This window comes from Gadus morhua, chromosome 17 (genome assembly GCF_902167405.1).
Source record: "Gadus morhua chromosome 17, gadMor3.0, whole genome shotgun sequence".
Taxonomy (NCBI): domain Eukaryota; kingdom Metazoa; phylum Chordata; class Actinopteri; order Gadiformes; family Gadidae; genus Gadus; species Gadus morhua.
Window position 1 is genome coordinate 15,343,790 of NC_044064.1, and position 72,089 is coordinate 15,415,878.

Consider the following 72,089-nt stretch of genomic DNA (forward strand, 5'->3'; position numbering starts at 1 on the left):
TGCGTGTCCGCCCCCACTTTGTGGAACCAGCACCCGACATCCGCCGTGCCCCTTCCGTGGAGACTTTGAAAAAGTACACGAAAGCACACCTTTTCTCTGAGGCCTAGGGCCTCTAACTCATGACCCCACCCCCAGCGCCTTGCTCATTTTGCACTCTCACTCACTTTCCAACACATACACCCTCATCCAGGGTATATATATCCCATATTTTCGGTGCCCCCGGCGGATGGATGCACCCGTAGCATTCGCCTATACTGCCTATGCCCAGAGCCGGGCCTGCCCTCACCTCCCACTCTTGTGAAGCGACCTTGAGTATCCTGAAAGGCGCAATATAAAATTGTTTTTATTATTTATTATTATTATTATTATTATTATTATTATCCATGAAGTAGCGTGCCATGGGACATTTAATAGCCAGGTCATTTTCGTCTTTCAATAAAGCCATCTCCCCTCTCAGAGAAGCTGCTAGGTCGGACATTTTCTCCTCGAGTTAATTGCATATTTTCGGCTTTTTACCCGGGAGAGCTAAGAGTAGACAGATAGACAGACCGACGGAATTCTGAGTTTCCACTTGAGTCTTTAAAGAGCTCATGTCATGCCCCTAGGTGTGGGTGTGATAAGCTGGTGCAAGCCTTTTGGCACAGGGAAGGAATGATTTTCATAGTGACACAAGTGGACGCGTCCACCCAGATATATGAAGGATAGATGAGCAACATTTGCTACAGTCACAAGGGGTAGGCTGGTAGACTGATCTATCCAGTGTACATCTAGGTGGACACATCCGCTTGTGATGTCACTATGGAAATGGAAATTATTTCCATGTCGTTTATGGAAATAATTCCTTCCCTGTTCCAAACGGCTTGTACCAGCTAATCACACCCACACCTGGTGGAATGACATAAGCCCTTTTGTCAATGGCCGGGTCATTTTCGTCTTTTAATAAAGCCATCTCCCCTCTCAGAGAAGCAGCTAGGTCGGACATTTTCTCCTCGAATTTATTGCATATTTCAGCTTTTACCCGGGAGAGCTCAGAGTACAGAGACAGACAGACCGACAGACTTCATAATAGGCCAAACATATTGCTGGCAGGGCCAGTTTCAACCCCTGCAAATAAACCCCTGCAACTTGAAAATGGTTCATACAGTTTACTGTAATATGCTGTGACACCCAAATTTCCTGTCGAGGATTAATAAGGAACAACAATCTTGAATGACGAAAGATTCCTTCCGGCAGCTACATGAACGCTGTCCTGCAGAGCCTGTTGAGCCTTAACCTCTTCCATGACCTCCAACAAAAGTCCTTGAGCACCTTTATTTCCAGACCCTGTGTGGTTCTTGCGGATCACATCATTGTGCCTTGAAGACACTGCCCAGGTTAGACACACTGACCACATAATGAACTGATCCATTGACACATTGCTTGGATATTCTGGATAGTTATTTTAAATAAATTAACCAAACCAGTTTCACCATATTAACACATCAACTGACAGTATAACACAGTCTTGTTTGATTTTATTTTTATATGTTTAGTTCTGTTAGACAAATATACAGTGAACAATAGGCAGCAAAGATTCAACAACCTACCTTAACACCCCTCCGTCTCCGTCAACAACAAAAATATCTTTAATCTTTTCCTCTTTATGCTCCACTTCCCCCAGTGTCTTTATCTTCCATCTGAACCGGATTGAAAAAGACAAAAATGGCATAAAAGGAAAGTTGAATCATCCAGTGGTTCTTTGCAGAGCACTGGATCTTTCCGGTCTCCTGCCTGCCACACAGGTAAACATCTACATAGATTACATTTAACATTTATTGTGCTTGTCATTCATGTTCATGTAACTTTTATACTGCATCTTTATACTCAATTCAGAAATATGTAAGCTAGAACGTTGTCTATATTTTTCCTTATTTTCAGGAGGCATTCCGGTACAAGCTGGTGAGTGTTATCAGCCATATCGGATCAGGAACTGACGATGGTAAGAAGAACATTGAAGTCATTTGTAGAGTACAGCTTCAAGCTTCCAGATCAGAGTGGATGCAGACTGCCTAGCATTCATTAACTGGATTGAGATTCATGCTTATGCTACAAGGCTTGCGGTTACAGACCAATGTGTACATGATGGTACTATATATATATATATATATATATATATATATATATAAAGTCCACATGCCCTTTCTTCCTCATAGGTCATTTTCTAAGTGAAATACTTCTGGTGGGGGCAGGCGTCACTCGAGACGGCTGGCACACCTACAATAACGAAATTGTGAAAACAATCTGCATCCATCCTCTTCTACGAACGCCAGGTGGATCCGGCCCTTACCAACAAGGGATGACATGTTTCAAGCTAACATTCATGAATGGTTTCTTCTCCACATAATGGACACACCATATAAGGTTTTATGAGTTTGTAGACGGGTTAAGGACTACAAATATGGCCACTTTGCCATTTCCGCTAAGGCAATGACAGACCAAAGGTTTACCTGGGTAAATTAGAACATTAAGGCGTGGCTTATTTACAAGTCCGACCACTTCCAATATAAACTTTTCTTACCTGTGTTCGAGAGATGCTTCATGAACCACCTCCAGAACATAAGCTTCTTTACCATGTCTTTGTTGTAATAAACCACTTGTTGAATATTTACCACTCTCCGAGTCATACCTAGCCCGAGACGACCATACCACAAAGGATCAAACTGGTTTTTCACCAAATCTCAACTCAACCAAAATTGAAAAAGCTCTCACTATTACCTGGCTTGAAGATATAGCATTTTTGTTGCTCTTACAACGTCACCGTCCTACCAAAAAGCGTCCCATGTGCGGGGCGCTACTCTGGCCACGAGAAGCCGGTCGTGTGCAGAGTTAGGCTGCCATCTGGCGGCGTAATCAAATCCAACCGTTGACATGAACCATGAACCACCGGAAGCAAGCAACCTCGAAACGGACTAAAAGGATCATGCATTGCATTTTATTTGTTCGTCTGATAAAAAGTACGTATTTTGTGTCGCTGAGGCATAGGCGACAGTAAAAAAAAAAAAAAGACAGAATAAAATAAACCAATACCAAAAACACATTGTTAGAAGGAATTGTTTTGGTTGGTGTGTCCAGGCCGTAGCTATGGCAAGTCATTCCAGACCTGGCATACAGATCAAATGCTGCTTTTCCACTTTGCTGGGACCTCTCTATGCAGCAGCTGACCTATGACTCAACGTGTGTGTGTGTGTGTGTGTGTGTGTGTGTGTGTGTGTGTGTGTGTGTGTGTGTGTTTGTGTGTGTGTGTGTGTGTGTGTGTGTGTGTGTGTGTGTGTGTGTGTGTGTGTGTGTGTGTGAGTGTGTGTGTGTTCGCTCTAGGACTTTGGATCGGCGCTGCGTCGCTTCAGATTCTCGGGGTTGTTTGACGCCATGTCCCGGAAGATGTCTTGGTACGTCGCGTCCCCTGCGGACCACAGGAGGGAGAGGAGAGGATGAGGAGGGGAGGGTGGGAGTGAGCGCTCATGTCTCAACATTAAAGGTGAAATATTATCCTACCAGTTGTGAGTTTGTGTGATTAGCCGTTACAAGCCGTTTTGGAAAATCGGCCTCTTCTGACATCACAAGTGGGCGTGTCCATCTGGATGTGTGCTGGAAAGATCAGTCTACCATCCTACCCAGTGCACTGTAGCAAGCGTTGCTCATCTATCCGCCATACTTCTAGGTCAGGGATGGGCAACAATTTTAGTCCAAGGGCCACAGTTACTTTGGCAAAGTCAGCGGAGGGCCATTAGACGATTGCAATTAAACATGGTGACACGATTAAATGGTACAAATTAATTCAATGCAAATTATGTATCAGGCTACTTTACAGTTGCCTCGACTTTGCCAGTCTATTTCAAGGCCTGACATTTATTTTTTGCTAGGCCTATATGATCTTGGCTACTCTAAGGTTACAATAACTGGATTTGCTTTCAATGATTCATTTACTACACAACCCTGCATATTGTTCAACTGTCTCTCATACCAGCTGTAGCTCTCCAAGATAGATAACTATTAACAAAACTGCAAATGTATGTCTGCAGGATACATTAACATACTGACTTAAGGCAATCTAATTGAGGATTTAGGGAGACCTTCATCACTGAATGAAAAATGCATCCAGCTGATTTCAGTTGCAACTTTTATCTTTTTTGCTGCACTAATTTTGACAAACTGTTTATGCCGTGAGCCAGTGCCACAATGATTGACAGCTGGCCCACCCTATCAGAAGTGTCCGGCATTAACTTGAAATTCAAGGAACGAAAGGAGCTGAGCTCCTGCCGGACTCCGGCGCAGGACTTTAGCTCCGGCACCGCCCGGAGTCCGGCAGGTCCTCACAGGGTCTCCTCCATGTCGCAGATCAGTCTCGACTTCAGGGAGTCAAACCCAGCGATACCTTTTCAGTTTAACAAATTGGGTTGTTGGTTTTAAATTGAGTTGATACTGAAGACAACTGGCTTGATATCAGTTTTTTGGTATATTGAGTTATATTGAGAGTTGGTATATTGGCCACAGCAGACTTTGAGTTAAATTGATCTTCTGAACAACAGATAAGATAATAATAAAATGCTATTGGAAAAACAAACCTTACATGACCTAGCCAATCTTTGATTATTATTACATTTTTTTAATATCATTATACACAATTACATTGATTCAAAGATATGCCACGTCAGCTGCATTTCTCTTCAACCTTATCTGCTATGTGAGTGACGGTAAGTTGCATTTGTTTCAATAGGATTTTATCATTTTTTTGGTTTTTCAGGGATAAGAGGTTAAAAACACTTAACGTTCGCTATAGTATATATTATATATATTCCTGAGATCACGTTATGGCGAAAATCATATTATTATTATCACGTTGTTTTGACGAAAAAAAATGCTGCCTATTTTTTGTTTTAATTACAGTGTATGCAGAAACAGCCACATTCATGCAGTGCAATGTTTTACTTTTATTTTTTCAAAGTTCAACTGACCATTGTGTCCTCAATATCAATATTTCATTCAGTTGTGTCGTTTTCCCTGTAACACAATACAAATACAACACTTGGAACAGTAAATTACAATGGTCAACGTCACTCTGACCTCTGACTACTATGTGGAGGAGGAGGACTTGTGGTAACGGTGTTCAAAGAAAAGGTCTGTAGCGGCGAACGTATGAAATCCTCTGGAACAAATAAAAGACGCTTCCCTTGGGTTCAGCCTTTGATCCAGATCACAGAAAGCAACTCTGTCATGTAAGTAATATCCAACATCATACACCTAGTTTTGTTTTTACGAAACAAAAACAAATATTGAAAAAATATTTCCATAGAAGTGCCTTTACAGAAATGTGAAATGTGATCTAATAAATATGTGTCTTCTTTATTAAAGTGGTAAAAACGTATTTATAATCATTCAAAAGAATAAAGATTATTAGAAAATAATGTCTAATTGTTTCTAGTCACACGGACACGCACACAAACACAAACATATTCCGTGCGTGAAAAGAAAATGTCAACGTTTAGGTTTAAAAACTAATCTGCGCATGTCCATGACATTCATACTGAAACTGAAACAATTCTGGTGTGTCGTTTACGGAAACATCTTTGAGTGAAACTACCTCGTGTCCATTAGGCTACATGTGAAGTTGTTTAGATGCAGTAGGCCTAGACTACGGTAACTGCTGTCTCAACCTGATCTCAGGTATATACTCACTTTGCGAAGAAAGGGATTTTATTTTGAAGAAAATATTCAATATGGAGTCAGGTAGGTGAATTTATCTTCAGAAGCTCAGTAACTAAATGAATCGTACATTATTGGCTTGCTGACATGAACATTTAGACAAGGTTCCGTTGGTTGGGGGCTATTTCTTTCCACCCAGATATAGGCCTATTGCCTCCTTCAGGGGCCTCTACGGGCTGTCAAATCTCCTAACCATTATGCCTCCTTTCCTTAACCCTTGTGGAAATCGTCGTCGGGTCAAGGCGAGATGAAAAGGTGCACTTCTTTCGAAGGCAGGAAAATACAGCACTATTTAAAATGAATTCGATTCCACTTTTCCTATAACCGACGTCATTGCGCGACGGCGAGTATTGCTGACCTCTAGCGTTTCTAGAGTGAAACTATATTTTTCCGAAGATTGAATAAAACAAGCGCTCTTTCGATCCATTCGCGGGTCAAGGAGATGAAAATGTGCTTCCTTCCAAGGAAGATACAGCACTGTTTAAAATACTACTATAGGGGGGTAATACATTTTTTTTACCTTTACCACAAGCACATCTCTCTCATAAAAACAATTGTGTGTGTGTGTGTGTGTGTGTGTGTGTGTGTGTGTGTGTGTGTGTGTGTGTGTGTGTGTGTGTGTGTGTGTGTGTGTGTGTGTGTGTGTGTGTGTGTGGGTGGGTTATAGAATTCCAGAGATAGCCTACTAGGCTATACATAGGCTCTGTATTCTGCCGACCAACTTATTCGTCGTTGTTGTGTCAAAGTCAAATTTCTTTTTATAGAACAGTATCAGACTCAGTAGTTATTCAAAGTGTTTTAAAATAAATTAAATATAATGAAATATAAATGTAAATAAGCAGAAGAAATGAAAATAATAATAATAATCATTAATCAAGAAAAAACAGAATAAAACAAAACAAAACAAGATTAATTGAAAGCAATAGAAAATAAATGTGACCACAAAATGTAAATAATAAATGTTAGTCTGGTTGTGAGTGTGCGTGCATGCTATATGCAGGCTGAATCGCAATCGCGTCAAGACAAATCTGATTGGCCGATACACATTAAAGGTCATTTTAATAATTTTAAAATTATTAAAATGATCGCTCTCGAAAGAATTATCCCTCTTTAAAGCTTCGCCACCTGGGGCATCTGCCGTAGGCCTACCCCTACTTCCCGAGCCACTCGTTGTTTACCTGCGCAAGATGGTGGTATTGTTGACGCATGCTTAGAAGCCGAAGGCAATATCTAGTCAGTATATATTTAAGCAATAGATCACGACAGGCTGTGGTGGTATGTGCTCATTATATCACTGTTAAGGGGCGTTGTCCGGCCCCGACGCGCAGCGGAGGGTCCGGACAACATATATAGTATATATATATATATATATATATATATATATATATAGGCCTAGTTTAATAAGGTAGTTGCTACATTCGTATCAAGTCAGCTTTAATGACGATCGATCAAACAGGCACTCCTTGGTTTATTTTTATAATGGACCTCATGTTGGAAATGTATGTGATACACTGTAAAAAAATATCGTATTTTTTACAGGGAATCGCTGGCAGCTGTGGTTACCAGAGAATTCCTGTAAAAAATACAGCAGCACAGTAGTTAACTTAACCAACGAAATATGTAAATTGATTTACAGTGAAATGAATCACGGCTGAATCACATTAAAAAACTGTTTATTCTACAAAAATGTTTTGTTAATTTTGCATTACAGTGTTGTATATAAAAAGACTATTTCCTGTATTTTTTTAGTAAATTTAACAGGGAAATATCATACAGAAAACAAATTTAAACTGGTAGAACAGCAGTAAAACTTTGTATTTTAAATGGTGCTGTTCTGTATATTATACATAAAATCTATTTATAATATGCTGTATTTTTATGTTTTAATAATCAAGTTATAATGTAAAATGTACTTATACACCTGTAAAATTATTACTAATACTCCTGCTGCAAAACATGCAAAATTACATTTTGAGAAAAGACAAGAGAGGAAAATCCCTTTTGGGAAATTTATTTACCAGCCATCGGCAATAAACAATTGGATGATTTTTTTTTTCAACATATACAAAATGGAAACAAGCAGGTGTCAGATAAAAATTACATAGTGTACACATTGCAAGACTTTAAAACAGAAATGACATATTTTGCCTTAATAACAATAATAAAAATTGTGGATTTAACCAAGCGAAACCTAACAGTACCTCTTCTCACAACAAACAGAGTCCACATTTAGGCTTAAATCCCTCTAAAACATGGCCTAATGTGCCGAAAATTATCAGTGCTTTATGGCACTGGAAGTGTCCCGACTAACACACTGGGACTGTGTGTGTGTGTGTGTGTGTGTGTGTGTGTGTGTGTGTGTGTGTGTGTGTGTGTGTGTGTGTGTGTGTGTGTGTGTGTGTGTGTGTGTGTGTGTGTGTGTGTGTGCGCGCATTAACTTGAGAAGATAGCTACATATATTTATGTTTCGGAATCGTCCCCATACAATATGCACCCTGCTGTATAGGATGTCACCACGTCCGTGCCCGTGGGACATAGAACACATCGGGGGAAAACCACCTGTAAGGAAACAAACCTAAACAAGCCATCTAGAAACACAGCAGTAAGACACCGTAAAAAACAACAACCTGGAACATAACTACAAAGCAATAACATAATGAAAAAAGCATGTGGCAGACCCTCTACCAGGAAAAGTTACACAGTGTGCCTTAATTACCATAATACACATTTAGGATTAACAAAGCGAAAACTAAAAGTACCTCTTCTCAAACAAACAGTCAGAGTCCACATAGAGTTCATATTTAGGCTTGACGCCACTCGTGATCGGAGAGATCCTGTATCAGGGTGAGGACTCGAGGGTTCAGGTTGAGACGACGCTTGTTGTTCTTACTCTCTACTTTGGTTCCTTTTTCTGGGTTTATCGAGAAGAAACACCTGTAAAAAAAAAAGCATACTAAAGCATATTAATTGATCATTTAAAAAAATAAGTACAAGAAGAACCAAGAACAAGACTCAGGCCACACCTATAGAGCCAAGGCCGAGACAGACCCAGTTAGTTAAAGTCTGGATTAAAAAGGAGAATGCGTGCCGTTTTTAACCCATAGCCCTGTTACCGAGTGCTGTCAGTAGGAAAAAATATCGAGAACATTTGGCACAATATTGACCGAGTATCAGAACGGCAGCTAAAGCAAACCTATGGGGGCAAGCAAACCAAAAGTAAAACTTAATGGAGCTTGGCCCAATAGGTTTGCTTTAGCTGTCGTTCTGATACTCGGTAAATATTGAGCCAAATGTTCACATTATTTTTCCTACTGCAGCACTTGTAGCCTCAAATCAACAGGGCTATTGATTACAAACGGCCGGCATTCTCCTTTCAGGGTTCGTACAGCTTTTTAAGTGTAAAATTCAAGCACTTTTCCAGCACTTTCAAGATAAAATGTGAACCTTTTCAAGGAACCTGAAGCTTTAAATAGACTATATATACATATACATGACAAATAATCCTCCCTGTTTACCTTCATTTCTATTTGTCTGTTGCTCTTTTGCAGAAATGACAACAATTTACATAGCAAGGGAAAACTCCTCTATGAATGATAAACAAACACAATAACTTTAAGTTCATTCATTCTTTACTTTCAACTTTTTTAATAGTGCTAGGTTGCTAGGTTATAGTTTGTGTATGTCGGTGTATTGCCAAAAAGTGATCCTCTTCCAAAAAGGTATTTTAGCCATAATACGTCCATGATTTCAGTACGTACACGGGACTAATGGCGCATTTCCACTAGCACGGCAGGACACGACACGACACGACACGGCACGGTAGTTTTCGGGTGTGTTTCCATTACAACGGAGTACCCCCGAGTACCTCCTCGACGTGGGCGGGGTCGTCATAATACGGCTGCGCGAAAGCTGCCGTGACGTCATTTACACCGCGCCAAGCCACGCACAAAACCGGAAGACCAGAACAACAACAACACTCTCTTCGGCCACCAAAGAGAGGAACGTCTGGACCTCCTCGACCGACCATGGCGTGTTTTTTTTCTGCGACATCTCGTATAGAAGCGGGGTTTTTTTTTTTGCAGACCGTACAGTATCCCTGCCGGTCATTTGGTCCTCGTCGTAACCAATTTTTATATTTATCATTTTCAAGCCAGTGAGCATTGAAACGGCAACCTGGCATGGTGGTTTCGGGAGCGATAGGTCCTTGTGAGCAGCGACGTGGTTCTGGATAATAGGCCTATCTCACGAAAATCGGAAATGACGTCACACCGGGTAAACATTCTTCCGGCGTAGTCATTTTTGTATTGCCGTCAATGCAAAAATGGATCGTTTCTTCGCCACTTCCCTGGTGGGTATTCCCAAATTGCGATTCGAAGATGTGCAGAAGATTGTGGAGACACACTCAGCAACACCACAGCCCAGGCTGACAAAGGGGTACAAGTTTTTTCTGGAGGAGTTTGTACACAATTATCAAGGTAAGTTGTCTAAGGTGTTTTGTTGATGTCAGTAGGCTACTCAATGGCCGCCTTGCTCATTCATGTTTTGTGATGACAAGCAAACCATTTACGATCCATATAAATCGTCAGAAATATTGTCTGTGTGTGAAATGTGTGTAAAATGATCATATTTGTTACGTGTAGACTATAATATTATGAATATAATTAGCCATGGTGGCTATGAAGTCTCCGTGTGTAGCGTTAGTATTTTAGCATTAGTTTAGCCAAGGATAGGTTCAGCTAGTTATTTGCTGACCAGTTTTCTTCCGATCAGCGACATATTATTAACATTATGTACATGCTAAGTGTCAAATATAGTTGATGGAAAGGTGGTAGTGAGAGGTAGATGCAACCGCTCGATGAGGAGCCCCACATACTACAGGTTTCTGCTGAGTTAGGGCCCGTTGGCCCAAGTCTGTTAGTTTTGATAGTCTGTCTGGACTAACAACTGCAGTTGCAGTTTTCCTCTTCTTCTGAAGTTCAGATCATTTTCATTGTTCTTTCTTACAAACAGTAGCGTGCTTAAGACTTGGCCCACCTAGCTTGCTGCAATGTTGTGGCTGTACAGAGTAGACCTATGTATTTTTCTTCCTCTTCATTAAAGCACAAGCCGTAAATAAAGGAAATGTGTTGAGTGCATTAAAAGGACAAACATCTGGGCTAGTTCATGTTATAACATTGCTAAAACAACAGATGTAATGGTGGCCCAAGAGTTTTGCACGGAACTGTACATGGCTTTTCTGCGGTTGCAGGCTCCTTGCCAGTTTCCAATGGCCTTATATCAAGGTCCTACCTACTAAGTTCAGTAACTCAATTCTTATGGTGTTCACAGATCACCCTGGAGGCTGTTGGACAACTGGGTCTCTCAGAGCTGTAGCTGTGCTGCGGGCAAAGGCTTCTGTAGCCATATAACCGCTCTGTTCCAGACAGCGCATTATGTGCAGCTTGGCCTTGATGTGGTTCCACCTTCCCTGGCCTGTACCAGTCAACCACAGATGTGGCATCGACCTCGAACCCATGTGTGCTGTTGTGTCCTCTGTTCAAATCATACACTTCAGTATTTGTCTAGAGTATATGCATTTCCTGTATTGTTGTTCGCCTCAGGGAATCCATCCAGAGGCTGTGAGTGACCTGGTGGTGAAGAAACCCAAGTCGGTGGGGAAGACTGGAGTCAAGTCCACACTCTACAGAGCGTATGCTGGTAAGACATTTGTTTTGCAATTTGCACTCTGTTAAACTTGCTCATTATGAAAAGATGCATATTAGAATACATCTGTTATCACTACAATATTAAAAAAAAGTCACATTTTTATTTGACGTTTCGCCCTTTAATGTCCCACATCCTAGAGGGAATATCCAGCTTGGAGTTGGTACCATCTCAGCTGTGCTGACCTGGAAGATGTCAGCAATGACCTGTTCTTTAAGGCCAGTTGCTACTCTACAACAGTAGATGAAAACTCATCAATGACTGGAATCTTCCTTGAAGGGCGTGGTGTTGGAATCGCCTCTTGTCCAATCCTCTGTGCTTTGCTCCAATGAAGAATATATTGTGTTGAGGGGCAAAACAGACTCCCAAAACACTTGAAACACTTCTTGAGATGGAAACCGAGTATAATATGTCATGGTCTGATCAGACACACAAAACCTGTTGAGGACAGTTTGTGGCCCCATGGACATTTCTTGCAGCCTTGCCTCCAGCTCAGCAATATACTCCAGGGCATCATCCAGTGCACCTACAAAAAAAGAAGACAAATAAGTCTTCATTACCATTCATTCGTATTCACCCTTTTTTTTTATTGTATTGTTATTCTGTATACTTAAGTTTATTTATATTTCTTATTATTAAATTTATTTGTACTGTTTTCTGTTTTTATTTTTTATGTATTAACTATAGGTTGAGTGTACATAGAGTAAAAACCAAAGTCATATTCCTCGTTTGTTCGCAAACCTGGCCAATAAAGCTGAATCTGAATTAATATGCAACCCCAGTTTAACAGTACGTCTGATGTTGATTGAATGTTTTAACGTTAACCATGCCATGTTTGGCAAAATTATACAATAGCCCAACAAGGGTTGAACACAAATAACAGACATAACAGCTAGTTAGCACACATCTACTTACCGGCAGGGGGGCGTGTCGCGTAGTCATGTTCCCCGGTACCTCTCCGGTCCGTTCGTGTTTTGTCCTCTCCTTCAGCTTTTCGAGCTGACACCCGTTTATACACGGGTGTTTTTTTCGGGGCTGTGGTGTAGCTGTTCCAGTCAAAACGACTAGGAACAGCTCCAGTATTCAGCGTAGCACTCCCGTCGTCATAATCAGCCGCTGAGAAATGCCGACTACAGACCAGTGTACTCCCCTTCTGAATTACGAAATTAACTCCTTCATTCCGTCTGATCGCCACTGCTGTATTGGGTATTATTTGGGAAGTCGTGGACATGTAAATACGGTTGTTTTTGTTTTGAATTGGCGCATAGAGGTACACAACAGAAGCTTTTGTTTTTTGACCGCGCCATTGTCAAATATCATGGACTACGCGACCGGAAGTCACTTTACCCGGTGAAGGCAAAATCGAACGCCGAACCAGGAAGTTGTGAGATAGGCCTATTGCTGAAGTGATCGCCATGTGAGGCGCATGCGCATGGAAAGAAAACACGGGGAGCAGACGGCGGAGAAAAAAACATTCCGACTTAATTTTTAAAAAATGTACAGAATAAAAATATTTTGTAGCCTATTTGTTAAAATACAACACTGATCAATATAGAGAAAATCAAGCATTTTCCAGCACAGTGTTCAAATTTCAAGCACATTTCAAACCTTGAAAACACTATGGTTAAAATCAAGCATTTTCCCGACTTTCAAGCATCTGTACGAACCCTGTCCTTTAAGACGGGAACCTCTGAGCCAGACTCCAGGTCCCACAGTCTCAGGTCTGAGAAATTAGTAAGCCATGATTACTCACCTTTGAAGGAACTCCAGAGTTGAAGCCAGCTCAGATGGTTAATGGATGTTGAAAATGTAGTAGCTCCCGAACATGAGGCACAACGCAGAAATGAAGGAGGAGATGTTTGTGTTGACAAGGTTCCGATACCTTGTTGAGGAATAGCAGGACTGTCCTATGAACAAATTATTTAACAGGTTTTATTAACAAGCACTGCACTCACATCAGGGGAGCATGCTTTATGCTTCCTACACATGTGAGAAGTAAATGATGACTTTTTTGTAAACATGTGCTTACAACCACTTACTGGACATGACACAGACCTGCCCTCTCCAATATGATCATTTAAGTGAGACACTAGCTCTTTCACTGCATGAAAATGGCCGGCACATAATGAAACTGCGCATTTTAAATCTGCAACAACAGCTCTAGGAGTGGCTTGCGGTTCAGGTGCATTGTGCACGCGATAAAAATGCCCCTTGAAAGCTGCATAAGTGGTAAATGTTTGACTACAGTTGGCGCCAACACATTTGAAAAGACAACGAGGCTCATTCCTATGCACTCTGCAATGTAGTACATAGCCTCTTAATGTAACCAATATCTTTCTACAAAAGACGCAGGTGATCATTTTTATAGAGTTATCAATCTATTGGTCTTTAGCCTGCTACATATCAACTGTTGCTAGCGCCTGCTAATTATCAACTGGTGCTAGCTTACACCATGTGCTTTCAGCAAAAAGTAGGAAAAGTAGCCGACATTTTAAGCTTACCTTGCAAACTTTTTTGCAATAGCACCGGATCGATTGAATAGCCACGGATCTTCCAATCGTCGATTTGTCCAAAAGAAGTTGAATGAAAGTAGTAGAAAGTATTCCGGTAGTCCGAAGATTTCTGATGTGTTCTCCACTCTGCAGACGCGGCGGCGCTACTACTGGCTCGTTGGTGACGTCAGCTGAAGCCGTGAACGAGGAGCTCGTGCTTCTCCTCCCGCCCTAACGTCATTATCCAATCAGAGACGAGCTGCACACTTTTAAATTCAAAGTTAGGCGGATTTATCAAACTTGCTAAAAAAAAAACAGGTGCAGTTCCTCTGTAAATGACCCAATATTCATGGATGTTTTTATCTGGCTCACCAATCTCACTCACCAAATCTCAATATCACCAATATAAAACCTGCATCATGAAGCTCAGCACCAGATTGGCTACAAATAGCCATGATAAAAAAAAAAACATTGGAATTATAATTGTATATTTTTATGTATCCTATAAATATATAGGCAACCTCGAGGTTCACAATGAAATTTTTTTCACAGTGAGAATTTTTATTAGGCCTATCTCAATTTGCATAGTTTCATCAAGATCATGTTAAAAGTACAGCATAGACTTGTATATATGATTACATATATGTTTTGTATTTTTAAATCAACTGGCTAAAACTGTAGTTTCTACAATATTTGCATGTCAAATTAACATAATTGTTTTGTTAAGAGTATTACAGTATTTCGCTGTTTTTGTTACCAATATTTGTAGTTTTAACAAATAAATTTGATTATAATCACATATTGTTATTGTATATATAACAAAAACATTTTGTTTAATAGTTTACAAAAGTTCACTGTGATTTAAACGAAAAATATATATTTTTGGGTTTACTATACTCTTCTGTAGGGATTTTACATAGTTTTCATGTAAATTTCACAACCATTTTTTACAGTGTAGAAAACGATACAAGCGGCATTCTTGAAAGTAGAATAAATATATTTATTCTACTTCATTTAAGAATGCTCGATTCTGATTGGCTGGGAGGGGTGCATTAATCCGGAATATTTCCCGCTGACTTGTCGGTTCTACTTGCTGCTGACTGAGCACAGTAGATCAATACGCCGCTTGTATGTTTTCTATCACATACATTTCAACCATGAGGTCCGTTGTAAAAATAAACCAAGGAGTGCATGTTTGATCGATCGTCATTAAAGCTGACTTGATACGAATGTAACAACTACGTTGTTAAACTAGTGATCAGTTGCAACCTTGTGTGATTGCTATAGAAACGCGTTACCTACAGTTGAGCTAACGTTATTCACCGTAGTTCTAAAGGGAACTACTTTTCGAGGGAGATGAACTTAAACAGAGCATACATTTAATAAGCATGCAATCCGAATAAGAAAAAGGCTAATTATTAAAGTATATGAATTGTTTTATTATGTTGGCCGGCGCGAAGTAGAATAAACGGAATAATCACCTCAAGGCAGGGCAATAAACAGTTTGATATGCCCGGCTCGCGGAAGGTTACCACCCTCGACTTCGTCTCGGGCGGTAAGCCGTCCACGAGCCGGGCATATCAAACTGTTTATTGCCCGGCCTCTCGGTGATTATTCCTTACTTATACAACGGGGGACCTAAATCCAGCGATATGATTGGTTCCCAACTGTTGTATAATGAGCGTATACATAACTGCTATGACGCCCGATCATTTTGTGAAAGTTTGCATATCACTCCGCGCCTGGAAGTAGAAACAGTTACAAAGTAAAACATATGTTGGATGATGGAGAGCGTGTAAATGTTGTTACTCCGGGAATGAGCAAGGCGATGGAGAGACTAACGAAAGCTTAGGCACACGGCGAGTGAAGTGCTCCATAGGATAAATTGCCGGCGAACCGCTCTATCGGAGCCTTCTCTCGGAGGGACGCTAAAGTGTGTTGCATAGCGACCGTCGATGCATAGCGGCAGCCAGGAGGGACTACTTTTTTGTATTCTTTAACAAAACGGCTACTTTGACTTTCTTTGTTTCTTTTTAAATGTAGTGTGTCTATGACTTTCGTTTCGCCATAACAGTAACCGTTGTATAAAAGCAATAGATCACTTCAGTCAGTGGCATGTGCTCATTATACCACTGTGAAGGGGATCGCCGGCCCTCCGCTGCGCGTCGGGGCCGGACAACGCCCCTTAACAGTGGTATAATGAGCACATACCACAGCCTGGCGTGATCTAGTGCTTAAATATATATATATATATATGTATATATATATATTAGAGCTGTCAGTTAAACGCGTTATTAACGACGTTAACGCAAACCAAATTTAACGGCGTTAAAATTATTATCGCGCGATTAACGCAATTATTTTATAAAAAAAAAAAAAAAACTTTTTTTTTTTTTTTTCTTTGGCTCACAACAAAGAAGCAGTAGCCTGACTGCTATGTTCAAATGACATTTGTTCAAAGCAGTCGTTTAATTGCACTATAGGCTCTTTTTTTGTATCGTCCTGTTTGGATCAGTGTATATGCCAATGTTGTTATCAATAAAAAATAATTTGCACAAGGCAAGCCGATGCACTTCACCATGTTGATAAGAGAATTAAAATGAGAAGAATTATGGGACAAAAAAAATCAAGGGATATTTAGCATAGAAAAATAATTTGCGATTAATCGCGATTAATTAGAGTTAACTATGACATTAATGCGATTAATCACGATTAAATATTTTAATCGCTTGACAGCTCTAATATATATATATATATAGGCCTATGTCTATGCCTTCCACCAACAAGACAGACATTTTTCAGGATTCGGTACCAGAATAAACTCATGAATGCAAAATGTACATTACACATATCGCACAGGTTTTTCGGTGTTTTTCGGTACCTTTATGTTAATCAATTAATTATAAAAATGTGTTATTGTATTTATGAATGAATTTATAAATACCATAAATGATTGCACTGATAAATTCAATTTTATTTTCTTAAAATCAATAACTGCTACACGACCATTTGTCCATGTGATTTATTTCCATTTGCACAGCACTGTAGTATAGGCCTACAGAAAGGTCAGGTACATAGACCTTGTTGTTGGGATGTAGGAAAAAGCATAAATTAGGCTTTTCAATTACATAAAGTTAAGCCTAAAATAATCTAAACCTTAGGACAATGAGAACATGTCCATACATCCAAAACTTTGCTACATTTGTTAAGCATTTAACTATAAAGCGGTCTATTTTAGATATTTGCCCATTACTAGCAGCTTCCAGCAGTTATTTGTTGGCAAGGAATTGCCTGTAAATCTGTGTGCACTCTTTTGCAATATTTACACAAATCTGCAGTTCTGCTTCGTTGTCAACGTCCAGGCGGTATCTTTCATTCTTCCACGCTGAGGTCATCATAGAGATCCACTTCTTACAATACATTTACAAATCAATGGATTTGTCTAATCACATGGCCAAAACAAGGTCTCAAGGTTTGTGATAAAAGTTGCCCAGTGGCCGGATGTGGTATTCCAATACTAGACCTATTGAATTGTATAAACTGAACATTTCTCAAGCTGGGAATATACCATTCAAATGATATCATTACCAAGCATTGTTTTAGATAACTCACCCAAAGATTTAAAAAGTCATTTGTGGACAAGACGGTGCAATTTAATGGACAGCTTGTGTAATGTTCCACCCACAGGAGCAAATGGACCGTGTCCAGACATGGGACAGAATGTCCCAGAAGAAGAGCTGAGACTGATCCTGATTGGAAAGGTGGGATCTGGGAAGAGCGCCTCAGGGAACACCATCCTGGGCCGGATTCACTTCCTGTCTAGGTTAAGCGGAAGCTCTGTAACCAAGGTCTGCCAGCTGGGGACCAAGAGCCATGTCTACCATGTTGAGGAGGAGGCGGGGGGGACGAGGAGGATGAGGAAGAAGGTGGTGGTGGTGGACATGCCAGGTTTTGGAGGCACACACCTGACCAAGGAGCAGATCACCACGGAGGTCAGCCAATGCATGGCCCTGACGGCCCCCGGCCCACACGCCTTCCTCCTGGTGGTCCAGGTGGGACGCTTCACAGAGGTGGAGAACCTGGCCGTCAATATGATGGCTGATGTATTTGGTGAAGCGGCGGTTCGCAACCACACGGTGGTGCTGTTCACCAGGGGAGACGACCTGGAGGAGTCGATGGAGCAGTTTCTGGCCTGCGCCCCTGCTAGGCTTGAGGATTTGATCCGCAGGTGTGGAGGCAGGTACCATGTATTCAACAACTGTATAATAGATGTGAATCAAGTTGATGAGCTACTGAGTAAGGTGGAGAAGGTTATGGTGGACAACGGTGGAAAGTTGTACACCAAATCCAAGGAGAAGAGGGATATGAGGAAGGTGGTGGGGGTGGTGGTGGTGGTGGTGGTGTTGGGACTCACGGTGGTGGCCGCTTGTGTGCTGGGTTCTGCATTTTGGTGAAGTTTGTGCCCCCACTAACCGCTAGCGCCAAGAAAAGTGCTATATGCAGTCCATTTTACATTTACATTTAACCGTGGGGGGGATCACTAGACTGGGTAGCCCCGCCCATTCTTCCGGCATTCGCATTGCACAAGGGTCTGAGAAGGGCAATACATTTCTTGCTGCTGTCACGTTAAAATTGTACCGGGGGCGAAAATTGTACCGGCCTACGTCATCTGTTGTTTACATCTTGACAACCTGCCTGGTAACAGACGACGCGATCGTCTGTTGGCGGGCAGGTTGCAAAAAACATTCGGCTCATGTTTCCAAAGACGAAATAACATAATACAGATAACAGATCGCTAGATAACACTTGTTTTTAATTTATATTTGCATTGTATTTAATTGTTTAATCGAATAGCAACAGACGACGCGATCGTCTGTTGCCGGGAAACGGGCGATCGCGTCAAATGACGTAGGAAGGTTCTTGAACATTCGCGAACTTTCATGCTCGTTCATTGCACTCCTTCATTGAGCGTGACAAGACAGAACACTTATTTTACCATTAACATTCATTGGCGTTGCTAACTTTATATTTTTATTGTATTTAATTGTTTAATCTTATTTATGAATGTTCAAGAACCTTCCTACGTCATTTGACGCGATCGCCCGTTTCCCGGCAACAGACGATCGCGTCGTCTGTTTCTATTCGATTAAACAATTAAATACAATACAAATATTAAGTAAAAAAAAGTGTTATCTCGAGATCCGTTATCTGTATTATGTTATTTCGTCTTTTGGAAACATGAGGCGAATGTTTTTTGCAACCTGCCCGGCACCAGACGATCGCGTCGTCTGTTACCAGGCAGGTTGTCAAGATGTAAACAACAAATGACGTAGGCCGGTACAATTTTCGCCCCCGGTACAATTTTAACGTGACACTGCCTACGATACGTTTTTACGGCAGCCAATCACCTAGCTTGCTTCTCCCCCCCGCCGCGCTATTGGCTGGTTTAACGACATGGAAGCGGCGGTGTCATGCCAAATTTGTACCGGCTGCCAAATTTGTACCGGGCGCGTCATCCATACGTAATCCATTCCAAACCTGCCTGCAACAGATGATCGCGTCGTCCGTTGCCGGGCAGGTTTCAAAAAACATTTGCGCTCATGTTGCCAAAGACGAAATAACATAGTAGCCTACAGTTAACGGATCGCTAGATAACACTTGTTTTTACTTTATATTTGTATTGTATTTCATTTTTTAATCAAATTTAGATAGTAAACTGAGTGTTTAAAGCGGGTTTCAAAAAACATTCGTGCTCATGTTGCCAAAGACGAAATAACATAATACAGAAAACGGATCGCTAGATAACACTTGTTATTACTTTATATTTGTATTGTATTTCATTGTTGAATCAAATTTAGCAAGTAAACTGAGTGTTTAAAGCAGGTCAAGGACGAAATAGCACAATACAGATAACGGATCGCTAGATAGAAGGTTCGCGAATGTTCGTGAACCTTTCACGTCATTCGACGCGATCGTCCGTTACCAGGCAACGGACGACGCGATCATCTGTTGCCGGGCTGGTTTGGAATGGATTAAGTATGGATGACGCGCCCGGTACAAATTTGGCAGCCGGTATAAATTTAGTGTGACAGCGGCAAGCAGCCAATTGCATACAGAGTCAGTTGAACTAGGCCCGATGATCACGCATCTTCAGCTGAAGAAAATTACAGCAGCTTCCCCAGACCACGTGCAATCTACGAGTCTGGCAATAGCCAGGCCAGGGGATCACATTAGCCGCAGAGGTATTGCTAGTGAAGTTGGGGAAATAATCTAATTGCCATTATTTTGAACAATATTGAGATTGAGATTTAATTGGCCATTTTTTAATTTATGAAGTTCCTTATGTCCTATTGTTCTGTTCTGTATTATTCACTAAAAAAGCAATAAATCATTCTTTAGTATGACCAACACAATATTTGAAGCAGTCAATCTGCTCTTTCCTTTAGGCCAGGCCGATGTGTTGAGATAACATCTTTATTTTACTATTAAATTGTAAAATATAAATAAATATAAATCTTACTGATCTCCAGTCAGTAACTGTAACAAAGCACAATATATATAGTTGTGTATAGAAAATAAAGTTATTTGGATTAAAGGTTGGGTATGGAATTCGCTTTTTTGGCCATTTTTGCAAAATTACTTGAAATCCTTAGCATAACCCACTTACAGCCACTGAGTTAGAAGTACTGACATGAAAATTAAACAAGTCAATCATCTGTGGAACGGGCAGGGCTCGAAAAACTCCAGCCAATGATTTCCAGAGCCACCGAGTTGCATTGGACAGTAAGTACGTCAATCAAACGGTCGTACTGCACTCCCCCTCCCCTGCGCCCCGCGCGCGACCCCTTCGTGCTTGGAATGGGTGGAGTCAGAGTCAGCGTTGAAGGAGAGGGGGTAGGACCATTTGAGTTGTGTATTTTCAAAATCTGCTGGCGTTTCGCAAATCCCATCCCCAACCTTTAATTTTAGACCTAACATCATGAGGGTTGTGGGTTTTACAGTTAAAAGTTAATTTTGCATAAAACTGTCTTCATAAATGTTTTTATTGTCATGATTTAGTAACTGGAAAATAATAAAGGATGTATTGATTTCACAGTCATATAAATGACTTGCATATTTTAATTCAATAAACAATGATTTCCTGTATAGCCTACTGATCATTTTGACAAAAACATTTTACATAAGAATTTAGAGTGAACTGGGACTTTATTAATACTTAGAACTACGTTTATCATTAAATTGTAGGCATTGTCAGATAATTTTTCAAATTTTAATTTTAGGAACATTTTCTATTGAGATTAAGACCTTCAATAGGCCTATATGAATAATATATTACAGAAATGTAATATAAGAATACTTGACAATACAGTATGTCATTGGTACATGCCACCCTCGCCCACACACACGCACACAGCCACACAATTTAAATTAAACTGATGTTGTTCTCACAGCCTGGCTCGGCAGTACGTTGACATGCAGGCCTTAACAAGAGAGTCTTGCTGCAGACATCCACCCACACGAACTTCCGCTGCAGACGTCCACGCACAGAAACATCCACCAGAAATCGGAAATCGGAAAATATAAAATAAAAGTCGGGCGTTACGTAATGTGTTTACATAAATTAACGGGCGTTACGTAATGTGTTACATAAATGAACGTGATAAATTACGTTATAACATCGGATAAACGCTTCCGGTTTTGGACAGAAGACTTGACACTGTTGACTTTAAGCTGGAGTTTATGGCTCTTCTCTTTCTGTAAATACACACACCTTATTCAGAATTCTTATTCAGAATTCCCTCTGTTATACTGCAATCATCTCAATTTAATATTTGATAGGTCTTGTGAGCACGAGAAAGTAGGCCTAATAGGTGCTCACGAGAAAGTAATATCTGGTGCGCACGAGAAAGTATCGTACGCATATCACGTGTGTGTGTGTGTGTGTGTGTGTGTGTGTGTGTGTGTGTGTGTGTGTGTGTGTGTGTGTGTGTGTGTGTGTGTGTGTGTGTGTGTGTGTGTGTGTGTGTGTTGTATAGTTAGTTAAATTGTTTCGAGACAATTACAGACGCATAATACTGATGCATTGTAGCCTATTATAACACCTCATTGGATTAACTCAATTAAATTGTGGTCAGAATTTCCATCCAACTGATACTCGTATTGTAAAGCTGAAGGGCATTAGAGATTGAGGCTAATGGAAAATGTTTCAATACCCAACATTTATGTAACCAAAGTACAGGCTTTAAGACATATTAATCTTACGTTTTCGACGTGACTACGCACGGAACATGCATCGCCGTGATTGCTGCTGTGCGCTTCAAAAAAGGTACCGGGCGAAACGTAAACAAAAGGTTCCGGGGCACAATACAGGTGAACACAATAGGCCTGTTACACCCCTCCCTCCAAGAAGCAATTGAGGTCACCGGGAAGGAGGCGGGGGCTACTGGGAACCTGGGGAGAGGAGGGCTGCGTGGCGGGGTAGGACATGACGAAGCCTCTGAATGCCTCTCCCTCCTGCGAGCCTGGATACGGAGGTCGTGGCGGGTGGCGAGCTCAGGCCCTCCAGCGTAGACGGTGGGTTATGGGCGACGAGCTCGTCCTTGCCCCCAGAGGTCCGGTACCGAAGACTCTTCTGAGCTCGTCGGCGAAGGTCTGGAAAGAGCGGCAGGTGGGGGTCCCTCTCTGCCACTCAGCTGTGCCCCAAAGACGCGCCCGCCCAGAGAGGTGGTTGATGGTGTAAGCCTCCCGGGATTCTTCAGAGGCGTTAATATATCCCCTTTGGGTATATATTAACACCGGAAAACATACTCCAAGCAGGAGAGTTTCATGAACGATTTTGAGGTCTCATCAATTCAGAAAAATCACAGTAGAATTAATTTTCTCAAGTGAATGCATTAGGGTTAGGGGGGGGGGGGGGCGAGGGCGGCAGTATATTAATGACATACTGTATATGTTGTAAAGTATTCTTATATTATATTCATGTAATATTATATTTTCTCAAGTGAATGCATTACGCTTAGTTTTTACACTTACCTTTTCAAAAACAAAAACTCATGCATGGCAAAAATTGGACTTTGTGTGTGAACATTGTGTGTGTGTGTGTGGGGGGGGGGGGGGGGGGGGCGAGGGCGGCAGAATATTAATGACATACTGTATATGTTGTAAAGTATTCTTATATTATATTTATGTAATATTATATTTTCTTTATATTTTCAAGATCCTGATTGCGATAGAAAATGTTTCTAAAAATATAATTTTGAAAAAGATTTGACAACGGGTTAAAATTGAATGATAAAAGTACTTCTAAGTATTGATAAAGTCCCAGTTAACTCTATATGATGTTTTTAAATGTTTTTTTGAGACAAATTTTTTTCCAGTCAGTACAGGAAATTATATGTTTATTGATTTAAAATATGCAAGTTATATATGTGACTGTGAAGTCAATACATCCTTAATTGATTATTTTCCAGTGAATAAATCATGAAAATAAAAACATATATGAAGCCAGTTTTATGCAGGATTGAATCAACTGTAAAACCAAGAACCCATCTGATGTTGAATATTAACTCAAGCCAATGATCAGGCACATCTCGAAGTGAAGTGAAAACTAGGAACGTAAAGATAAGTTAAGCAACAGGGGAGAGACAAGATGTCAAGCCGCTCCTCCACTCCCCCCTGTACTCCTTTTCATCTAGTCGTCCGTCTGCTTCCCTTACAAGAGGGCACGAGAGCCTTTTGCAGTTCTGCCCCCGCTTTTCAACCAGACTGAGTGCCCCAATATTCAAAAATACAAAAAATATATCACGGTCCAAATGACCCTGATATACATAAAACAACAGGCAGAGGTAAAGGTGAAGCGGTCGTGGTAGAGGGGAAGCATTTGAAAAATCTGGATCGTAAACCCTCTGGACCCTCGCAAACCCTCCGGCCCCAATGGCCATATGCTTTAAAGTAGGGGTGAACGATTAATCAATTTCAAATCGATATTACGATGTAATATAAGGCGATATGCAAATCGCAAAGGCTGCGATTAAAAAAAGAAAAGTAACTTTTTCGTTCTTTTTGTAATTTGTTACCGTTACTGATTGGAGCTCTTTAAGATTGACTTATTGATATATTTTAAAATTCAATAGATGAATGAAGATGTTCTAATATTTATTCATCTTAACACATTGGCCTGGCCTAAGAGATACTGCATTTTTTCTTCTTTGCTGCCTCCTGGTACATGGCGTTGGTATAACACCCTCCACCGTTTAAATCCACAACCTTCTCCACCTTTTCCAGCAGCTCGGGAACTTGCTGCACATCACTTTCATCCTTGTTGTTGAATACGTGGTACCTGCCTCCACACCTGTGAATCAAATCCCTGAAGTCATCAGAAATGGACAGAAACTCCTCTATCAGCCCCTCCAGGTCATCTCCCCAGGCGAACAGCACCACTGTGTATTTGCGGAGCACCACTTCACCAAATACCTCAGCTATCATATCGACGGCCCTTTTCCCCTCCTCTGGGTTGTGTTCCAGCTTGACCACCAGGAGGAAGGCGTGTGGGCCAGGGGCCGTCAGGGTCATGCTTTTGCTGACCTCCGTGATGATCTGTTCCTGGGTCAGGTGTGTGTCTCCAAAACCTGGCATGTCCACCACCGCCACCTTCTTCCTCTTGCTCCTCCTGCTTGACCTGCTCTTCGCATCCTCCTCAACATGGTATCCAGAGGTCTCCAGCTGGCAGACTTGTGTCACGGAGGCTGGGCTACAAATGGACTCGAAGGGCCCTCCTTGGACAGCCTGGCCAAGGATGGTGTTCCCTGAGGCGCTCTTCCCAGACCCCGTGTTTCCAATCAGGATCAGTCTCAGCACTTCTTCTGGATCATTCTCTCCCATGTCGGTTGGACACGGTCCCGTTGCTCCTGTGGGTGGAACATTACACAAGCTATCAATTATATTGCACCGTCTTGTCCTAAAATTACTTTCTTAATCTTGGGGTGAGTTATCTAACACTTAAATAGTTATATAATATTAACGGTAAATTCCCAGTTTAAAAAATGTTCAGTTCATGGTTTAATAGATTTCGAGCATTGTTCTTGAATACAGGGTCTCCTGGGTCTCTCTTTCTAGTATTGGAATACCACCGCTGGCCACTGGGCAACTTTTGCCAGAAACCTTGAGACCTTGTTTTGGCCATGTGATTAGACAAATGCATTGATTTGTAAATGTATTATAAGAAGTGGATCTCTACGATGACCTCAGCCTGGAAGAATGCAAGAAAGAAGAAACTGCCTGGACCTTGACAAAAAAGCAGAACTGCAGATTTGTGTAAATATTGCAAAAGAGTGCACACAGATTTACAGGCAATTCCTTGCCAACAAATAACTGCTGGAAGCTGCCAGTAATGGGCACATATATCTAAAATTGACAGTTTCATAGTTAAATGCTTAATAAATGTAGTAGGCCTAATCAAGTTTTGGATGCATGGACATGCTGTTATTTTCCTAATGTTTAGATTATTTTAGGCTTAACGTTATGTAATTGAAAAGCCTAATTTATGCTTCTTCATACATCCCAACAACAAGGTCTATGTAGGCCTACCTGACTTATAGGCTACAATGCTGTGTAAATGATATAAATCACACGGACAAATCGCCGTGTAGCAGTCATTGATTTTAAGAAAATATATGACTATCGCGCAGTTTCAGGTCAGGCTAAAATCCCTTTCTTCGTAAAGTGAGTAAAAAAGTGAGATTAAGGTGAGACAGCAGTTGGCGTAGTCTACTGCATCTAAACAATTTGATATGTGATGGACACGTGACTCATGGATAGGCCTATGTATCTATGAGATTCCGTAAACTACACCCCAGAATTGTTCAAGTTTCAGTATGCGCAGATTTGTTTTTAAACCTAGGCCTACGTGTCGAACCCATGGACCTGGTTGAAACTTTCTTTTCACTCACGGAAAATGGTTGTGTTTGTGTGCGTGTCCGTGTGAAGCAATTAGTCATTATTTTATAATAATCGTTATCCTTTTGTTTGATTAAAAATACGTTTTTACAACATTTTAATTAACCACAAAATGAAGAATGACGCAAGTAAAGATTAAAGATATTTATTAGATAACATTTCACATTTCTGTAAAGGCACATCTATCGAAAATACTTTAAGAATTTGTTTTTGTTTCGTAAAATAAACAAGACTATATGATGTTGGATATCAGTTATGATATTTTAGTTATTTTAAAATTATTTCATTTATCCTCAATGTGTAGGCCCTATTGGCAAATCAGATTTGTCTTGAAGCGATTGCGATTCAGCCTACGCATAGCATGCACGCAGACTCACCAGAACAACGAAGAACTAGTTCAAAAGTGGTCTGCAGAATACAGAGCATGTGTCACGTATCTTAAATCCCCCACCCCCACACAAACACACACACACACACACGCACACATTCTTTTTTCCCCTGACATACGTCAGATGTGTTTTTGTGGTAGGCTATATATTATAATAGCCTACTTGGAGGGAAGGTGGTTCGAAATCATTTTTAACAGTGCTGTCTTTTCCTATTTTTGAAAGAAAGCAACTTTTCACCCCCCCTTGACCCGCGCATGGATTGAAAGAGCGCTTGTTTTAGTCCATCTTCGGAAAATGTAGTTTCACTAGACGCTACGGGGCAGGAATTCTCTTAGGATAAGGGGAATCGAATTAATTGTCAACAGTGCTGTCTTTTCCTATGTTCTAAAGGAGGCACATTTTCATCTCTCCTTGACGCGATGACGTTTTCCACAAAGGTTAAGGAAAAGAGGAATAAAGCTAAGGATATTTGACATTCCGTAGGCCCTGACGACGTTTTCCACAAAGATTAAGGAAAGGATGCATAAAGGTTAGTCGATTTGACAATCCGTAGATGCCCCTATAGGTACATCTATGGGTGGAAAAGAAACAGCCCCCAACCTACGGAACCTTATCTAAATGTTCATGTCAGCAACAATATACGATTCACTTAATGACTGAGCTTCTGAAGATAAATCCACCTTACCTGACTCCATATTGAGTATTTCTTTCTCAATATTATTCTTTCCTATCGTCGTTTATCTGTTTGTAACCCTTGTCCCATGTAGTTAAATAATAAATCTAGAGTGGTTAATACAATAAGACTGGGCCTGGGCTCGTTGTAGGAAACTACAACTTTGATTCATATGTTACTGTTGGATAATTTTAATAAATGACCACCACAACTGTATTTTAAATGTAAAAAGTATTCAATCACATATTTATTCACAAAATGAAATACTAGTCGAATGTATTTTAGGAAAAGAAAACAAATAAACAAATAAAATAAATAAAATCAGATGCACGGGATTCTCCAATTTACAACAATGCAAACTCAATGTACCACACACAATCAAATTAACAACACACTTTAAATTAGGTTAACCCGTTGCAGGCCTGTTAGTTGAAGCTTGTGTGCGGTGGGGCCTAAAAACTGTACTGGCCGCTTCACTCAGCTTGAGCTCAAAATAAAAGCACGTGCAATGTGTAAATCAGTACTCACGAATCCAGGGTGTAATTAGTAGGGGCAGAAAGGGATTGGGGGATGATATTCTCACGAAGATAATGGCAATGGCGGTGGCAATCCAAACACACACGTGGGCAATGGCGGTGGCGAAGTCACAAGGAAGAAAACACAGAAAACAGCAGGGCCATCTGCTGGAAACCCCTCTCTCCAACGTCCAGCTCCTTTAAGCATATTATCCAATGAGCCATAATATCAAACACTATTTCATATCGAACTAGCATTAGCTTTGCGTTAACTTAAGTCACAATACAAAACTACGATATGCGGGCACATTAACACAGAATGCTACCGCTAACTAGCACGTCGCTAACCGCGTTACACATCCAGTACTCTTACTTACTATAACAGTTAGATATAGCACAATGGAGGCATACACATCGTATTCACCTTTTTGCAGGTCACAAAGAAGTTTAAATCAGGACCACGAGTAGTCGACCTCACGATAAAACTTAACTGCTTCCCACACTACGATGCCTCCTCTTAGCTCTCAGTCCGGTCAGGTTTCTTTCTCTACATGTGCTCACTACTCCCCACGCTAACCTGCTGCACTAGTCCCGCCCTTTACACGTTGAGACTTTATTCGGATTGGCTTGTGAAGTTTTAATACAACCAAAGACAAAACAAATTAAATGATTTACGTGTGACAGGTAAAAGGTTAAGTTAAACATAAACACAGCTTCTTCCTCTTTTATATCCTGAATTCACAAATATTTTAGCCTTGATAAACTTAAAGACCTTTATATTAATTTATCTTTTAACTGTAAATAGTTTTATTAAACGTATTATATTTATGCTTTTAATCCGCACACATTTTAACCCATTTTATTATTATGAACTCTATTTATTTATGAACATTAAACACAGCATTTTATTATACTGTTAATTATTTTTTATGCTCTGTAACTTGTGGTTTTTGTACAGGGCTACACCCTCCCTCTTCTGAACGTGTAGATGTCCTCATCACACCTTTTGTCTCTCTTTAACTTGGAAGATTTTTGTACAGAGCTACACCCTCCCTCTTCTGAACGTGTAGATGTCCTCATCACACCTTTTGTCTCTCTTCAACTTGGAAGGGTGTTTTTTGTTCTCCTCCTCCATGTACCTTTTGGATGTTTTGGACTTTTTCCTTGATTTGTTGTCTTGGTTTGGAGGGTTTAACTTGAGTTGGATGACCATGCCATGGTGCATGATGGTAACTGGTTCACAAGATGGATGACCAGGTCTCTCATAAGTGAATCTCATAGATGGCTTTGGTTTTCTCAGGGATTTCCGGATTGTAGAAAACCTTTCACTTTCACTTCTAGCGCTTTTGGCAGCTTTATCACGTCTGGCTCTGTTTAACAGAGGTGAGCTTGCTCCCTCTTCTGAATCTTGCAAATCTTCCGCAGATTCAGTATATGTCTCTTGGACATAAGAGTGTGACAGAGGACGTGCAGCACCTTCAGGCGGTTCCTCATACTCCGTTTCTGTAAGTTGTTGATTTTCTGCAGCTTCACAGTTTTCCTCTTCAGAGTTTTCACTTTCTTCAGAACTCTGACTCTGTTCATCCTCCACAGGTTGATCTATCATGTTTAATCGTTTCCTGACCTCATCCACATCAAAATCTGGAGGATTGTGGACAGTTTCAAACTCTGAGCCTGAGGACTCTGTGTCACTTTCTTCAGACTTGGTTGATAGATGTTTCCGGGTAAGTTGAGCTCTTGTTACAGGTCTCCGAGCAGAGTTTGTATCATCTGATTGGTTAGACAACCTAACCATGTACCCGATGGGCAACAGGTGGTCTCGATGAAGAGTTTTTACCACACCTGTACCATGCTCTGGTTTGACCTTGTAAACAGGCAGATTAGGCAACTTCTCCACAACAACATATGGTGTTGATTTCCATCGATCTTGGAGTTTATGCTTGCCTTTTAGACCCAAATTCTGAATGAGAATTCTGTCACCTTTCTCCAAAGGTGAATCTCTCACACGCTGGTCATAGCGAGCTTTGTTTTTCAGATGACTCTTTGTAGCGGCGTCAGATGCCAGTTGGTAGGCTTTTTGTAACTCTTTCCTCATCCTGGCGACGTACTGTTGGTAAGAGGTTTCACTTTCACCATTTGGCGAGATCCCAAAACAGATGTCAATGGGTAACCTTGCCTCCCTTCCAAACATGAGATGATAAGGGGAGTATCCTGTGGAATCATTCTTGGTGCAATTGTATGCATGTACCAGGTGGGTGATATGTTGACTCCAACTTTGTTTCTTTACAGTGTCCAGGGTACCAAGCATTGCTAAAAGTGTTCTATTGAACCTTTCTGGTTGTGCGTCCCCTTGTGGGTGATAGGGGGATGTTCTTGACTTCCGAACCCCAAGCATGGACAAGAGTTCTTTGATCAGGCGACTTTCAAAATCTCGTCCTTGATCCGAGTGTATCCGTGCAGGTAGGCCGTAGTGCACAAAATACTTCTCCCACAATACTCTTGCAACGGTGATAGCCTTTTGATCTTTTGTAGCAAATGCTTGTGCGTAACGTGTATAATGGTCTGTCACTACTAACACATTAGCAACACCTCTAGAGTCAGGCTCTATCTGCAAAAAGTCAATGCAGACTAAATCTAGAGGGCCATTACTTGTTATTTGATTCAAGGGCGAGGCATGCTGAGGGAGTGTCTTCCTGGAGATACATCTACCACAGGTTCGAATGTACTGCTCAACCTCAGCTGTCATTCGCGGCCAATAAAATCTGTCTTTGATCAGTTCGGTAGTGCGTTCCATTCCCATGTGTCCGCACTCATCATGTAGAGACCTTAACACCATTGGGCGGTATCTGGCTGGTAAGACAAGTTGTTTGATCTGTTTTCCGCATGTTTTTTCTTTTACTCTGTAGAGTAATCCATCCTTTAATTCCAACTTTCGGCTTTCGCGTAAGAGCAACACAGTCTCAGGTGAATCATTTTTTGAGCGTGTCAGCCCTTTATTCTTTTCCAGTGCCTTCTTTAATGGCCCAATTGTTGGGTCCATGTCTTGTGATGCCTGGATATCTTTCGGACTTAGCTGATCCAGCACGTTCATGCTAAGGTTCACTGGGAACACATAAGCTCCTGGTACAGCTGCAGCAGGAGCTCCCAACTGGTCCACCAATCTGTCGGGCACATCAGCCTCTCCACTGATGCAGGCTCGCTTGCAGAGGGCTTTGATGCCAGCAGGTGGGACACTAGTCCACTCTTTAGCCTCCTCTGGAGAGTATTGTCGAGACAACAAGTCAGCATCGATATTTTGCCTCCCAGGTCGGTATTGGATGGTGAACTCGTAGGTGGCAAGGGCAGCAAGCCAACGATGTCCGACTGCACTGAGTTTGGCAGAGGTCAACACATATGTTAATGGGTTGTTGTCAGTTCTTACAGTAAACTTAGCTCCATACAAGTAATCGTGAAACTTGTCCACGACAGCCCATTTTAATGCCAGAAATTCCAATTGATGGACTGGATAGTTGTGCTCTGAGTCTTTAAGCTTCCGACTGGCGAAAGCTACTGGTCGGAGGCCCTCAGGATATTCCTGGTTCAGGACAGCGCCTAGGCCATTCATACTGGCGTCCACATGTAAGATGTACGTCTTAGTGGGGTCAGCGAATGCTAACACTGGGGCATTGATCAAACAGTCACGGATACGCTCAAAAGCGGCCTGGCAGGCCTGAGTCCACCGTTCTCCGAAAAGCTCTGATGGCTTGAAATAGACTTTGCTTGGGTCGACACTCTTTTTGAAATTGGGGTCTTTCCAAGTGGGGGCATAACCCTTGGTGAGCTCAGAAAGAGGACGGACAATGGCAGAGTAATTTGCAATGAACCTTCGATAGTAACTGCAAAATCCGAGGAAGGACTTCAGAGGTTTCAGGTGAGTGGGCTCTTTCCAATGCTTGACTACTTCCACTTTGTCTGGATCAGTAGCTATTCCATTAGCAGAAACGATGTGACCCACATACCTAACCTCAGGCTGGCAGAATTGACATTTGTCAATAGAAACCTTCAATCCGACCTCCTCTAGTCGATCCAGTACCTTGAAAAGACGTTGCTCATGCTCTTCAAGTGTCTTGCCGAAAATGATGATATCATCCAAGTACACGAGAGCTTCCAGAAGATGCATATCACCAACAGCTTTTTCCATTAAGCGCTGAAACGTTGCCGGCGCTCCTGTGACTCCTTGTGGCATGCGCTCAAATTGATAGAAACCAAGAGGGCAAATGAACGCTGTCTTCTCTTTGTCCTCCGGAGCCATCTCTATCTGGTAATAGCCACTGCGCAGATCTAAGACTGAGAACCATTGGCTGCCGGAGAGAGAATCCAAGGCGTCGTCAATGCGTGGCATTGTGTACTGGTCTGGTGTGGTGCGGTTGTTGAGTGTTCTGTAGTCAATACAGATTCTTATACTCCCATTCTTTTTGCGCACTACAACGATCGGTGAGGCGTATGGGCTACGGGACTCTGTGATAATTCCAGCTGCCAGCAGTTGTTGTATGTGCCGCCGCACATCGTCTATGTCTGCAGGGGCTAGTCTCCTTGACCTTTCCCTGAAGGGTCTGGGGTCATGCAGGCGTATGTGGTGTTCAACACCCTTTGCACGACCAACCTCCCACTCATGGAGTGAGAAAACATTCCGCCTCTCAGCTAACTTCTGCTGAAGCTGACTCTTCCACTCTTTGGGAATGGGAGAGTCTCCGAAATTAAAGAGACTTGGGTCTATGGTTTCAGCTGTGAGGTCGGAAGGCCTGACTGGGGTAGCTGTGTCCACAGCATACATCTCAGCAACAACGGTCCCAACTGGGATTGAAGTTGTCTTTTTGGACTCATTTTGAATGAGGACAGTGAAACTGTTGTTGTCTATGTTGGCGTCTGAGAGCACACCAGGCTGTACCAGCAAACTGTTGGGGAGCAACTGGTCAGTGGGTGCATCGATCAGTACAAGATCCTTGGACGGGGCACTCTGTCTTTCCACTTTGCACGTTGCATAGTACTTTGCACCTGGAGCAATGGAGAGTGAACCGGGTCCTTCCCACTTTATCTGTCCCAAAACTTCATTTTTTGTTGACTGCTCTTGTGCTTTAACAGGGGCATAAACAGACTGTATTCTCATTGAGTACACAGTGTTCTCGTCACCTTTTGTCTTCGCCAGTTCCCATAGGCGGCGGAACAGAGATGTGTTGGTTCCAACCAGCACAGGGGTTTGTTGTTGGTTTCTTGGCTCAGGACAAATCAAGGCGAGCACTTCTACTCGTCCCGTCACACCAGTGATCTCTTCTGAAAACTCCATCTCAACAACAACATATCCTTTGTAAGGATACTCAGTGTCAGCAAGGCCCCAGAGTCCAAGGCCAGAGAGGGGTTTTATCGGGACATCAAGTAAGTGTTTGTTATACCAGCTTTCAAAGATGATAGTCACATTGGACCCACTGTCGATGAGAGCATCGCAGACTACATCATTTACTTTGATGGTGTGAATAAATGATGGACCTACAAGACCTTCAGGTAAGTCAGTGTTGTTCTCTGGGACTTCAACCTTATTGGTTCTAGCTACAAAGTGTTCTTCAGCTGCAGGCTGCGGGTTCTCTTTGTGGGAAAGAGGGGAAACACGCGCCAAGCGTATGAGCTTTCTAATGACTTTCTGAAGATTCTCAGGGGCAGTACATCTGGTGGCTATGTGGCCATTTTCCCCACACCGATAACAGAAAAACTCATCATTGTCTTGTCGGGGAGAGGAGACTCTGGAATGAGCGGGCTTGTAACCCGTAGCTGCTTTGTATCGGTGTGGCTGGGGTGTTTGTTCTGATGTGTAATTCACTGCCATTACACTCATTTTACTTTCTAGTGCTTTCACTTGTTTCTTTAGTGATTGCAGTTCACTCTGTGACTCATTTCTCTGTTTTTGTTTCTCTGTAAGACCGTTAAAGGACTCATCAGATGGTGGCTGAGGTTGTGGGTTGCTTCTCTGCTCTAACTGCGCTCTCAATTCTTGAATCCGAGCTTGCAGTTCACTCCTAGAGACTGATTCAGGTTCTTTCTCCTTTTCAGCTTGGACGGTGCGTACACGCTGAGGACGCAGGTGTGACACTTGGCTTTGTCTGGCTGACTGGCGACCTTCCTCTTCCATCACTTCTCTTAACAGGTTCAAGAATGTAGGGGGATTACTACTCCGCTCCCTAATTTTCAACTGTAACAACATGAGTTCAGAGGTGGACCCTCTAAGAAGCTGCTCTAAACGAGTGCTGTTGGCAGCGCTAACAGGTAAGCCACCTCCTTGTACTACTTTGACAAGAGATCTCTCTACTCTTCGTAGGAACTCAGACAGACGCTCACCAGGCTGTTGGTGGAGGGCTCTGAACGACAGATATAGTTCTTCTGAGGACTCTACTGTACCAAAAATGCTCTCTATAGCCTCTATGTACTCACGTGGGCTAGCATCAGGTTGAGTCATGCGCACAGCTTGAATGATCTCAAAGGCGGGCCCTTTGAGACTTTCCAGTATCCGACGTCGTTTCTCTTTGTCCGAGCACTCAACTTCCTCTACTAAGAGTGTTGCTTGCTCCAACCAGTTGTCTAAGGTCTCTTCTCCAGTGGGAGTGGGACTGATCCCGGAGAATGTCCGCAGACGTCTGTATGGGTGACTGTCAGGTTGTTTGTTTGTTCTGCTCATAACATCACCGACTGCACGGATGATGTCTTCAGGGTTGCTTTTACTTTCTTTGGTGGGGGAACATAGACCTTGGATGTCCTCCAAGGTTCTCCCTTCACTCTGCAAAAAGGTAAGTAGCTTCTCTTCAAAGTTATCAAGCTGAGGCTCTGTGTAGCAGACAGTTTTCCAACTACTTCCTCCACTTATAGGCATTATCTCAGGTGGGATTTTAGAGGGGTCGATCTCTTCACGACACTCACATAACACCATCAGCGATTGCTGTTGATGGTGAAACATTTTTCCCTTAACTCTAACTCTTCCCCAAGCTTTGATGGTCCCTGCTGTTTCTTCAATGTCTTCTCTTGAAACACCTTCAGGCACTCCATGTAACAGGAAGGCATGCTTTAAATCTATTGATTCTCCTTTGCACCAGTAAATTAGCTCACGTTGTGATGGACTGTTTGCTAGGACTGCCATTGTTGTACTTTACTTTAATTACTTCTAGTTACTGTTAGCACATTACTTTAAATAAATGCTCTTAAAGTTGTGGGGTCATGTTACTTTTGCTTGTCTAATTCATTTTAGTTTAATATTATCCCAGCGGGGCCTCCATTTATGTAACCCTTGTCCCATGTAGTTAAATAATAAATCTAGAGTGGTTAAAGGGACTCTTACCTTTGTTGCATTTGAGAATTACAGCACATTCAAATCATCCCGCCTTCCTCCAATGCTCCACCCCCTAAGCGTTATTTTTTAGAGTACAAAACTAAGCGTTATTTTTTAACGAGTACTGTAACGACCTCGCCGGTGACATAATGATGTCGAGTCATTAGTAGTTGAAGGTAGTTTTAATGAACCAAAACCAGGTCACTGAAACCCGTAACATTGTAACCAACGGCAGAAAACCGACACAAAACAAACCCCGGTTACCCCGGCAACCCCCAACACGGTCTCACTCGCGTGCAGGCCCCCACCCTCCTGTTCTTCCAAGGCCCTACCCCAGCTGACCTAATGATTCGCCCCCACGCTGATTGACAAGAAGAACATTACAATACATGCACATAGAATAACTGGCATAACGGACAACGAAATATAATGTAACACATAACACACAAACTATTTAACTGTCCCAGGGTCGCTACAGTACAAAAGTTCTAGACTCCCATGGGTTATGTTTAGACTCCCATGGGTTATGTTTAGACTCCCAGGGGTCATAATATAGAAACGTGTATGAGCATTACAAACAGAGTAGCGGGACAACGTAGCGTCTGAGGCCGAAATGGGTCCCCTAATCTGACTGAATAGTGCGGTTGTTTGCCAACGGTCTGGAGGTCTTCCTGGAGCTCCAGATTAGCGGGACAACGTCGCGTCTGAGCCCGAAATGGGTCCCGTAATCGGACTGAGTGTGGCGGTTGGTTGCCAACGGTCTGGAGGTCTTCCTGGAGCTCCAGAGTAGCGGGACAACGTCGCGTCTGAGTCCGAAATGGGTCCCGTAATCGGACTGAGTGTGGCGGTTGGTTGCCAACGGTCTTGAGGTCTTCCTGGAGCTCCAGAGTAGCGGGACAACGTCGCGTCTGAGTCCGAAACGGGTCCCCTAATCGGACTGAGTGGTGCGGTTGGTTGCCAACGGTCTGGAGGTCCTGAGAATCATCCAGGGGAGCGGGACCACTTGGCTTCTGAGGCCGAATCGGGTCCCCTTGTCGGACTGAATGGTGCAGTTGGTGGCCAACAGTCTGGAGGTCTTCCTGAGGCTCCAGAGGAGGGTAACTCTGTGAGTCTGAGTCCGAGATGAGTCCCCTAATCAGACTGAATGGTGCAGTTTCAGTACGCCGTGGACCACTTTGGTCTGCCATCGTCAGTCGCTACGGTCGCTACTCGCTACTGTCTGCCGTGGAATCAAAACAAACCCTCTAGTTGAGGACGCGCCTTGATGACGCGGGCCCGAATCCGCCACAAGAAGCAGACGGAAAACCTTATATATCCATGCAGCAAACAGACAGGTCTGTCGGCCAATAAGGTCATTCGGTCCGAAGAATTTTATTGGTTGAAGTTTTCACTAAATATTATGAGAGTAAAATAATTGTTTGTTTTTACTCCTGGTGGGTCTGTCTTGCATATTAGAGTGTTATTACCTTATTAATACCAATTTAACCTTATCCAAAAAAAGTGTAAAAATGCAACAAAGGTAAGAGTCCCTTTAATACAATAAGACTGGGCCTGGGCTCGTTGTAGGAAACTACAACTTTGATTCATATGTTACTGTTGGATAATTTTAATAAATGACCACCACAACTGTATTTTAAATGTAAAAAGTATTCAATCACATATTTATTCACAAAATGAAATACTAGTCGAATGTATTTTAGGAAAAGAAAACAAATAAACAAATAAAATAAATAAAATCAGATGCACGGGATTCTCCAATTTACAACAATGCAAACTCAATGTACCACACACAATCAAATTAACAACACACTTTAAATTAGGTTAACCCGTTGCAGGCCTGTTAGTTGAAGCTTGTGTGCGGTGGGGCCTAAAAACTGTACTGGCCGCTTCACTCAGCTTGAGCTCAAAATAAAAGCACGTGCAATGTGTAAATCAGTACTCACGAATCCAGGGTGTAATTAGTAGGGGCAGAAAGGGATTGGGGGATGATATTCTCACGAAGATAATGGCAATGGCGGTGGCAATCCAAACACACACGTGGGCAATGGCGGTGGCGAAGTCACAAGGAAGAAAACACAGAAAACAGCAGGGCCATCTGCTGGAAACCCCTCTCTCCAACGTCCAGCTCCTTTAAGCATATTATCCAATGAGCCATAATATCAAACACTATTTCATATCGAACTAGCATTAGCTTTGCGTTAACTTAAGTCACAATACAAAACTACGATATGCGGGCACATTAACACAGAATGCTACCGCTAACTAGCACGTCGCTAACCGCGTTACACATCCAGTACTCTTACTTACTATAACAGTTAGATATAGCACAATGGAGGCATACACATCGTATTCACCTTTTTGCAGGTCACAAAGAAGTTTAAATCAGGACCACGAGTAGTCGACCTCACGATAAAACTTAACTGCTTCCCACACTACGATGCCTCCTCTTAGCTCTCAGTCCGGTCAGGTTTCTTTCTCTACATGTGCTCACTACTCCCCACGCTAACCTGCTGCACTAGTCCCGCCCTTTACACGTTGAGACTTTATTCGGATTGGCTTGTGAAGTTTTAATACAACCAAAGACAAAACAAATTAAATGATTTACGTGTGACAGGTAAAAGGTTAAGTTAAACATAAACACAGCTTCTTCCTCTTTTATATCCTGAATTCACAAATATTTTAGCCTTGATAAACTTAAAGACCTTTATATTAATTTATCTTTTAACTGTAAATAGTTTTATTAAACGTATTATATTTATGCTTTTAATCCGCACACATTTTAACCCATTTTATTATTATGAACTCTATTTATTTATGAACATTAAACACAGCATTTTATTATACTGTTAATTATTTTTTATGCTCTGTAACTTGTGGTTTTTGTACAGGGCTACATGTTGTTCAGGTCACCCTCGCCCTAAAAAATCAGGAGGTTTGCGCAGTTTCAGATCAAGCTAAAATTCCATTCTTCGCAAAGTGGGTAAAAAAAGTGAGATTAAGTTTAGACGGCAGTTAACGTAGTCTACTGCATCTAAACAACTTAGTAGGCATACACATGTAACGGAGACGAGGTAGTTTACAGTAAACCACACCCCAGCATTGTTTCAGTTTCAGTATGAATGTCATGGACATGCGCAGATTCGTTGAAACAAGTTTAAACTTTCTTTTCTCACACGGGAAATGTTTGGCCGTTTCTCAATTCCTAGTACGCGTAGCCTACTACGTACTCGCGGACTTGGAAGTTCGTACTTGGCAAGTCCGGACTTCAAGTAAACACTTCTATGAAGGTATTATTGTAGCAAAAGTCTCAAGCATGCGTACACTAAAGTCACAAATGCGTAACTAAAGTCACAAATGCGTAACAGTAAAGTCACAAATGCGTAACTTAAGTCACAAATGCGTAACAGTAAAGTCACAAATGTGTAACTACAGTCACAAATGCGTAACTAAAGTCACAAATGTGTAACTAAAGTCACAAATGCGTAACAGTAAAGTCACAAATGCGTACCTAAAGTCACAAATGCGTAACTAAAGTCACAAATGCGTAACTAAAGTCACAAATGTGTAACAGTAAAGTTGAAGTCGTAAATATTTATTCTACCATTGTCAACACGAAATAGGGGCTACGAGTTCACAAATCCTTTGTTACGGGTGCACGTCCATCGATACGACTGCACGAATCTGCTGCTACTCTTGTGAACACGACTCTTTTTCTTGTGGGTACGACTCTCTTTTTCCTGTGAGTACTTTTGCTACACGCCTAGGTGGTATATGTGTAGCAAAAGTCATTCGTATGACGTAGAGCGTCCGTGGGCGGGACAAAATTGCATAAACCAATGAAAGTCGCCGGCAGGGGATGCACTTTTCAAACTACACTGGGACCAGTCCAAGATTCCACCTCTTCATTTCTGGAATCTTGACAAGTTCACAGAAGAGAAGACGGCATCCTACACGTCAAAGGTGGGTATCTTAAATTATGTTAAATTTCAGTTCAACTGAATTCCCCCCAAAGTAGGCTATTGCATTAACATGCCGCCAGTGTCATTCAATGTATTATAATGGTCGCCATAATATATAATAATATGTTCAGAAATGTCTCGGATCGGCCTACTGCACCCCCTTTGTGAATTTAATTCCCCCCCCCCCCCCCATCTTTCGAAAAATAGTTTAAATCCCATATTCATACATTTAAATTTTAACTGGCTGACTAGGAAACTATATGAGATAATACAGGGGAAAATCAAAAATAAATACACAATAACACTTAGTTTCACTGAGTTCCAACAAAATGTAGCATAGAGCGCTCCCTACTTTATTGATTACCAATGGGTGAGACTGTAGCGAATGAGGCGCGATAAGAAGTGTGAAGTTGCCCCCATCCCCCAAATAATTCGAAAATAGGTGGAAGCGTGTGTGCTAGTTTGTGCTGGCAAATTAAACGTTTGTGCTCAAACCATTCTGGAGATATTTAGCATGTAATATCTCCACGTAAACCGATTTGGTTTTTAAGATAGGCCTACACACCTTAGTCCGACAAAAATTGGACCGAATCGGGTTTCTCATAGTCGGATTAAGACCCCTAGATTATTCAATTGATGTCGCATTAACCGTGTTTCAATCGGATTGGAATTCGATTTTGCGTTCGGGGTAGGCCCGAGACCGGGGCCTACCCAGGGGGCCCGGGGCCGTGAGCCTTAAGTAGCCGATAGTCGTGTTTGCGCCGTCGTAAAACGAGAAACGGCGATTTATTAAAAAAAGGTGGCGAAGAAGATGATGGAAGCCGGTGTCGTGCCAATGTAATTACCATGTAGTTAAAATGTACCCGATAAGAAGAGTATCCCCGGAAGCGGGATGCATGCATCGAGTGCATGCGCGCTTCGATTTCACCCCGTTCACCCAAGACTAAAAAGGCTAAAATAAAAGTAGATGTTTTTCTAAATGTTGGTCATCAACGAGTAGAATGAATGAATGAACGAATGTTGATTTAAACTATTTTTCGAAAGATGGGGGGGGGGGGGAATTAAATTCACAAAGGCGGTGCAGTAGGCCGATCCGAGACATTTCTGAACATATTATTATATATTATGGCGACCATTATAATACATTGAATGACACTGGCGGCATGTTAATGCAATAGCCTACTTTGGGGGGAATTCAGTTGAACTGAAATTTAACATAATTTAAGATACCCACCTTTGATGTGTAGGATGCCGTCTTCTCTTCTGTGAACTTGTCAAGATTCCAGAAATGAAGAGGTGGAATCTTGGACTGGTCCCAGTGTAGTTTGAAAAGTGCATCCCCTGCCGGCGACTTTCATTGGTTTATGCAATTTTGTCCCGCCCACGGACGCTCTACGTCATGCGAATGACTTTTGCTACACATATACCACCTAGGCATGTAGCAAAAGTACTCACAGGAAAAAGAGAGTCGTACCCACAAGAAAAAGAGTCGTGTTCACAAGAGTAGCAGCAGATTCGTGCAGTCGTATCGATGGACGTGCACCCGTAACAAAGGATTTGTGAACTCGTAGCCCCTATTTCGTGTTGACAATGGTAGAATAAATATTTACGACTTCAACTTTACTGTTACACATTTGTGACTTTAGTTACGCATTTGTGACTTTAGTTACGCATTTGTGACTTTAGGTACGCATTTGTGACTTTACTGTTACGCATTTGTGACTTTAGTTACACATTTGTGACTTTAGTTACGCATTTGTGACTGTAGTTACGCATTTGTGACTTTACTGTTACGCATTTGTGACTTAAGTTACGCATTTGTGACTTTACTGTTACGCATTTGTGACTTTAGTGTACGCATGCTTGAGACTTTTGCTACAATAATACCTTCATACACTTCCGAGGACGGGAGTACGCACCTGCAATTGGAAGCAGCGGACTCGATGACGTCACCAGCTCAGCTCGTCTGTTAACTGTGCTACGGCCTCATGTAGGCATATAACTAACTACTGAACAATATAAACAAATTATACAAAACAAAACACCAGCTTCTTTAGTTTTAAAATAGTAGTCCTATGTTAATATTTTGAATGAATATAAATGAAAAGTTATGCGTATTCACACGGCAAGCCAGCTGTACCCTACATATAAACAGGGTTAGGGTTATCAGTGGCTTGAAAAAGATTGTATGAGATTGCCATTTCAATAGAAACACACACAGACACACACAGACACCCACACCCACCCACACCCACACACACACACACACACACACACGATCAGATGGATCCGACCGGGAATTCCGTTGCGATGGGTTTCCTCCATCAGCGACTTAAACAATTTATATAAAACAAAACCCCTCTTTCATTTTAAAATAATAGTATGTAAATATGTTGAATAGGCCTCCATCTTGATTATACTTTTAAAATGTTCCTATATAGCCTATTTTATAGCTTACACACTGATATTTTAAAACAGGAATGCGTAATGCGAAATGCATCCTGGGATATTTAATGGACCCAAGTCCACACAAGTCACCATCGATGCAGGCTCGATATTTCGGCCAATTTAAGAACGCATCAAGAACACTTCCGGGTTTTACGACAGTACTTGGCCTGATGCGTGCTTTGAATTGCAACAGTACTTGGGCTACGACTGATGACGTTTCACAAAAACGCAAGCACACAAGTACAGAAAAGAATGCGAATTGAGAAACGGCCTTTGTGTTTGTGTGCGTGTCCGTGTGACTAGAAACAATTAAGGTACGGCCACACTGAACGCGTTACTCGCGTTGGATAACGTGTGTAATGGTACGAACACACCAAACGCATAACCCGCGTAAGATTTACGCGCGTAACGCAGCTAAAATGTTGCTTGATCATTGTGTGTCACAAAAATGGTTCAACGCGCCTAACGCGCCTTTGGCTGCGCTGGATTTAGGAGTCCGAGGTAGGAAACCCAAACGCCGCCGTGTTTGGGTGCATGATAGAGTTTAGATCGGGTTAGATTAAATAATCTCGGATATAAATAACAATAATCGGGTTAAATAACTTCACATGGTGTGTCTGGTGTGTTTCCAGCATTCGTAGTGTTGATCAGCAGAGAAATAGTCCGCCAAGACGTTGAGGTTGCTTAGCAATCAGAGACTCTGTCCATGCAAGTGAACGGAGCGTTCACTCTTCGTCTATCAAACCAAACATCCTTCACATTCACCGAGCGAACCTTATGAAAGTAAAATGCACATTTCTCGCTAAAAATGTTTCCATAAACGCATTTAATGGCGTAACTATGTTACTATTTCCACCCAGAATAAAGAAAGTTGCCGGCCGTGGCTGCCATGGACATGGCTGCGCTGGAGGCCGAGGTAGGAAACCCAAACGCCGCCGTGTTTGGGTGATAGAGTTTAGATCGGGTTAGATTAAATAATCTCGGATATAAATAACAATAATCAGCTTAAATAACTTCACATGGTGTGTCTGGTGTGTTTCCAGCATTCGTAGTGTTGATCAGCAGATATATAGTCCGCCAAGACGTTGAGGTTGCTTAGTAACCAGAGACTCTGTCCATGCATCTTCGTCATAACTATCAAACCAAACATCCTCCACATTCACCGAGCGAACATTATGAAAGTAAAATGCACATTTCTCGCTAAAAATGTTTCCATAAAAGCATTTAATGGCGTAACTATGTTACTATTTCCACACAGAATAAAGAAAGATGTCGGCCGTATGCTTCTGTCCAAGCTCACTACTCTCTGCCAGTGACGTCGGGTCAAGCTCAACGCTGATTGGCTATTGCGGCGCGTATGAGCGTAAAAAGTTAAATTTTTTGAACTCCTCGTACGCGCGTATATGTACGCGCGTATATATACGCGCCTCATACGCCCCTAACGCGAGTAAAATGTTGCTTATACGCATGTAACGCGTGTACGCGTCTCATACACGCGTAAACCAATGGTTCCCTATGGAAAAATTGCCGATTTTATACGCGTGATACGCGGGTAACGCGTTTGGTGTGGCCGTACCTTTAGGGGCGTATGAGGCGCGTATATATACTAGGGCTGTCAATCCTCCCCTCAAATCATATTCGAATTTCTAATGCTTCTTATGTTGAATATTCGAATAATATTCGAATATTTTTTTATTATTATTTTATTATATCATTATATACACCGATACCATCTTATTATTAGGCCTACGTCCCGCGTCCACTAGAGGGCGCGTCAACCAAATCTGTTATGTAACATTTGCAACAAGTTTTACTAAATCAATACAAAACTTGTATAAATAGGTAAGATATAACGCCAGAAATATTCAAGCAATGCTGTTTAATGAAGAAGCTGATGTTCAATCATTCAAATACACACACACACTGCTATTTTACGATGTTATTCTTGGCTGTTTTGACCGTGGCTCTTCCTCAGCCGCTAACTGTTCTGCGTACTCCGAGTAATGCACTGAATGGAGGTGTGCGCTCATGTTGCTCGTAGTCGAGTGGTACTTTAACGACTTGCAGCATAATTTGCAAATGACGGTTACATTCTCTGGATGTAATTTTCCCGTTTCTCGATGGAAATCCGAAAGTTATGCTTTCCATCTCTGTGTCTGCTCGCGCACTGCTTCCCACAATCTTGTAAGCATACAATGCCGAACGTCACGACGCACGACGTTGACTTTGATTTGCGTCGTTGCTAGGCAAAAGTTAAATGTAATTCTTGACTTGTGCGGCAGTCCTTGATTATGCGGCACTTGTCAATAAAATTTGCTATAAAAAAAAAAAAAAAAAAAGTTCGAACGCTAGTTGCCGCACTCGAATGTTCTCCTTTTTTAAAAATTCGAATTATATTCGAATAGCGAAGTTCGTTTTGACAGCCCTAATATATACGCGCGTATATATACGCGCCTACATATACGCGCGTACGCGAGGAGTTCAAAAAATTGAACTTTTTACGCTCATACGCGTGATACTTAGCCGCAATAGCCAATCAGCGTGGAGCTTGACCCGACGTCACTGGCCGAGAGTAGTGACCCTTGCACAGAAGCATACGGCCGACATCTTGCTTTATTCTGGGTGGAAATAGTAACATAGTTACGCCATTAAATGCGTTTATGGAAACATTTTTAGCAAGAAATGTGCATTTTACTTTCATAACGTTCACTCGGTGAATGTGAAGGATGTTTGGTTTGATAGTAGGGATGTCCGATATTGGCTTTTTTGCCGATATCCGATATGCGATATTGTCCAACTCTAAATTTTCTATTCCGATATCAGCCGATACCGATGTCGATATTTGGGTTATTTTTCCTCAAACCTAATTTAGGTAACATTACATATCTCCTGTTGTGGAATTAACACAACATGCTTAATGTTATTGTGATGCCCCACTGGATGCATTCTTGAATGCAACAAGGCTTTCCAAATGTTAACATTGTCTGTGCAAAATAAGAAAAATACTTCAACTTAATTTAAGGGAAAAGTGCCATGTTTTTTTTTTTTTTTTTAATGTTCTCAGACAACAGTTTGGATTACACTCTCCCTGAGATAATCTTGACAATGCCCACAACAAATAGGGCAAACTTGACTTCACAAATGATAAAACATTGTACCTGAACAACTATGTGCAACATAGCAGTATGTTTCTTTAACTAAAACTCAATAACCTTAATTGAATAAATGCACAAATATGAGTCAATTACAATGTGCACTGTACTGCACAATTTTGAAAACATTTATTTGAGCTATAAATAAATAAAAAAATAAAAATCGGTTTTAAGGCAAAAAAAATCCGATACCGATATTGACAGATATTACATTTTTATGCTAATATCGGGCCGATAATATCGGTGGGCCGATAATATCGGACATCTCTATTTGATAGTTATGACGAAGAGTGAACGCTCCGTTCACTTGCATGGACAGAGTCTCTGGTTGCTAAGCAACCTCAACGTCTTGGCGGACTATTTCTCTGCCGATCAACACTACGAATGCTGGAAACACACCAGACACACCATGTGAAGTTATTTAACCCGATTATTGTTATTTATATCCGAGATTATTTAATCTAACCCAATCCAAGCTCTATCATCCACCCAAACACGGCGGCGTTTGGGTTTCCTTCCTCGGACTCCTAAATCCAGCGCAGCCACAGGCTGGGGGGGGGAAGTTTTGGGCGGTCTCATCTACGCGCGTATGCGTACGATCTGACCATTTTTGACACAAAATGGTCAAGCAACATTTTAGCTGCGTTACGCGCGTACATGGTACGCGAGGTACGCGCTTGGTGTGTTCGCACCTTAAGATAACTGCTTTATCACCATGTTGTCAGCACACTTTCGTTTGACTTGTGTTGAATTTAACCCAATGAATATTGACTGTGATGTCACAATGGCCTATGCTCCCCCGTGCTTAGTTGAGCATAGTGCACGATGCTTGAATAAATGGGTCACTACTCAAATATAAACAGTGCATTGGAAATAGATGTATGCACTATCAGAACACGCGGCCAAACAATTTCTTCCCGTTATGTATATAGTTTTTGACTACAGAATGTGCTGATTGTTATAGAGTAATTAGGCTATGAAACCGCAACTTACCGGAGACAGATAGACAGGCGCTCCGCAGCTGATATGGAGCGCCTGTAGTTGGTGTCCTGACAGGAGATCCTGGCACCAACCCGGGCTAGCAGGTCATCGAACTGGGCCCGACTCAGTCGAAAGTACCGCTGAAACCGGCCGTCATCCAGGCGGAGTTCTTGGAGCAAGTGGTGAAACTCACCCAGCTGTGGCCGTCTCCGGAGGATGTCGTGCACCCAAACACGACGGCGTTTGCGTTTGCGACGCTCCTCGGACTCCCACAGCAAATAAAGCGCAGCGATGGTGGCGATGTCAGCCATGTTTCAGCAAAAGAAAAATAGCGGGGGAAAAATAGTTTTGGGCAGGCTCATCTAGGCGCGTAGGAGCGTATACAGGCGCGTAGCTGCGTAGGACCATTTTTGACACAAAATGGTCAAGCAACATTTTAGCTGCGTTACGCGCATAAATCTTACGCGGGTAACGCGTTTGGTGTGTTCGTACCTTAACAAGCCTAACCTGACGCTTGATCATTGTGTGATGGTTCAACGCGCCAACGCAGCTAGATGAGCCCGCCCATTTTCTCCCGCTCCTTCTCTTTCCAAAGCTCCACAAACATGAAGGTCACCACCATCGCTGCGCTGTATGTGTTGTGGAAGTTGGAAGAGAGAAATAAACCCAAACGCCGTCGTGTTTGGGTGCATGAGATCATCCGTAGGCGCTCAGAGCTGGGTGAGTTTCACCACCTCCTCCAGGAACTCCGTCTGGATGACGGCCGGTTGCGAAGGATTCGTCATAACAATTAGATTTATCCGATTTTTGAGCAGACCCCTTCAAAAACTGAAACTAACCACGTTCCTTAAACCCAGTCCACCGCCCGCAGCGGAAAATACATTACAATAACGGCTATAAACATGTGACACACCTAAGTTTTTTTGGCCTATTCTTTTCAATGGGCCTGCATCAACGTCACGTGACTGTCATGGTTGCTATGGTGGTTGCCATGGACTGCCTCCCATATCTTTCAATTTTCCACAGTTTAGACTTGTAATTAATAAGTTACTTTTGAAATCAACTTGACTCATTTTTTTTAATCACTGTCTGGTGGCTAGTTACGTCACACGGAGAGATGCGCACAGACATATTCGGTAGTGACACAGCCTATAACCTATTCCTGAAAGCAGAACCTCAAGCTCTTTGATTGAACGAGGCAGGGTTATTTGAAACAATTCATTAAGATATCATGTGTGAGAGGTCATTCCTCCCCCTGAGTGTGTATTGACTATTTCTGGTGATTGAAATGCTCATTGCAAGCTTCCTATTTATGTCTAGTGTACCCCTACTGTCCTCAAGCACCCCCCCCCCCCCCCCCCCCCCCCCAAGATATTGAGAATTGTTGCCACGCCCCAGTGGTGGTGGTGTCATACTGTATCTATGAAAAGGGGCATTCAAATACTAGAATGATCAATTAGGAGGCCGAAGCCCTAAAGGAAGTGATGCAATAGCTAACTTCAGAGTTAAGGACAGTAGCAAGTAAGCTATAGACCTGGGGTCTCTTTTATATCAACGGGGGGATGGACGCATGGGACGCATACGATCATCAACTTAGGGATTCCAGCCCTACAAGAAATTACTCAGCAAGTGCTTCATCTCGTTGCACCTCAACCAGCGGCTCACTTGCAAGATTTTGGCCTGAAGTTCTTCCCAGACCTACACCCTAGCCATCCAACATTCATATCTGAGAATCAGGCCTCTCTTTAATAATGACAAAAAGTTATGAGAGAAATTCACATTAACTTGTTATCTCATAAGGGGCGTGGTGCCGGCTCCTTTTGACCTTTAGCCCCAGACTTCAAAATCTTGTGCACAGGCCAGCTGTTTCTACACACCTTAAGGCACCCATTTACACCACCATCCCACCAAAAATGGGGACCAGAAACGAACCTGTCTTATGCACATTTACCTTACTTATCTGCACGGATTACGTAGGCGGTACAATTTTCGCCCCCGGTACAATTTTGGTGTGACACCGCCTTAACTGCTGTGTCTCAATTCAGGGGACGCATCCTTCGAAGGACGCGGTCTATGAAGGTGTGGCCTTCGTAGACCGTGAAGGCCGTACCTGATGACGCGCCGCTCCTGTCACCTAGCAACCCTGACAGCTGCGGTTCAAAAAAAGCCCCCAGGAACAGTGCATACTTCCGCAATCCACCAGTGCTCAGCGGCCAAGCCTGGTATTGTATTGCAGCTGTTTAAGCGGGCTAGTGTGGACAGGTCCCTCGATTCAAGGGGCCCAGAAATAGATTCTCCGTTCACCCCAATACAAGTTTGGAACAGGAATGTGTCTCCGCAAAAGATTACTGGATATCAATCCAAGGCTCATAATTATCTTTATACCACGTACTAAAAAAATGTACGTTTTCTCTTTTCAAAATGCCAATTCAAGCGTTTTATTAGCCGTTTTATGTTACTATTATTTGCTGGAGAATGAGGGGTGGGCAGCTGAAAGGAGTTGTAGTGAAACAAATGTTGCTCTGTTAACTTCTCGTGTCCGAGGTTTTTCCTTTTACGTAACATGAATGACGTTGATGGTTTTTAGGCGCTGTGGTGACTTTTTATCACCAAAAGTGTTTTAGTGATAAAGGGATTTTTAGACTGGTTCAGCTGCTGCTTAACGACTCTCACGTTCCTCTGCTTGCGATCATTGCGATTCACCATTTATTGATCCATTTATTCAAAAGATTCAAAGACAAAGAATGGGTGCATAATGCATTACGGTATCATTTTTATAATATTGTTAATAGCCTAACAAACATTTCAGTTGCGTTAGTATTTAATTTTTCATTTGCTTGTTTAGCTATGTATGACAGGTAACAATGTTGGTGTAGGCCTATTACAAATATTTATGTGGGTAGGCTACTCCAACCTCGTTGCTGATCGATATGTAACCATTTATTTGTATATAAATTATTGATGGCATTTTTCGTAAATAGTTGGATGGAATCTGTTTCTTAAGCAATAGCATTGAACTGTATTGTTTTCTATGCCAACATATATTTACTATATTGTTGGTATTATCTTTCATATTTATGAAGTTAACTTATACTTCCATGGTCGGTAAACAATGCGACTGCGATCGCTCAGACCTCTCGCTTATGATGTTACAATGCTAACAATGCTAAAAAACAAGAATATTTCTGCATCCGGTACGTCATGAACTAGGGCGTGGCTAGGCTCCCATGATGCGGAAGCATATCTCTCCTTGATGTTGCCCTGCGCCATTTAGCAGTTTACATTGGAATGAATGGGCGCCATTTTGGAATCCGGTGTCCATTCTATAATATGTCCATGGGTATATGCACAGAATGCACAGCAGTGCAATGTCCCTTCCGTTGCAATGTCCCTCAGCCGCAACACTCCCAGCGACCGAGTTGACACAAAACCGTACCAGACCTAACTCAGCACTAATAAAACAAAAAACCCAAAAACCTGCATGCAACCGCCTTCCTTCGCCTTGCATACCGCCGGGATCCTTCACTATCTTCCGCTCACCCCTTCCCGCTCGTTCTCTCTCCTGCCTCTTTCCTTTACCGTGCCCGTCATGTGTCTTAAAGGCGCAGTCTAATTGTACCCGTTACACTATAATTATACCTGTCCTTCACTTTATAATGTTACACCGTGACTTCCCATTATCTTATCTTCAGAATCTCCCACAATTTTCCTCTTCTACGCCTCCAGATATTTTGTGGCAGTCAGTGAGTCCCAAAAATCTCAGTTCTGGCAAACTTCAAGAAGAGGGTGGCTAAACGCGAACCAAAATTCAAGGACAACGAGCCCAAAGTGAGCAGTCTTCCTTTCATCGACAAACCTTCATCAACAAACAACTTTTACTGATATTTGTCTTGCTAATGTTTAATGAATATTAGGTAATGTTTGTGAATGCTAATGTGTCTTGTATTTTGTTTCTTATAAAGAGTGCTTCTGAATTCCTCATCTGTGTTCTGAAGCAACTGGGGTTTCCAGTATCTAAACACTGTGACTTCACCCTACAAAGTGAGAAGTCAGTGTAAGCTTTAGTTTCCGCCTCTGGTGACTTAACATGTCTTCACCTGCTGTACTCAGAGGACAAACCTTATTTGTATTCCCTTACTGTACCGACAGCAATATATTATTTCACCTTCTTCTTTCAAATGTACTTTGTAAGTTGCTTTAGATAAAAGCGTCTGCTAAATGCCCTAAATGTAATGGCGCAATTAGTGAGATTTATATTAGCAGCAGGGACGGTTGGTATAAATGGGCTAACAGGGCTAAGCCCTCCCGACCTTTTACAGTAAAAATTAAAAAATATTATTAAAAACCTTAGAACATATTGTTTTAAATTTTGGTAGAACCTAAAGCAGCAACAGCACCAAAAAGTGACAGAAAAACCCAGGATATATGATATATCTTGGGTTTTTTCCTGTATTCAGCCCAAGCGGAGTAGCGTAAGCTTCCATTCAATTTTGATTGACAGGTATCGTGACACGCCCCCTTCATATGCTTCCCATTTGGGCTAAAGTCATTCAGCCCAAGCAGAGTAGCGTAAGCGGCCATTTTATTGTGATTGACAGGTGTCGTGACACACACCCATTTGGGCTAATTTCAGTTAGCCCAAGCACAGTAGTGTAAGCTTCCATTGACGTTTGATTGACAGGTGCCCTGACACGCCCCCTTCATATGCTTCCCATTTGGGCTAAATTAGTTTAGCCCAAAGGCTGACCTTGGACTTACAGCTAGCACCGTAGCTACAGTACAGTGAACTTCGACCAATCACAGCACAGTAGCGCAAGTGCAGTATGGCGGGCGTTAGCATGAAAATGAACAAAGTGGATTATTTACTTTCTAATCGGTTTTCTTTAATGTCTTTGGAGGAAAAATTGGAAGTGAAGAGATTGGGGACACATCAACCAAACGATGTACAGATTTACTGTCAGGAGTGCGGTCAGAATATGGCCGGTAATAGTGCATTTGTAAGCGGGTTAACAACGTTTCGTATCGAAACATTAAAAAAGCATATGTCTAAATAACCCAACATGACGTGACAAGTGTGTAGAGAAAGTGGCCCCTCTCCCAGCTGCATTTCAGCGACAGGCAGTAACAATAAGGTTCTCTAAGGAATCGGAAATGATCACATTCAATGTTGCATACAACATTGCCAAAGAGGAGTTGCCATTCACCAAATTTAAATCCGAAATTATTCTCATGAAGTAAAATGGATTAAACGTCAACCCGACGTATAGCAATGAGATGGCATGTGCACAATTCGTCGGAAACGTCGGAAACACCACATACATGTCCTTCATGATTGACGGCGACACAGACGTCTCTACCGAAGAGTTTGTGATCCTCTACAGCCGCATTTTGCGCAAAGGGAGACCGGTCAACATTTTTAATTGTTTAATACTTTAAGCACAAAAAAAGTTTTATTTTGCTTAATGGTTTAGTTCAAAATGTTCAATTTCAGCTCAGTGAAGCACTTTAAACACCTTATTTTTCTTTTTATTTATAATTGTGCTTCAAATAAAGACACGCATTTCTCTACACCTTATTCTTGTTTAAAAATCATTCACATTATATGAAAGTTATGAACAGAGATATAAAGGTGACCTCATGGCGTCTGGAGCCCTGTGGAGTATTGATAAATGTAAGGCATTCGTTAGCCCACCCACCCAAAATCACCACCAGCCGTCACTGATTAGCAGAGTACTTTTATATAATACTATACTATTGCCGTGTTTCCAGCGAGCGGTGCGGTTAGATGCGGTGCAGTTAGGTCGGCTCGCGTTTCCACCGCCGACAATACCCTTATGGTAGGGCGGAGTTTAAGCCGGATGGCGATAGCCGCGGCAGCTACGTAAGCTTTGTGACATCATAGCAGTGCGACACTGTGTAGCCTGCTAATAAATTCAAAGAAAAAGAAGAACGCGACACATTGAACAAATAGCAACAATGGAGGACGTCCAAGAAGGACGGAAAACCTTTGCGCGACATTTTCATCAATCAACTAATGCCCTGTTTACACCTACCCGATAGTGGGCCCCGATGGTGCCCGATGGCTAAATCAGCAGCTATCGTTATAACATCGCAAATAGCGTGGTTGCATCGGGAAACACCGTTACTCTTCCCGGGAACATCGTTAGACAACGGGAAGAAAAGCTCAATGATCGGGCAACATTAGTTTTGGGTCTATCGGGGTAGAATCGGTTACCAGGTGTTGCTATGGGCTAATCGGCTATAATCGGGAATAGAACGGGAGCATAACGTAAGACATCGCAAGTCGTTCGGGAATTTTCCTGGGGTACATCGGCTACATTCGTTAATCTTCCGCGCTTTATCGTCTTTATATCGGCAACCTCAACACACGAAAGACCCCCGAGAGACACCCGACGTCTCTAGGGAAGACATACGGAATAGCACGTTTATTACACGAATGCACACGAATTACACCCGATAGAGTCACGCTATTTATTTTTTACCCGAAATAGAACCGATGTAAGCCAAATGCAGGCCGAATTATACCGATAGTCTAACGACAAATAACGATTGTGACCAGATTGTGTCACAGATCTGTTGCAGATCTGTCACTCGGGTATAAATAGGGGGTGATGGATGGATGTCCTACTTTTATAATTAAAGGGGTACTTCGCCCATTTAGAACCGGTGTTCTATTATTATAAAATCGCTATTGTTATATAAATAAATATATAAATAAATATCAGTCTAAACCAGTCTCCCATTGGCCTTCTCCCGAAATGACGCCAAATGATTCCAAACGCGTCATTTGACGGGTTTGGCGTCATTCGAAATGACGTCAAATGACGCCAAACGCACTTCGGGTGTCTTTCCTGGCATAAATCGTTATGTTATCGTTATAACATCGGGTATGTGTAAATGTTACCCCGATAAATTGACCCGATCATACATTTTTAGCCCGATGTCACCCGAATCACCCCGACTTCCACATCGGTCGTCCATCGGCCATTAGTGGCCATTAGCGGGATGGTGTAAACGGGGCATAACCCTAACCTTGTCCAGAAATACCTTGCGCGTACTGTGTTTGATTGTTTTCATCCCCCTGTCGCACGGAAGTGACTGTTCTGTCGACCAATCAACGGAGTGTAGCTCCACCTTTTCGACCGCTTAGTACCCCAACGGAGGAGTACCAAAAATTAGGTACAGCTAAGTGCAGCTCAGCGCGCTTAATGCCGCACCCTGCCCAATTTTTTGGCAGTGGAAACACGAACCATGCCGCACTGAACTGCACGATGGAAACACGCCATATTGTTCCCTCAGGAAATGTTTCCACCTCAATACTATGCTTAAGCTAGGAAAAGAGAATATGAAATACAATTTAGGCCTAGGTACAAATTACATTTCCTATCTATTTTCCTATTTGAAAGCCTTCAAGACACATTAATTACCGGTAGCATAAACCTTTCATTGATTATTGATTCAGATTTATTTCAGGAGTTTTGAGTGTTTGGGAGATTTAAAGAGGAATTAAGTTAAATGTATTAATTGTCTGAGTGACTGAACATAACAACGGCATCATGTTCACATGTCATCATGTGGCCGATAGATTTTGAGACATATGATTGGCTCCTGTTATTGCTAGTTGCCATCTAACGGCGCATTCAGAACGCTGGGAATCATGGGGAAAACATTTTGCGACGTCTGAAAGTTGTTGGGAACAACACCTCATGACGCTCTGATGATTCTTCTCCCTTTTGGCAACTGGGGCCAGATGTTGTTAACAGAGTTGCCCAGTTGGTGAAGTATTGTTAACTAGTGTGCATGAACATGGTGGAGCATGAAAGTTGTACTCAATATAAAAGAATCAACCATCATATGACATAGTTCACAATTGAATGACGTTGTAACCGTCTGTTGGCATCGACTTTGCTCAGTTTTAAACGTTCTGTACTGGTAAACCAGCTCTAGATAAGGGCATGTGTAGTCTCCTACAGTGGCAATACAATGTGCTTCTCATGAATGAAAGCAAAAAGATGGTAGGTGATAGGCTACAAGGAAATAAAGGCGTGCAAACATGAAACTGATCTTCCTAATGCCGCGTTTCCACTGCAGGGTGCGGTACGGTTCGGTTTGCCTCAGTCCGGTAGGGAGGGGCGGTATAGCCCAGCTCAGTTCCGAGGTCGCGTTTCCACCGCCGACAGTACCCTTTATGGTAGGCCGGATGTCGATCGCCGTGGCAGCTACGTGACATAGCAGCACGACACAGAGTAGCCTGCTCAATAAAAACAATGGAAAAGTTGAACACGACACATTAAAACAAGAGCTACCATGGAAGTCGTCCAGCAACAGTTCCTGGCCGAGGAACGTCTCCACCTCCTTGTTCGCCCAAGCAAGTGTTTTACGCGACATGTTCATTGTAAAGAATAATACCTTGAGGCTACTGTTTGTTTGTTTTTATCCCCACGTCGCCCGGAAGGGACGATTCTGTCGACCAATCAACGGAGGGGGTGTGTAGCTCGAATTTTCCGGCACCCTTTCAGGCGTCTCAGTACCCCAACGGAGGAGTACTGAAGACGAGGGCAAAACAAGCAAGGCTCAGTCCGGGTCACGCCCACTTTTGGTGGTGGAAACTCAATCCGTACCGCACCTTTGCGAAGCGAACCGTACCGCACCCTGCAGTGGAAACGAGGCATAAGTTGCAATGACCAGTGAGATATAATAAGGTCTTATTTTTTACATTAAAGCATGTGAACTTGTTCCAGTTGAACCCATCTATTAATTGGCCACAAATTGCACAAGATGACGTCTTTAAAATATGTCGCTTGTCTTTCCTTCTCCATAGATTTGGATTTTTCCAGTCACAGAGCATCACCTACTTAATCCTGCATCTGGTGCCTGGAGAAACAGTTAACCAAATGTTTCGGAAGCATCTGAAGGTGTGACACCCACTGGCCTCACCTGTGACTCAATACATTATGTGGTTTTAGTATTTTCTCCTTGTGTGGAAACATGCAGAGTATACTTCTGTTTGCTGTCTTTTATTGGCACTTTTATTTTCAGACCTTGTGTGGTTCTTGCGGATCACATCATTGTGCTTTGAAGACGCTGCCCAGGTTAGACACACTGACCACATAATGAACTGATCCATTGACACATTGCTTAGATATTTGTCTGGATAGGGTTATTCTAAATATATTAACCAAACCAGTTTCACCAAATTAATATATCAACCAACAGTATAAAAGTCTTGTTGGATTTTTTTTGTTGTGCTTATTTCTGTTAGACAAATATTCAATGAACAATAGGCAGCAAAGATTCAACATCCGGCCTTACCACCCCTCCGTCTCTGTGAACAACAAAAAAATCGACTTCTGACCTTTTTAATCTTTTCCTCTTTATGCTCCGCTTCCCCCAGTGTCTTTATCTTCCGTCTGAACCGGATTGGTGAAGACGAAAAGGGCGCGCGAGTGAAGTTGAATCATCCTGTGGTTCTTTGCAGAGAACTGGATCTTTCCGGTTTCCTGCCTGCCACACAGGTAAACATCCACGTAGATTACATTTGATATTTATTGTGCTTGTCATTCGTGTTCATGTAACTTTAATACCGCAGCTTTTTACTCAATTCAAAACTATGCTAGCTAGAACATTGTCTATAAATGTGCTTAGTTTCAGGAGACATTCCGGTACAAGCTGGTGAGTGTCATCAGCCATGTCGGGTCAAGAACTGACGAGGGTAAGAAGAACATTGAAGTCATTTGTAGAGTAAAGCTTCTAGCTTCCAGATCAGAGTGGATGCAGACTGCCTAGCATTCATTAACTGGATTGAGATTCCTGCTTATGCAACTAGGCTTGCGGTTACAGACCAAGGTGTAGGCCTAGATGGTACTATAATATATATATATATATATATATATATATATATATATATATATAAAGTCCACATGCCCTTTCTTCCTCATAGGTCATTTTGTAAGTGAAAGACTTCTGATGGCGGCAGGCGTCACTTGAGACGGCTGGCTCACCTACAATGACGAAATTGTGAAAATGTCTGACGACTCTGAAGATCTACAGCGGCCACAGTCTGCATCCATCCTCTTCTACGAACGCCAGGTGGATCCAGCCGTTCCTCACAAGGGAAGCAGCCCAGCTCATCTCCCGCCTCGACTACGGCAACTCGCCCCAAAGAATTTAGTGTCAAACACTTAATTTCCTGCATTCTGGTGAATTTGTATTCCAACCATTTGTGCCTTTTCGGAATTAAGTTATGGCGGAAATTTCTTAACTATGAATAGGAAGGCTTTGCCTTCTCTGTGTGTGTCACTATACATACTATGGTTTATTACAATGCTTTTGTGTTTACACAATTACAACAGAGGTAAGACAAGACCATGAATATGGCCATGACTTCCAATGCAGGACATGTTATACATAATAATATACACATGAGCGAGTCAGCCTGATGCACCAGCTGTGCATCACATAGCTTTCTAACACAGTGATAACTGTTATAGAAGGCTACATGCCCTAATAAGTGATCTGACATTTTAATATCAATCAAGCCTACTACGATGTGCTACAATTTAAAGTTACAACATTCAACACACAACCGTTGCTGTTATTGTGATTGTTTTGACCGCGGATAACGGCTTAATTAGCCTACGGTGTAATTCTCCATGTCACTCATCTACAGCTCATCTCAAGGTAGCGGCAAATTTCATTACAATGAAATGGGATGTCAATTACTTTAGTCTATGCCTTTTCTGATGACATGTTTCAAGCTAACAGTTATGAATGGTTTCTTCTCCACATAATGGACACACCATATAAGGTTTAATGAGTTTGTACTTTGTAGATGGGTTAAGGACTACAAATATGGCCACTTTGCCATTTCCGCTAAAGCAATGACAGACAAAGGTTTACCGAACATATAGGCGTGGCTTATTTCAAAGTCTGCCCACTTCCAATATAAACTTTTCTTACATGTGTTCAAGAGATGCTTCATGAACCACCTCCAGAACATAAGCTTGTTTACCTTGTCTCTGTGGTAAAAAAACACTTGTTGAATATTTACCACTCCGAGTCATACCTAGCCCGAGACGACCATACCACGAAGGATCAAACTCGTTTTTCACCAAATTACATACGTCACATCGTCGGTGAACATGTTGGCTGCTGAGTCATCTCAGATCAATAGTTGTGAAGACAACAACACCCATGGACCCACGCTGCTACAAGACGTTATCAAACCAAGACTTTTATTTATTTTCCTCATCTTCTTTTGATAAGGACATGAGCGTCCCCAAATACATATTTCAACTTTAACTTTAACTAAAATGAAAGAAAGGCATTGCTCTTTTCTCTTTAACATATTGACTCAACAGTCTCAACCATAAATTTCAGCTCCATCTTTGTTGTCTGTATTAGTTAACTAAAATTGAAAAAGCTTGCACTATTACCTGGCTTGAAGATATAGATTTTTTGTTGCTCTTAAAGGGGTAGTTCGGAATTTTGGACATAGGGCCTGATTCCGAAGTGAGCATTGGTATTCTATATCACTGGAGACAGTTTTCAACACATTTCATTCAGTCCTTCTAGTTGCAGAGTTCGCTCGTGCTAGGCTAGCGCAAGTCAACGGGCAATGCTAGCCTGCTATTAAAAACAGTCTTACCCACTCCACAGTACACCCGAGGTAAATCAATTATAACGACAGACTATACATCTAAATGTCTGTTTATAGAATAATGTTAGAAATAAAACCAACCTTGCATTGCATTGCATTTTGAGGGAATTGCGGGGTCTCAGCAGCAGTGTTTATATTCCTGTACGTAGGCTACGGCAGCGGCGGACTGATACCTAGGTTACCTGCCGCTGTCATTGCTACAAACGCAGAGTACAGTGAACGAAGGAATTCTACAAGCGTATTAAATTAACAAGATATGGCCACGTTTGGAGGAGTTAGCGATGCAAGACGATTATGAGGAATTTGTTGTATCCAACGAACCGTACATGTACGAGCCGGTGTTTTGATGTCAAAGCCAGCGGCAACAAGCCACAGTTGAGTCCTTTCTGGATCTCGCACTGGAAATTGGTGGAAACTTTGTGGTGCCCATCTGTACCGTTTATTTCTACAATTTCTAAAAGCACACTGAACCATCATGTTGCCTAGTCGTTCAATTGCGCTTCTGTCCCACGCTTCTCTGTTTACGTTCTTCTGTCGTGATTCGGTTACAAACCTAACCAGCGCATAGTAGAATTCCACTTCTGCTGAGAAAGTAGTCCCTCGATGATTCATGCGATGCATGGTTAGTTTTATTTCTAACATTATTCTATCAACACAGACATTTAAATCTATAGTCTGGCGTTATAATTGATTTACCTCGGGTGTACTGTGGAGTGGGTAAGACTGTTTTTAATAGCAGGCTAGCATTGCCCGTTGACTTGCGCTAGCCTAGCACGAGCGAACTCTGCAACTAGAAGGACTGAATGAAATGTGTTGAAAACTGTCTCCAGTGATATAGAATACCAATGCTCACTTCGGAATCAGGCCCTATGTCCAATATTCCGAACTACCCCTTTAAGGTACGAACACACCAAACGCGTACCCCGCGTATAGACGCGTATAAAATCGGCAATTTTTCCATAGGGAACCATTGGTTTACGCGCGTATGAGCTGCGTACATGCGTACCATGCGAAAAAGCAACATTTTACCCGCGTTAGCGACGTATATATACGCGCGTACATATACGCGCGTACGCGAGGAGTTCAAAAAATTGAACTTTTTACGCTCATACGCGTGATGCTTAGCCGCAATAGCCAATCAGCGTGGAGCTTGACCCGACGTCACTGGCAGAGAGTAGTGACGCTTGCACAGAAGCATACGGCCGACATCTTTCTTTATTCTGGGTGGAAATAGTAACATAGTTACGCCATTAAATGCGTTTATGGAAACATTTTTAGCGAGAAATGTGCATTTTACTTTCATAATGTTCGCTCGGTGAATGTGAAGGATGTTTGGTTTGATAGACGAAGAGTGAACGCTCCGTTCACTTGCATGGACAGAGTCTCTGGTTGCTAAGCAACCTCAACGTCTTGGCGGACTATTTCTCTGCTGATCAACACTACGAATGCTGGAAACACACCAGACACACCATGTGAAGTTATTTAACCCGATTATTTTTATTTATATCCGAGATTATTTAATCTAACCCGATCTAAGCCCGATCCAACCCGATCATGCACCCAAACACGGCTGCGTTTGGGTTTCCTTCCTCGGACTCCTAAATCCAGCGCAGCCACAGGCGCGTAGCTGCGTACGTAGGACCATTTTTGACACAAAATGGTCAAGCAACATTTTAGCTGCGTTAACGCGCGTAAATCTTACGCGGGTACGCGTTTGGTGTGTTCGTACCTTTACAACGTCACCTACCAAAAAGCGTCCCATATGCGGGGTGCTACTCTGGCCACAAGAGGCCGCTCATTTGCAGTTAGGCAGTCATCTGGCGGCGTAATCAAATCCAACCGCTGACATGAACCATGAACCACCGGAAGCAAGCAACCTCGAAACGGACTAAAAGGATCATGCATTGCATTTTATTTGTAGGCGACAGTAAAAAAAAAAAAAAAAGACAGCATAAAATATCTCAACATTAAAGGTGAAATATTATCCCACCAGGTGTGAGTTTGAATAGTGATTAGCCGTTACAAGCCGTTTTCGAAAATCTGCCTCTTCTGACATCACAAGTGGGCGTGTCCACCTGGATGTGTGCTGGAAAGATTCAGTCTACCATCCTACCCGGTGCACTGTAGCAAGCGTTGCTCATCTATCCGCCATACTTCTAGGTCAGGGATGGGCAACAATTTTATTCCAAGGGCCACAGTTACTTTGGCAAAGTCAGCGGAGGGCCATTAGACGATTGCAATTAAACATATATTAGTGACACGATTAAATGGTACAAATTAATTCAATGCAAATTATGTATCAGGCTACTTTACAGTTGCCTCGACTTTGCCAGTCTATTTCAAGGCCTGACATTTATTTTTTGCTAGGCCTATCTGACCTTGGCTACTCTAAGGTTACAATAACTGGATTTGCTTTCAAGGATTCATTTACTAAACAACCCTGCATATTGTTCGAATGTCTCTCATACCAGCTGTAGCTCTCCAAGATAGATAACTATTAACAAAACTGCAAATGTATGTCTGCAGGATACATTAACATACTGACTTAAGGCAATCTAATTGAGGATTTAGGGAGACCTTCATCACTGAATGAAAAATGCATCCAGCTGATTTCAGTTGCAACTTTTATCTTTTTTGCTGCACTAATTTTGACAAACTGTTTATGCCGTGAGCCACTGCCACAATGATTGACAGCTGGCCCACCCTATCAGAAGTGTCCGGCATTAACTTGAAATTCAAGGAACGAAAGGAGCTGAGCTCCTGCCGGACCCCGGCGCAGGACTTTAGCTCCGGCAAAGCCCGGAGTCCGGCAGGTCTTCACAGGGTCTCATCCATGTCGCAGATCAGTCTCGACTTCAGGGAGTCAAACCCAGCGATACCTTTTCAGTTTAACAAATTGGGTTGTTGGTTTTCAATTGAGTTGATACTGAAGACAACTGGCTTGATATCTGTTTTTTGGTATATTGAGTTATATTGAGAGTTGGTATATTGGCCACAGCAGACTTTGAGTTAAATTGATCTTCTGAACAACAGATAAGATAATAATAAAATGCTATTGGAAAAACAAACCTTACATGACCTAGCCAATCTTTGATTATTATTACATTTTTTTAATATCATTAAACACAATTACATTGATTCAAAGATATGCCACGTCAGCTGCATTTCTCTTCAACCTTATCTGCTATGTGAGTGACGGTAAGTTGCATTTGTTTCAATAGGATTTTATCATTTTTTTGGTTTTTCAGGGATAAGAGGTTAAAAACACTTAACGTTCGCTATAGTATATATTATATATATTCCTGAGATCACGTTATGGCGAAAATCATATTATTATTATCACGTTGTTTTGACGAAAAAAAATGCTGCCTATTTTTTGTTTTAATTACAGTGTATGCAGAAACAGCCACATTCATGCAGTGCAATGTTTTACTTTTATTTTTTCAAAGTTCAACTGACCATTGTGTCCTCAATATCAATATTTCATTCAGTTGTGTCGTTTTCCCTGTAACACAATACAAATACAACACTTGGAACAGTAAATTACAATGGTCAACGTCACTCTGACCTCTGACTACTATGTGGAGGAGGAGGACTTGTGGTAACGGTGTTCAAAGAAAAGGTCTGTAGCGGCGAACGTATGAAATCCTCTGGAACAAATAAAAGACGCTTCCCTTGGGTTCAGCCTTTGATCCAGATCACAGAAAGCAACTCTGTCATGTAAGTAATATCCAACATCATACACCTAGTTTTGTTTTTACGAAACAAAAACAAATATTGAAAAAATATTTCCATAGAAGTGCCTTTACAGAAATGTGAAATGTGATCTAATAAATATGTGTCTTCTTTATTAAAGTGTTAAAAACGTATTTATAATCATTCAAAAGAATAAAGATTATTAGAAAATAATGTCTAATTGTTTCTAGTCACACGGACACGCACACAAACGCAGAGTTACGTATGTAACTCCGGTTCTATGAATCCTGGATGACCGCCAGAGGCGGTGCATTAAGCACTGGATTTATCCGTCTCGCGCATGCGCAGTTCGAGTACCTATACCAACAAGGTTACATGTGACCCTCGTGACACCGGATTGGCTACATAGCCCGGTGTCGACAGAGGATCTGTTCCCAGAATCTTCTCGCGAACCACGAGACTTCTGAGTGACCTGTAACTCTGGCGGTCATCCAGGATTCATAGAACCGGAGTTACATACGTAACTCTGCGTTCTATTTCATCCTTACTGACCGCCAGAGGCGGTGCATTAAGCACTGGATGGCCAATACCAACAACGTCACGAAGAGTCAAGGTGCCCACCTACTGATCAGAGAGAGCAGAGCTTGGCATCAGGGCCACGCCCATTGGATGGGGAGTGGCAACGTTCACCCGGTAGAACCTGGAGAATGTGCTAGGCGACGCCCATGACGCCGCGGCACAGATGGTCCCCAGGGGCACCCCTCTCAGGGCAGCCCATGATGTGGAGACGCTCCTAGTTGAGTGACACCTCACCCTGGATGGCGGGGGGCGACCACTGGCCCCGTAGGCGTGTGTTATGGTCTCCACAATCCAGTGGGACAGCCTCTGCTTTGTTAAAGCACGACCCCTGTTAGGGCCACCATGGCAAACAAAAAGCCGCTCCGACTGGCGAATACCGGCGGTAGCAGAAATATAAGCCCTAAGGGCCCGCACCGGGCACAGCAGCTCAGACCCACCCTCCCCAGAAGGGGGGTCAAAGCGTGCTAACTGGATGGGCTGGTTAAGGTGATTGCGTGGCAGGGTCTTTGGCAGGAACGCAACGTTCGGCCATAGAGTGACACCCGAGCCATCAGAGTTCCACCTCAGGCATGTATCACTCACTGATAGGGCATGCAACTCCCCGACCCGCTTGGCAGATGTTATGGCGAGTAAAAAGGCAGCCTTCATAGACAGCCACTTCAAACCCCCTTGACCCAAAGGCTCGAAGGGAGGAGATGACAAGGCTTCCAGCACCAGCGGCAGGTCCCATGCTGAAGCCCCTCTTAGAAAGAGGGACACTAATCTGTGGCGCCCTACCGTGGCGCTGTCAACCCTATTATGTAGGGAGGAGATGGCAGCGACATAGACCCTCAAGGTAGAGTGCGACCGGCCACTATCCAGGAGGGACTGCAGAAATTCCAGCACCGTGGTCACAGCGCAATGCACTGGATCCACGGCCCTAGCCGCACACCAGTTGGAGAACAGCTTCCACCTGTTTCCGTACTGCAACCTGGTCGATGGTGCCCTGGCACTCATGACCGTACCCCTGACAGCCGCAGTGCACTCCCTCAGCAGTGGGTCGGGCCCTGCAGTGGCCAAGCCCAGAGCTGTAGGCGAGAGGGGTCGGGATGCCAGATCTGACCCCCCAGCTGGGACAGGAGATCCCTCCTGTCGGGGAGGCGCCATGGCGAGCTGCAGCAGAGCCTGAGCAGCAGTGGATACCAGAGCCTCCCCGGCCAAAAGGGGGCCACCAGAAGAAGCCGGTGGCCCTGCAAAAGGACCCTCTGGAGTGTCGGCAGAACCAGAGGCAATGGTGGGTAGGCATAAAGAGGCCTGTCCGGCCAATCGTGCGCCAGCGCGTCCTGCCCTAAAGGGCTGGACGCTTCTGCCCAGGAGAACCAGAGGGGGCAATGCGCCGACTCCTCCGAGGCAAAGAGGTCCACCTCTGCCCTGCCGAAGAGGCCCCACATTGACTCCACCACCTCGGGGTGAAGCCGCCATTCCCCCGGTGGAGGCTTCCGTCGGGAGAGGAAGTCTGCCGCCCGATTCTGGGCCCCCGGCAAATAGACTGCCCGTAGGCTGGCCAGACGGGGAGAAGCCCAAGTCCACAGGCTCTGGGATACCCGGAGTAGCCGTGCTGACCTGGTGCCCCCCTGGTGGTTCACCTGCGAAACCGTGGCCATGTTGTCCGACCGGACCAGGACATGCCGGCCTGTCAAATGGGGCAGAAAGCTGGCTAATGCCAGCTGCACAGCCCGGAGTTCCAGCACATTGATGTGTTGTGCCACGTCCCGGCCAGACCACCGTCCCTGCGCAGTCCTGCCCTGCCACACTGCGCCCCATCCCGAGAGGCAGGCGTCGGTTGTCACCAACTCCCGGCGTGCCGGGATTGCGCCCATGGGCACGCCTGCCTCCAGATACGCTCTCTTTCTCCATGGGGCCAGAGAGACAAGACACTGCAGGGTCACCTTGACCCTCCTCTGCCTGTGCCACTTGGCATCTAGGTGCAGGCTGTTCAGCCACATTTGGAGTGGCCGCAGGGACAGTAAGCCCAGAGGCACCACAGCTGAAGCAGCTGCCAGCTTGCCCAGAAGCTGAAGAAAATGAATAAAAAGCAGCCTCCTGCCGGCTCTGAAGAGGGGAAGGAGGCGGAGGATGTCGTTCACCCGTCGAGGTGAAAGGTAGGCCTTCATGGCGACCGAGTCCAGGACCAACCCCAGATAGGTAACCCGTTGGGAAGGGTCCAGGCAACTCTTTGTTTGATTCACCGTCAAGCCCAGCCGGGCGACGTGCGACAGCAGGCGGGCCGTGTCCTGGGCCACCTGGGACCTGGAGGGCGCACAGACCAGCCAGTCGTCCAGATACGGCAGGATCTTCATGCCCTGCGTCTGCAGGGGTGCGAGGGCTGCCGCCACAACCCTGGTGAAAACCCTCGGGGAGAGGGAAAGCCCGAAGGGAAGTACCCTGAATTGGTAATGCCTGCCCCGATAGGCAAACCTCAGGAACCGCCTGTGGTGTGCCGCAACCGGCACATGAAAATAGGCGTCCTTTAGGTCTATAGTCGTGAACCACTCCCCCCTGGCAACTACCCTCAGGGTGTCCGCCGAGGTGAGCATGTGAAATGGTAAAATTTTTAAAAACGTGTTCAGGCCCCTTAGGTCTAGAATGGGCCTGAATCCGCCGTCTTTCTTGGTGACCAGAAAGTACGCAGAGTAGAACCCCCCGGGTTGTAACTGAGGGTCCACTGGCTCGATCGCACCCTTGGCCAGGAGGGCGGATAGCTCCTGGGCCAGAGCTGCGGCCTTCGTCGGGTCGCGGACGACTGTCATCCTGACCCGGCCAAAGGCCTGGGGCCGGCGTCGGAACTGTAATTCGTACCCCCGGGTTAAGGTGGAAACCACCCAGGGGTCTATAGTACAGGCAGCCCAATAGCTGATCTGCTGCTGGGAAAAACAGCCGACGACCGGCCCCGTGGTCCTAGCGCCTGGCCCCCCGGCCTCTGTCGGCTCTGGAGGGGTACCGGTGAGGCTCCGCGGCCCGAGGCTGCCCGGGCGATGGGCGGGCGGGGGCGCGAAAGCTATCAGCGGGCTGCTGGGCGGACCGCCGAGACCTGCGTAGGCCCTCATCTCTTGCTGGGTAAGAGCGTGGTGGCTGGTAGCGGGCCCGGGGGGCAGCCGGGGGGGCTCTAGGCCTGCCAGGAGCGGAGACACTCCTGTGAAGACCCGACAGCTGCAGGTTGGTTTGCCTAGCTTGGGCAGCTCGCTCCAGCGTCTCCAGGGCAGCTGACCCAAACAGCTCCCCCGGTACCACTGGCACGGCTCTAAGGGCCTTCCTGCACGCCTCCGTCAGGGGCGACTGAGCCAACCAAACCTGGCGGCGAGTCTGGACCAGGGTGGACATAACACGCCCCAATTCCCTGGACATGAGGGCAAAGGCCTGTAGGGACGCGTCGCTCAGGTCCTGTGTAGACGGCTCAACTGCAGCTTGTTGCAGCGAGGTCGAGAGCGCCAGCATTAGGTGGGAGAGGGAGTTGCCAATCCGCCCCATACGTGCTGCTGCGTCATAGGCCTTCGAAAGCAGGTCGTCTGTGACCCTGCACTGGGGCCGAGGACACCTGGCATCCGGCCGCAAGGCCTGATCGGGGGTTAGAATGAGGGAGGCAATGGCGGGCTCAACGGGTGGCATGCAACCCAAACCATACTGTGCTGGATCCCGCATGGCAGCCAAGGCCCGAGCACTGGAAGAAGGACGGGGGAGAGCCTTGGCGTCCTTCCAGCAGAGGTGTAGCTCCTTTAAATACTCCTCCGAAGGAGGGACAGAGAAAGGGGCTGTGGCAGGGCTGCGCCTGAAAAAGGCGCTAGGCTGGGCCAAGTCTGCCTGAGGAGCATCGAGCCCCAGGCGAGCCAGGGCCGTACGGATGACGGCCCCGATGGGGTTACCCTCTGTGCTGTGCCCAGAGCTCTGAGCAGAGGAGCGGGAGGCCTCCCCAAAAGCGTTTGAGGCTTCCTCCCCCGTGACACCCTCACTGAAGAGGTTGGCTGATGCCGCCAGCGACAGGACATCGTCCGTCCCCGGCACATCCCCCAAGGAAGGGTCAGGCCGGATGTCAGCCACCGCGCCACCTGCCCCGGGTTGCAGGGTCAGGAGGAGTTCCTGTATCCTCTCCATATCGGACGACAAGCGATCCACCTTGGATGCTAGCTCGTCCCTAGCCCTTTTCCTGGGGGGGGGGCCTGCTCTACCCCGACGCCAAGAATGGCCGGGCTGAGCAGGAGGAAGTGGCGCCATTGATGGTAGGTCGACAGCTGCCGGATGTTCCATCGCTGCGAGCCTAGCCAGCCTGAGTGCCAAGGGCATGGAGCCGCAGTTCATACAGGCCCTCTCGGTAAGGCCCTCCCTCAAATGCTCGAAGCCGAGGCAAGAGGGGCAGCGATCATGGCCATCGTCAGGCTCAAGGAGGGCCACACAGGCGCCACACCCATGAGCCATCAGCAGAACACTGGGAGAGGGAGCACTGCCTTCACCAGAGAGCTACTAATTCAAGAAAAGCCAAGAAAGTGTTACCGGGAGAGGACGCGAGAGCGCAGTCTTCACCAGCAAGTGACTGAAAAAATAATTACACACTCAAATACACAGCAGTGTTCTCGGGAGAGGACGCGAGAGCGCTGCCTTCACCGGTAAGTGGCTGAAAAGAAACAAACAAGTGTTACAGGGAGAGGGCGCGAGAGCGCTGCCTTCACCGGTAAGTGACTGAAAAATAAACCCCAACAGTGTTACAGGGAGAGGGCGCGAGAGCGCTGCCTTCACCGGTAAGTGACCGAAAGAAATAAACAACAGTGTTACAGGGAGAGGACGCGAGAACGCTGCCTTCACCGGTAAGTGACTGACTGGAAAAACTTTTACCAAATAAATCTGGTAAACCAGAACACAGCCGAGCTGTTTCTATAAGGGAGCTATCAGTAGCGAAATTAATCCCAGTAGTGAAAAAATAATCCCAGCAGTGTTGCCGGGAGAGGACGCGAGAGCGCTGCCTTCACCGGTAAGTGACTGAAACTAAACAAAAACTTGGAAGCTTCTACTCAAGGGAAGCCTTACAGCGCTGTACAGACCAACAGCCCCTGGAGGACGAGTTCACCCGTTGCTCCGACCCTTGGTCGCGAGGCTGCACACAGTCTGGAGCGCGATCCTTTTCAAAAAGCGAATACGCTATCCGCAAGCGGTACTACAACATACGTCTTTGCGAGAAGATGAAAGGAACAGATCCTCTGTCGACACCGGGCTATGTAGCCAATCCGGTGTCACGAGGGTCACATGTGACCTTGTTGGCATAGGTACTCGAACTGCGCATGCGCGAGACGGATAAATCCAGTGCTTAATGCACCGCCTCTGGCGGTCAGTAAGGATGAAATAGAACACAAACATATTCCGTGCGTGAAAAGAAAATGTCAACGTTTAGGTTTAAAAACTAATCTGCGCATGTCCATGACATTCATACTGAAACTGAAACAATTCTGGTGTGTCGTTTACGGAAACATCTTTGAGTGAAACTACCTCGTGTCCATTAGGCTACATGTGAAGTTGTTTAGATGCAGTAGGCCTAGACTACGCTAACTGCGGTCTCAACCTGATCTCACGTATATACTCACTTTGCGAAGAAAGGGATTTTATTTTGAAGAAAATATTCAATATGGAGTCAGGTAGGTGAATTTATCTTCAGAAGCTCAGTAACTAAATGAATCGTACATTATTGGCTTGCTGACATGAACATTTAGACAAGGTTCCGTTGGTTGGGGGCTATTTCTTTCCACCCGTAGATATAGGCCTATTGCCTCCTTCAGGGGCCTCTACGGGCTGTCAAATCTCCTAACCATTATGCCTCCTTTCCTTAACCTTTGTGGAAATCGTCATCGGGTCAAGGCGAGATGAAAAGGTGCACTTCTTTCGAAGGCAGGAAAATACAGCACTATTTAAAATGAATTCGATTCCACTTTTCCTATAACCGACTTCATTGCGCGACGGCGAGTATTGCTGACCTCTAGCGTTTCTAGAGTGAAACTATATTTTTCCGAAGATTGAATAAAACAAGCGCTCTTTCGATCCATTCGCGGGTCAAGGAGATGAAAATGTGCTTCCTTCCAAGGAAGATACAGCACTGTTTAAAATACTACTATAGGGGGGTAATACATTTTTTTTACCTTTACCACAAGCACATGTCTCTCATAAAAACAATTGTGTGTGTGTGTGTGTGTGTGTGTGTGTGTGTGTGTGTGTGTGTGTGTGTGTGTGTGTGTGTGTGTGTGTGTGTGTGTGTGTGTGTGTGTGTGTGTTTGTGTGGGTGGGGGGGGTATAGAATTCCAGAGATAGCCTACTAGGCTATACATAGGCTCTGTATTCTGCCGACCAACTTATTCGTCGTTGTTGTGTCAAAGTCAAATTTATTTTTATAGAACAGTATCAGACTCAGTAGTTATTCAAAGTGTTTTAAAATAAATTAAATATAATGAAATATAAATGTAAATAAGCAGAAGAAATGAAAATAATAATAATCATTAATCAAGAAAAAACAGAATAAAACAAAACAAAACAAGATTAATTGAAAGCAATAGAAAATAAATGTGACCACAAAATGTAAATAATAAATGTTAGTCTGGTTGTGAGTGTGCGTGCATGCTATATGCAGGCTGAATCGCAATCGCGTCAAGACAAATCTGATTGGCCAATACACATTAAAGGTAATTTTAATAATTTTAAAATTATTAAAATGATCGCTCTGAAGAATTATCCCTCTTTAAAGCTTCGCCACCTGGGGCATCTGCCGTAGGCCTACCCCTCTTCCCGAGCCACTCGTTGTTTACCTGCGCAAGATGGTGGTATTGTTGACGCATGCTTAGAAGCCGAAGGCAATATAATAATAATAATACATTTAATTTAGAGGCGCCTTTCAAGACACCCAGGACACCTTACAGAGCATATAGTCATCATTCAAAACTATGTAAAACAGACTAGGAATAAAAGGAAAACAGAGGTTAAACATGAAGAAGAAGAATAATTAATAACACTCAACGACGCCTAAAGTGAAGGGGGGACCTCACTAACCACCACCAATATGTAGCACCCACTTGGGTGATGCACGGCAGCCAATCGGTGCCAGAACGCTCACTACACACCAGCTTGAGGTGGAGAGTTAGGGATGAGGTGGAGAGTGAGGGAAAAGAACATTTAAACACTATCGACCATATTTAAACACTATCGATCACATTTAAACAATATCTAGTCAATATCTAGTCAGTATATATTTAAGCAATAGATCACCACAGGCTGTGGTGGTATGTGCTCATTATAGGCCTATCACTGTTAAGGGGCGTTGTCCGGCCCCGACGCGCAGCGGAGGGTCCGGACATATATAGTAGGCTATATATATATATATATATATATATATATATATATATATATATATATAGGCCTAGTTTGATAACGTAGTTGCTACATTCGTATCAAGTCAGCTTTAATGACGATCGATCAAACATGCACTCCTTGGTTTATTTTTATAATGGACCTCATGTTGGAAATGTATGTGATAGAAAACGATACAAGCGGCATTCTTAAATGAAGTAGAATAAATATATTTATTCTACTTCATTTAAGAATGCTCGAATGTTGTTACTCCGGGAGTGAGCAAGGCGATGGAGAGACTAACGAAAGCTTAGGCACACGACGAGTGAAGTGCTCCATAGGATAAATTGCCGGCGAACCGCTCTATCGGAGCCTTCTCTCGGAGGGACGCTAAAGTGTGTTGCATAGCGACCGTCGATGCATAGTGGCAGCCAGGAGGGACTACTTTTTTGTATTCTTTAACAAAACGGCTACTTTGACTTTCTTTGTTTCTTTTTAAATGTAGTGTGTCTATGACTTTCGTTTCGCCATAACAGTAACCGTTGTATAAAAGCAATAGATCACTTCAGTCAGTGGCATGTGCTCATTATACCACTGTGAAGGGGGTCGCCGGCCCTCCGCTGCGCGTCGGGGCCGGACATCGCCCCTTAACAGTGGTATAATGAGCACATACCACAGCCTGGCGTGATCTATTGCTTAAATATATATATATATATATATATATATATATATATATATATATATATATAGGCCTATGTCTATGCCTTCCACCAACAAGACAGACATTTTTCAGGATTCGGTACCAGAATAAACTCATGAATGCAAAATGTACATTACACATATCGCACAGGTTTTTCGGTACCTTTATGTTAATCAATTAATCATAAAAATGTGTTATTGTATTTATGAATGAATTTATATATACATTCTTCCACGCTGAGGTCATCATAGAGATCCACTTCTTACAATACATTTACAAATCAATGGATTTGTCTAATCACATGGCCAAAACAAGGTCTCAAGGTTTGTGATAAAAGTTGCCCAGTGGCCGGATGTGGTATTCCAATACTAGACCTATTGAATTGTATAAACTGAACATTTCTCAAGCTGGGAATATACCATTCAAATGATATCATTACCAAGCATTGTTTTAGATAACTCACCCAAAGATTTAAAAAGTCATTTGTGGACCAGACGGTGCAATTTAATGGACAGCTTGTGTAATGTTCCACCCACAGGAGCAAATGGACCGTGTCCAGACATGGGACAGAATGTCCCAGAAGAAGAGCTGAGACTGATCCTGATTGGAAAGGTGGGATCTGGGAAGAGCGCCTCAGGGAACACCATCCTGGGCCGGATTCACTTCCTGTCTAGGTTAAGCGGAAGCTCTGTAACCAAGGTCTGCCAGCTGGGGACCAAGAGCCATGTCTACCATGTTGAGGAGGAGGCGGGGGGGACGAGGAGGATGAGGAAGAAGGTGGTGGTGGTGGACATGCCAGGTTTTGGAGACACACACCTGACCAAGGAGCAGATCACCACGGAGGTCAGCCAATGCTTGGCCCTGACAGCCCCCGGCCCACACGCCTTCCTCCTGGTGGTCCAGGTGGGACGCTTCACAGAGGTGGAGAACCTGGCCGTCGATATGATGGCTGATGTATTTGGTGAAGCGGCGCTCCGCAACCACACGGTGGTGCTGTTCACCAGGGGAGATGACCTGGAGGAGCCGATGGAGCAGTACCTGGCCTGCGCACCTGCTAGGCTTGAGGATTTGATCCGCAGGTGTGGAGGCAGGTACCATGTATTCAACAACCGTATAATAGATGTGAATCAAGTTGATGAGCTACTGAGTAAGGTGGAGAAGGTTATGGTGGACAACGGTGGAAAGTTGTACACCAAATCCAAGGAGAAGAGGGATTTGAGGAAGGTGGTGGCGGTCACGATGGTGGCCGCTTGTGTGCTGGGTTTAGCACTTTGGTGGTGTTTGTCCCCCCACTAACCGCTAGCGCTAAGAAAAGTGCTATATGCAGTCCATTAACATTTAACCGTGGGGGGGATCACTAGACTGGGTAGCCCCGCCCATTCTGCCGGCATTCGCACTGCACAAGGGTCTGAGAAGGGCAATACATTTCTTTCTGCTTCCGATACGTTTTAACGGCAGCCAATCCCCTAGCTTGCTTCTCCCCCCCGCCGCGCTATTGGCTGGTTTAACACAATGACGACATGGAAGTGGCGGCAAGCAGCCAATTGCGTACAGAGTCAGTTGAACTAGGCCCGATGATCACGCATCTTCAGCTGAAGAAAATTACAGCAGCTTCCCCAGACCAACGTGCAATCTACGAGTCTGGCAATAGCCAGGCCAGGGGATCACATTAGCCGCAGAGGTATTGCTAGAGAAGTTGGGGAAATAATCGAATTGCCATTATTTTGAACAACATTGCGATTGAGATTTAATTGGCCATTTTTTTTAATTTATGAAGTTCCTTATGTCCTATTGCACTGTTTTGTATTATTCACTAAAAAAGCAATAAATCATTCTTTAGTATGACCAACACAATATTTGAAGCAGTCAATCTGCTCTTTCCTTTAGGCCAGGCCGATGTGTTGAGATGAATTGATGTTATAACATCTTTATTTTACTATTAAATTGTAAAATATAAATAAATATAAATCTTACTGATCTCCAGTCAGTAACTGTAACAAAGCACAATATATATAGTTGTGTATAGAAAATAAAGTTATTTGGATTAATTTTAGACCTAACATCATGAGGGTTGTGGGTTTTACAGTTAAAAGTTAATTTTGCATAAAACTGTCTTCATAAATGTTTTTATTGTCATGATTTATTAACTGGAAAATAATAAATGAAGGATGTATTGATTTCACAGTCATATAAATGACATGCATATTTTAATTCAATCAACAAATGATTTCCTGTATAGCCTACTGATCATTTTGACAAAAACATTTTACATAAGAATTTAGAGTGAACTGGGACTTTATTAATACTTAGAACTACGTTTATCATTAAATTGTAGGCATTGTCAGATCATTTTTCAAATTTTAATTTTAGGAACATTTTCTATCGAGATCAAGACCTTGAATAGGCCTATATGAATAATATATTACATAAATGTAATATAAGAATACTTGACAATATGTCATTGATATTCTGCCACCCTCGCCCACACACACGCACACACCCACACAATTTAAATTGACCTGATGTTCTTCTCACAGCCTGGCTCGGCAGTACGTTGGCGTTGACATGCAGGCCTTAACAATAGAGTCTTGCTGCAGACATCCACCCACACGAACTTCCGCTGCAGACGTCCACGCACAGAAACATCCACAAGCACACCAGAAATCGGAAAATAAAAAATAAAAGTCGGGCGTTACGTAATGTGTTTACATAAATTAACGGGCGTTA

The 72,089-nt window shown here is 43.3% G+C and overlaps 3 protein-coding genes and 1 long non-coding RNA gene across 7 annotated transcripts; 3 read left to right on the top strand and 1 right to left on the bottom strand.

The window, feature by feature from the left end:
* Positions 1-5,109: 5,109 nt before the first annotated feature.
* LOC115529805 (GTPase IMAP family member 9-like) lies at positions 5,110-18,625 on the top strand. Of its 2 annotated transcripts, none has more exons than XM_030338888.1 (2): positions 5,110-5,252; positions 17,622-18,625. In XM_030338888.1, exon 2 carries the CDS (start codon positions 17,645-17,647, stop codon positions 18,386-18,388), a length of 744 nt encoding a protein of 247 aa, XP_030194748.1. In that variant the 5' UTR covers positions 5,110-5,252; positions 17,622-17,644; the 3' UTR covers positions 18,389-18,625. The 2 variants fall into 2 exon arrangements, with proteins under 2 accessions (XP_030194748.1, XP_030194749.1); XM_030338889.1 differs by lacking the exon at positions 5,110-5,252 and adding an exon at positions 5,645-5,763.
* Positions 18,626-23,315: 4,690 nt separating this feature from the next.
* LOC115529807 (GTPase IMAP family member 9-like) lies at positions 23,316-40,734 on the bottom strand. 2 transcript variants are annotated; one of them, XM_030338892.1, is made up of 3 exons: positions 37,709-38,069; positions 26,964-27,019; positions 23,316-24,841 (listed from the first exon to the last, which is right to left on the bottom strand). In XM_030338892.1, exons 2-3 carry the CDS (start codon positions 26,971-26,973, stop codon positions 24,117-24,119), a joined length of 735 nt encoding a protein of 244 aa, XP_030194752.1. In that variant the 5' UTR covers positions 26,974-27,019; positions 37,709-38,069; the 3' UTR covers positions 23,316-24,116. The 2 variants fall into 2 exon arrangements, with proteins under 2 accessions (XP_030194752.1, XP_030194753.1); XM_030338893.1 differs by lacking the exons at positions 26,964-27,019; positions 37,709-38,069 and adding an exon at positions 40,693-40,734.
* A 13,561-nt stretch (positions 40,735-54,295) lies between these two features.
* Positions 54,296-55,465, top strand: LOC115529815 (uncharacterized). The gene is made up of 4 exons (XR_003973646.1): positions 54,296-54,467; positions 54,770-54,890; positions 55,021-55,087; positions 55,316-55,465. It is a non-coding gene; the product is annotated as an uncharacterized LOC115529815 (long non-coding RNA).
* A 5,146-nt stretch (positions 55,466-60,611) lies between these two features.
* Positions 60,612-71,598, top strand: LOC115529802 (GTPase IMAP family member 9). Of its 2 annotated transcripts, none has more exons than XM_030338882.1 (2): positions 60,612-60,754; positions 69,901-71,598. In XM_030338882.1, the coding sequence occupies exon 2, from the start codon at positions 69,924-69,926 to the stop codon at positions 70,656-70,658; it is 735 nt and encodes a 244-aa protein (XP_030194742.1). In that variant the 5' UTR covers positions 60,612-60,754; positions 69,901-69,923; the 3' UTR covers positions 70,659-71,598. The 2 variants fall into 2 exon arrangements, with proteins under 2 accessions (XP_030194742.1, XP_030194741.1); XM_030338881.1 differs by lacking the exon at positions 60,612-60,754 and adding an exon at positions 66,764-66,966.
* The last annotated feature ends 491 nt before the right edge of the window (positions 71,599-72,089 follow it).